At 37.3% G+C, this 71180-nt stretch overlaps 6 protein-coding genes across 11 annotated transcripts; 3 read left to right on the top strand and 3 right to left on the bottom strand.

Annotated features, from left to right (window-relative positions):
* Positions 1-10908: 10908 nt before the first annotated feature.
* On the top strand, positions 10909-20163 carry LOC141598604 (putative disease resistance RPP13-like protein 3). Of its 5 annotated transcripts, none has more exons than XM_074418300.1 (5): positions 10909-11087; positions 12582-14194; positions 14684-15914; positions 18839-18966; positions 19594-20163. In XM_074418300.1, exons 2-5 carry the CDS (start codon positions 12591-12593, stop codon positions 19982-19984), a joined length of 3354 nt encoding a protein of 1117 aa, XP_074274401.1. In that variant the 5' UTR covers positions 10909-11087; positions 12582-12590; the 3' UTR covers positions 19985-20163. The 5 variants fall into 5 exon arrangements, 3 of the variants coding, with proteins under 3 accessions (XP_074274401.1, XP_074274403.1, XP_074274400.1); XR_012523602.1 differs by having other exon boundaries at positions 10932-11087; positions 14684-15961; positions 18802-18966; positions 19594-20126; XM_074418302.1 differs by lacking the exon at positions 10909-11087 and adding an exon at positions 12285-12346.
* A 4762-nt stretch (positions 20164-24925) lies between these two features.
* On the bottom strand, positions 24926-27215 carry LOC141598603 (uncharacterized). Its single transcript, XM_074418298.1, has one exon. It carries the CDS (start codon positions 27040-27042, stop codon positions 25144-25146), a length of 1899 nt encoding a protein of 632 aa, XP_074274399.1. The 5' UTR covers positions 27043-27215; the 3' UTR covers positions 24926-25143.
* A 6923-nt stretch (positions 27216-34138) lies between these two features.
* Positions 34139-36170, bottom strand: LOC141602324 (putative nucleoredoxin 1-1). The gene is made up of 2 exons (XM_074422627.1): positions 34580-36170; positions 34139-34473 (listed from the first exon to the last, which is right to left on the bottom strand). Exons 1-2 carry the CDS (start codon positions 36156-36158, stop codon positions 34196-34198), a joined length of 1857 nt encoding a protein of 618 aa, XP_074278728.1. The 5' UTR covers positions 36159-36170; the 3' UTR covers positions 34139-34195.
* A 4884-nt stretch (positions 36171-41054) lies between these two features.
* On the bottom strand, positions 41055-51303 carry LOC141598606 (uncharacterized). The gene is made up of 4 exons (XM_074418305.1): positions 50492-51303; positions 48519-48671; positions 48218-48423; positions 41055-41424 (listed from the first exon to the last, which is right to left on the bottom strand). The coding sequence occupies exons 1-4, from the start codon at positions 50978-50980 to the stop codon at positions 41217-41219; spliced, it is 1056 nt and encodes a 351-aa protein (XP_074274406.1). The 5' UTR covers positions 50981-51303; the 3' UTR covers positions 41055-41216.
* A 1219-nt stretch (positions 51304-52522) lies between these two features.
* On the top strand, positions 52523-63909 carry LOC141598605 (uncharacterized). 2 transcript variants are annotated; one of them, XM_074418304.1, is made up of 12 exons: positions 52523-52930; positions 57171-57222; positions 57673-58092; positions 58805-59112; positions 59188-59334; positions 59615-59809; positions 59898-59975; positions 60054-60120; positions 60211-61282; positions 61371-61427; positions 62838-62912; positions 63335-63909. In XM_074418304.1, the coding sequence occupies exons 1-12, from the start codon at positions 52670-52672 to the stop codon at positions 63375-63377; spliced, it is 2775 nt and encodes a 924-aa protein (XP_074274405.1). In that variant the 5' UTR covers positions 52523-52669; the 3' UTR covers positions 63378-63909. The 2 variants fall into 2 exon arrangements, with proteins under 2 accessions (XP_074274405.1, XP_074274404.1); XM_074418303.1 differs by having other exon boundaries at positions 52600-52930; positions 62838-63909.
* A 1094-nt stretch (positions 63910-65003) lies between these two features.
* LOC141598602 (protein mak16) lies at positions 65004-69060 on the top strand. Its single transcript, XM_074418297.1, has 9 exons — positions 65004-65268; positions 65382-65491; positions 65909-66027; positions 66178-66275; positions 67539-67626; positions 67709-67834; positions 68191-68290; positions 68464-68597; positions 68816-69060. Exons 1-9 carry the CDS (start codon positions 65207-65209, stop codon positions 68861-68863), a joined length of 885 nt encoding a protein of 294 aa, XP_074274398.1. The 5' UTR covers positions 65004-65206; the 3' UTR covers positions 68864-69060.
* The last annotated feature ends 2120 nt before the right edge of the window (positions 69061-71180 follow it).

Here is a 71180-nt window from a genome sequence, read left to right as displayed (position 1 = left end):
ACTACTTAATATTTATAAGAAAAAAATGTTAATTTTATACGTAACAAAAACTTTGGACTTTAGATAAGATTAGTTTGTTAGCAATAAGATAAAATTGCACAAATGTTACCTATATATGTGCGAAAAACTTTAGACTCTAGATAAGATTAGTTTGTTAGTATTTGCTCTTTATTAAATATTAAATATAACTACTATTAGATATAATGAGTAGCAACTGTCCGTATTTCGGGATTCGGGTTGGATGTCGAGCTAGGTGTGAAGATGGTGTATTTATTAGTATGTTATTTGTCCCACATTGAAAAATAATTGAGGTGTTGTGAATATACTACGTATAAATAGTAGATTTGTCCCACATTGAAAGATTAGCATGTATAAGGTAGGGTGATCTTATGATTATAAATAGAAGTCATCCTTGAAACTTGGGAATCAACCCAAAATCTTTTGAGTCACTTAACTATTGTGAAAGAGAGCTCTTAAGAGTTTCTATTATTAACGGTTAAAATTAAAATTTAACAAACTATAATTTTGTTGTCACTAAATTGTATGTTTGCTTATACTGGTCAAAAACATAGACAGATTTATCTTTCACGCCTTTACGGTGGAATGATAGCAATAAGATGATCATAGGAGTATACATTGTAAGTGCATTGTGAAAAAAAGAACATAAAAATGAACTCTATATATCAGTAGTTAAAAGATTAATTATTATTATTATTATGTACGACGGTCTTATTAATTGAACAAAAAAAATTAAAATGACTAACTTATAAGAATGACATGTGTAAGTAAATTGTCCATATTTGAAGGGTATGTATATGGTTCAAACAAAATATATACTCCCTCCGTCCCAGTCAATATTTTACATTTGCTTTATTCTCCCTACCAAAATATAGCAAATATAAACTATTCATTAATTTCAAACTTATCTTTGTATTAATCATAAGGATTATCAAAATGCCCCCATTGGCTTACTCTTATGATGATTAGTACTTAATAAATTTTGCTAGAATTCAAGATAACAAAGGTTTAGAGGCTACTTAATGCTTAGAATCAAGTACGTATCAAGAGACCATAAGGGATTATGATATTTCATTTTTTATAGAATTATGTGACACCCGGATTTGAACTTCGAAACACCTATCTTTATATTAATCATAAGGGCTATCAAAGCGTCCCGATTGGCTTACACTTATGATGATTAATATTTAATAATTTTTGCTAGAATTCGAGATAACTAAGCTTTAGAGGCTACTTAATGCTTAGAATCAAGTACGTATCAAGATAACATAAGGGATTAGGATATTTCATTTTTTATAGAATTATGTGACACCCGGATTTGAACTTCGAAACACCTATTCGATAAAGTTCTAAAACTTAGTTTTAAAATAATCAAGGTCATTAACCCGTACGAAGTACGGGCTTTCAAACTAGTAGGGGAGTAATATGTGAGGTGTATTTTTCATGTTTGGTAGGTAGGTAATTATTCACCTCCTAGAATTATTACCCTTGTAAAGGGGTAATACATTACCCACCCTCCCCCCTGGATAATGATTAAGGGAGTAAAAGATCTACTCAATAATCATTACTCTTATGACAAACATATCATCAAGGAACTCATTACCTCACTCATTAATTTCTCCAGTAATGATCGCCCAATAAAACTTACCCCCTTAATAATTCCATGGATTCCAGGCAAACCTATTGTAAGTTGTGTATTGGATTATTAAAGGTAAAAATGATTAAGACGAAAGGGGTATGATGAATGGTCGAACAGTCGAACTAGTCTATTAGTATTACTAGTAGACTAGTAGTATAGATTTCTTGTCATTGCGCGGTATATATAGAGATTTTATTTTTGAGGGTATTATTTAAATCGGAACCTTATTAATATTTAATATTTCATTCCATTTAATTTTGATATAAAGAAAAATTGAAATGGAAAATTAATTAAAGAGAATTGAGTAAAGTTATGAAATACGGAGTATGTGTTTGGCCACACTTTTATAAGTGCTTTTTCACTACATAAACACAAATTAGGACAAACACTAATTTTTAGAAAAACTAAAACTACTTTTTTTAAGCCCCAATATCAATTTTACTTCCTAGAAACAAAAGTTACAAATAGTTATTTCTCTTTCTACTTCTACTTCGTATTTCCTTATATAGCCGTCTGATTGTAGAACCTTGACAAGCCTTCTCACTAAAATTTGTTATATGATCTCATACTACAGTATAATTTTGAAGTGAATTATACGAGTTCACTCATTAGGCCGTTAAGTTGTCCTATCTACAAGCTACTATTTCTTATACTCTATATTTCTTATTTTTTTCGTCTTAATATTAGGGTCAACTATCATACCACTTGAGCATATAAGATACTCCCTCTTATTCAAGATAAACCTCCCTCTTTCCATTTCCGTTTATTCACAATAACTTCCATATTTCCTTTTTTGGTAATTGTTTGTATGGTGAGGTAGTGTATTTGTGTGGTTCAAATTTATTTATATGGTGGGGTAGTATGTTTTCTTAATTTTTATGTCAAAATGAAATGGGAGGTTTATTGTGAATAGGAGGGAGTATTTTTTTTGCATTTTTCCATACATTCTGTTTTTGTCTTATTCTACTTCTACATACTTGACTCTACTTAAGCTTAAGACGGATTCAGCCGTCTTAAATAAAAATTTGTGTGGTACTCTATTTTATAGATGTATTAATTTTTTACAATGTTGAAATGTTTTTTTTAAACAAGTTAAGTCAAACATTAAAAAGTTATTAAAAGTACTTTTATTATAAATTTAACTAAACATGCCTCAATTTCTAGAAAATGAGTTTTTGGAAAATCACTTTTAAGAAACAAAAATTATTTTCTAAAAACTTGGCCAAACATGCTCGAAAATGTGTATTTTTATGAAAGTGCTTTTTTTTTTACCATAAACTACAAATTTCGTTTTATTTTTTTAATGATTTTTTTGTTACATACCTAATACAGAAAAAAAAATCATAATTTTGAATTTAATTAAAAATTGACGGCTTTATTATTGTTTAGAATATTGTAGAAGAAATATTCTATATATGTGGCATAATAATTGACAGCTATATTATTATTGATTGTGTAGAATATTGTAGTAGAAATATCCCATATTTGGGGCATAATTGACGGTTATATTGTAAATTGATTGACTAAAATATTTTGACCAATATATTAAAAGAGAATATTCTAGAAAGAATATTCCGTATGGGGGAAAGATGAGCGGGAAACTTAAGCGGGAATAACACAAATGTGTTATTCTTTTAGTCTATAAGGAGATTACGTCGGGTAAAAAAAGTTTTGGTGGGCATCAATTTGGTAAAAGAAAAGTATTCTTGTGACAAAATGGGGGAAAGCTAAGAATTTAGTGGATGATGAATTCGAGATATATCTGTTGATGGTAATAAAATTATTGTCATTAAGGTAAAATTATCGAGACAAATCACTAGTCAGTGGGAAAAATATGTTACGGTGGCCGTTGGATGTCAATGTGGTAAAAGAAAGGTATTCGTTTGGTCAAAGAATTTAGTGGATGGTGAATTCGTGATAAGTTTGTTGATGGGACAGGTTATTGTCATTGAGTATAATGTGTTTGTCATAGCTAATGCGAGTAAATTGTGACTTGAATGAGAGTTTTGATCTAACCCGCCTTAAATTTTACTAGTTAGAACACGGGAAATTGGAGTTGAAATGACCATCCTTATCCGCAGTTTGTGAAAGTCATTGGGATATATAATAATGAGTGAGGATCCTCTCCATTACCTCAAAAGTAATGGATGATGCATCATGCATTACTCCTAATACATCAATATAAAATTGTTATACTCACTTCATCTCATCAAGCAAAACACTTAATCGTTGGATTGTTTCGGAACAAAACCCGGACCGTTGAGAAGTAATGGAAGGTAATGGAGAGAAGAGAGTAATGGAGAGAATCCGGACCGTATAATAATCAAGATTAATATAATTGAGAATTATCAAGATTAATATAATTGGGGAGTCAATTTTTGTTTCAAACCGTTGTAAACCTGTTCTTTATATGCAAATACTGATTTACTATTTTTTGAACCCGTACAATAATAGAAAGTATTGTAAAGTAAAAAAAACGTATGTATTTTTTTATTTAGTAAATAACCAAATTTTTGACAGTTTTGATAAGTTATGTCATTTAATTTTATTCGAAATACTTTGCTTTTTTTGCTCGACTTTTTAACTTGTTAGAGGTGAAATCTAAAAAGTGGATGTAAAATTATTGTAGTTTTCTAACCTGTTTATTTACGCAATATACATTTAATTTTTCTCATTGTTACACTTTTTTTTTTTTTTATCATATTACTTCTCTTGTTTGTTCTCTTTTCATTTCCCTACATTCTCTTTCATACCACGACATCCCACTCAATCCCTATCTCAACAGCTTCCCACAACCCCCCCCCCCCCCCCAACCCATATACGTTCTCCAACTACCCTGCCCCATATTGCCTCCACAATCCCCTCCGTCCTACACCTCCAACATAACCACTATCCCGGTCTCACCCCACACACAACCCCCAACCCTTCTCATAACTTTATGTGCGAATCCTCACCCCATCGTTACCTACCCATCGTGATACCTCCCCTATCACGACCTCCGCCATCAACACCGCTCATTCATTCGTCTTTCAAGTAGCCAAATACTTTTTTTTTTTTGTTTATTGGCCATGTTAACTCTCGTCTCAACATTGTAAATCATTTTGTCATGCTAATTTAGAATAGGAGATTGAACAATAAAATTAAAATGGATACATTTTTTTTGCTAACACCTTATTTACTCATTAACTTTCATTATCATAATGTTATATATTAGTTGTCAGATAATTTTTGTTGCTAACACCTTATTTTCTCATTAACACATTTTTTTGCTAACACCTTCAACTTTCTTATTATTTCGACTTAATCGAACAAGTCTTCATCTCACCATCATTAGTAGCTTCATTCTTTGTCGAGTCTAAACTTGACAAGGGACTCAACATATGAGAACATTTGGTCGAATAATCACGATGCGCCATAGAAAGGAGACGGAGAACATATTCGAGTCTCAGATTCATCCTCCATATCGACCATCTTCAACTTCTTGTTATAAGCCATAGCCAGATATTTGCGGCCACAAGGAGTAAACCCGACAATCCTCTCTAGTCTCGTGGTGTTAATCGTATACTTGTATATTCTTTCCCATGTTTCTTGAGAATTCTTCAATACCCAAACATCCCTCACCATGTGATTCATATAACAACATAGACCCAAATTTTTATTCACCTCGAAAATCGCATCAATTTTCAAATAGTCATTCAACCAATCCATTCTTTCTCCTAATTCATGCATCCTTTCATTTGTAAAGTCGAATTAGATAACTTTATTAAAACCAGTGAGGACTCCCGAGACTTTTTTGAATGCCCAATAGAAGACCCTATCGAAGCAAGCTCGGGTATCATCAATTTCATCAGCCATGTTGTTTTGTTTTTGAGTGAATAAGGAGAAAGGAGGAAGGCGGTTGATTTGATTTGAAAACACAAAGTAAAATATTAGTGAGGCAGTTGTTAGTTAGTTACGTAGTAACGACAGCTGACGAAGTAGTTAGGATCTATTTTCTTGTCTATAAAAATATTATTAAAAGGCTGGCATAAAAATGCCACGTACACAATGTCACATGGGATGAAAAAAGCCACGTACACAATAACAATATGACTTGACAAACTAATTTGATATGGATTATCAATTTATTATTATACTACATTAATTTAATTCACTTATTTCCTTTAAAAATCCATCCATATTCCATTAGCTTTAAAATTAATTAACTCAAAAAAAAAACTACAATAAAAAACTACGCATTAACTATAAGTTAATAATTTCAAGATATTTCATATGGAGTAGTATTATATTATTCGGAATAAAAAATCTGAATACATAAGAAATTAAGAACGAAGAAAAATAAATGAAGTTGAAAAAAATAAAAATTGTATTACACTAATTCTGCAAATACTTAAGTAAATTAAACACTAATAATAAAATTTTAAAAGGGTAGTAATACCATGTATTTAGTTCATGAAATTATTTCCCATAAAGGATAAGGTTTTGTAAAAAAAAAACAAAAAATAAATTGCATTGTTTAGCAATATACTCACTCCGATCTAGACCGACGTAAACATAAGCAAAAAATGGTTATTTAAGAAAATGTGGAAAAGTGAGGGGTAAAGTAGGAAATATTGATTGAGGCCACATGATTTTAGGTGGATTAAATAAATACTCCGTAGTTGGTGAGTGGGTGAGTGAATGATAAAGTTGTAAATAGGTAGTGGATGTAAGGGTAATTTAGCTATTTTTCATGCCAAATATGGTATGTTATCATTGGTGTGGTTCATCCATTTTAAGTAAGTGTTACTATCTGTCTAGATCGGAGTGAGTATTTAGTAAGTAAAACTAAAATAATTATATTTATAATTTTGTGTTCATGGTGAATTTAAATGAGACATTCTCCATTCCACTTTTATTGTTTAATTATCCTTTAAAATTTATTCTAAATTAATTATTTTTTCGAAATTTAGTATGATAAATGACTTAACTATTAATATCTATACAATACTAGTTTTCAACCCGTGCAAAATTGCACGCGTATGTTTTTATGAACATTGATATAATGATTAACATTTAAAAAATATCAATCAATATACATGAATATTTTATACTCTATTTATCTATAAAATCTTATTAAAAGGCTAACCTAAAAAATGTGACATGGCAATTTTAATTGTGACGTGTCAACTTTTAATGTGACATGGCAAAAAAAAGTGACATGGATTACTAATTTAAGAAAAATAAAAAATATAAGTAAAAGTTTTTTAAAAATATAAGGTTTAAACACAAAAAAGAAAAAAAATGTTGTAAATCATTGATCTCCTCTTATAATTTTTGTTATTTATTTACCATATTTATTTAACCATTATTTTATTTATTTAATGAAATGACCTTTTAACTTTCTTTTCATCATCTATACAATTTAATTAAAAAGTTAGATAAAAGCATTAAATTAAATTACACATGGCATTAGTATTAAATTAAAATCCACATGGCTTTAGCATTAAATTAAAATACACATCACAACTCACACATTAATTCCTACACATTTTAGTCTACTACTAAATTTATTTATCTATACTATATAGTTAAAAAGCAACTTAACACATTAAATTTTTTGTCATATAGGATTATCATAGTTAAATTCTATTCATTTATATTGGTTAATATTAAGGTTATTTTAGAGTTATTTTGTTAAAACTCTCTATAAGGTTTATTAATATTTTGTTTTAAAATTATAAAATCATGATTTAAACCTATACAATATAGTTAAAAGACTACTTAAAAACATTGAATTTTATTGCATGTGACATTTTCTTATACAATAATATTAAAAAATTCCTTCAAAATAAAAAATTGGACGACATGTTGAGTGTTTAATTAATGAGATTTTCTATTTTCATAACCATTAAATGTTATTTCATGTGGCATTTTCATAATATCTTAATTTGTAGTATGATTATCTCACCATTACACGTACACTTTGACCCCTTGATTCTTTTATCCTTTATACAATAATATTAAAAGACTTCTTTCAAAAAAAAAATTAGAAAGCATATTGGGTACTTAATTTATGAGATTTTTCATTTTTTTTAGCTATGTATGATGTCACCTCACAACCAAGTAGAACTAATACACTAACCCTTTCACATAAATATTAAATTTACTAAAATTCTTTACAAAAGTATCATTATATATTTTGTAACATATAAGTTAAAGAAAATTAAAGTATATCATCATTATTCTTAAATTAATTGTGTATATTAAGATCTCCCCTACTACTACCTACGTATGAATAAATTTTAATCAATTCCAACATTAAGACTAATGGAATATCAACATAGTGAAAAGCTTAGAGTCATGAACCATATAAATAATGTCATTAATAATTTGATATAATTAACCCCATTAAAACACTTTAATTTACTCATTTTATTTTTCACTATTAAGGGAATAGGAAGAGACATTCATATGTCTTTATTATAAAGTATGAATTTTTCCTAATTTTTTCCACTAACTCCCATAGATGTTGCTAATATTTTTCTTGATTATTGATCTATCTATTTTATAGCAATTTAGATGTATTTATATTTTTTGTTTTGAATAAGCTATGCATTATTATATGTTAATTTAGGTCGATGAATATACGTTTATCAATAAAAATGCTTTGACTTTTGATATTTTGGCATTCTATTGTTAAATAAATAATTATTCATTTACATGTCTCTTATGAAGTTTTTATGACTTTGCAGATATGAGATGCATGATGATAAGACAAACGACGAGTTTACAGGATGTTTGTTTAGAGAGTCCATTTATATAATATGTGGACTTTTCTACCCAAAAGCAAATAAAATGTAACCATTTTGATATTTTGGCATTCTATTGTTTAAGAAATAATTATTCATTTACATGTCTCTTATGGAGTTTTTATGATTTTGCAGATATGAGATACATGATGATAAGACATATGACAAGTTTACATGTTGTTTGTTAAGATAGTCCATTTTTATTGTAAGTGGACTTTAATTTCTATCCAAAAATAAAATAAAATGTTATATACCTCCTGCATATCCCGAGTATTGCCATCGTCAATCCATTTGGCCCTCCTTTTGTTTAGTGACTTTGGTTTTGTTATTTTGTCAACGATTAATAGATGACAACTTTTGCTAAGGTTGATTGAATAAGAATGTTGAATTCGATTTCATTTTGCAATTAAAACGACCATTATCCCTCACATTTGTGTTCAGATTTTTTTTTTTTTTTTTTTTTTTTTTGACGGCATGTGTTCAGATTCTTAATTACAAGGTTTATTGTATCATTAATGAGGTAGCAATTTTTATGTATTGGTAAGTAAAATTAGCCTAAGAAAAACCGAGTTCTTTATTTTCCTATAAACATACAAAACACAAAACAACTAAATCATTTAAATTAAATATCATGAACATTATTAAACATAAACATTACTAATTACTCATACATCATCTTGTAGACATTCAAAAAAATTTAAAGTGGACAACCATTATTATTTGGAGCATTGTGAATTTTGATTCATCTCCATATGATTCTATAAGCAGTTGTTCTACTTTTAATTTTAATGGATAAGTACTTTGATAACAATTACGAATCATATTATTAATTTCGTTGTCGTAAAAATACTCCCTCCATTTTTGATTGAAAAATGTGTTTCCATTTTCTGAGTCTTTTCAATTTTTAGATACTTATTACTCCCTCCAATTTTGATTATATGACGTTTTGTCTATATGCACAAGAATTAAGATATGCATTTACTCTACTTTTTTTTATCTCTCTTCATTTACTTAAAGTATATGTGTAAGACTAAGATTAACCAGGTATGAAGAAGCGTCTGAAGTTATAGTGTAGAAAAATCTGAGGGTGAGTGACTCACCTTAAGACCTTACAGTAATTTGTGTAGATAAAAACGAGTCTTATTTATTGTGTGGATAAAAACACAATTACTCATATTTTTTGTTTTTGTTTCTTTATACCTATGGACAAAAATGGTAATGTTTTGAGCTACTAAGCAATGATCTCCTTCTACTCTTATAGTGAGTCTTATATCTATTTGTACTACGATTTAAGTGGCAATTTAAATTCATAAATTAAACACGCGGGCATACATTGTAAAAATACACTTTGAAATCCCCTTGATCATCTAACTATTATGCCTCTTTGTTATCCTATCCCAATCCAACCATTAAATTCTCTAATAAAAAGTTCATTATATCGAGGTTCTCCATCTTCTAATGCAATAAGTTGGGAAGTAGCATAATTTAGAGCAATAAAGCAAGCACCGCAGAATATGTGACAAAAATAATGTCAAAAAACTTCAAATTATGTTATTATTAAGCAAAATGGAGGGACCAATATAAAACTTATTTAATAAATAAAACAAGAAAAAATATACAATGATTCACACTATAATCAATAGTCAAATTTTAAAAACAATTCTTTTTACGGGCCCGTGCTTTTGCACGGGCATTAAAACTAGTTAATAGGTTAAAACACATGCAAAAATTGGAAGGGTTTGGCACTTACACATATTTTCAGCCTATTAAAGGCTTTTAACATGTTTGACTTAGCAATCTACTAAATTATGTGTTTGATAATTGTCATATTACAACAGTAGATTGAGCTTCAATCTACCTTTTTCCAATATGCTGCTCCCACCGGCATATTCATATTAGTAGATTGTATAAAATGAATTTGTCTTATAATTTAAACATGTATACAACAATCTATTAACTTAAACTCGCTAATTACCAAACACTTATAATAAATCTGATAATCATAATATATTAGTCAAACATGCTAATCAAATCTGTCATTTGTAATCTGATTGACCAATCTGCTTCTACTAATCACTCCCTCTGTCCCGGTCATTTGTTGTCCTTTTCCATTTTTGGGCGTCTCAGTCATTTGTTGTCCTTTCTATTTTAAGAATAAAATTTATGAGTGATTTGATCATTCACCCTCTATTTGTTCCACTTGTCATTTAGCAATTGGTCCTCTCCTATTTCCTTGATCTTTGTGCCAAAACGAAAAGACAACAAATGACCGAGCCGAAGGAAGTATAATATACCGAGTACCAAACAAGGCCTAACTCAATCCATTTTAGTAAATGAGCACTTAAATCCTGATTTAAACCCAAAAAAAAAAAAAAAAACTCAATCGTTTAACTTTCCAAGTGTCTTAACCATATCCGGCTAATTTTATATCGGGTCTGTATCGAGTTTTTAAACGAGTCACACAACCAACCGGGAGTGTAATCCGGAAATTCACACTTGAGCCAAACAGGTGTCAAACTGTCCCTGAGTCGCATCAACACGGCGACAATGGCGTCACAACTACCAGTAAACCACCGTTCTCCACCGTTGTTGCTCTTCCTTTTACACCGCCGTCCGCCGTCTTCCTTCTCCTCTACACTGTATGTCCACTGCCATTTTTATTAATACGAGCACTTTGATTTTTGTATAGAACTTTCTTTTTGTCTATCTGCTTATTATTGGACTCAGACCTAAGCGGTTTCGAATGATGATTCATGTTAGCGGACCGCAAATTATTTCGGGACCAAGTCTTTGTCGTCGTCGGTGTCGTTGTCCGTTGATTATTCAACGCAATTGATTAATTGAATATTCATACATTCAACTACTTGCCTGTCACCTCAGTTAATTTCGTTCATCAATTTCTTTGATATATCCTCTGTCCACTCATTTGTTATCCAATTTCCATTTAGGGTGTCTCAACAATAATCCATCCTATTGGTGGTCTGCAATAATCACTCCATCCTATCAGTAATCCCAATTAAATCCAACCTAAACACCATACCTTCCAACTGATATTTTGTGATGTTTATGTGTATCAAATAAACCAAGTTCTTGATTATCACTTGAAAATATTACACATAAAATTCACATATACCAGCTAGATTGTCCAAAAACTATCAAATAGTCCAACATAAACTTCAAAAAAATATCAGTTGGTTCGTTATTAGAAGGTAGGGTGCCTAGGTTAGATTTAATTGGGATTATTGATAAGATGGAGTGATTATTGCAGACCACCAATAGGATGGATTATTGTTATGAAATAACCCTTTTAAAAATGAACTTGATGAACAATTCGACATCATTTAGTGATTGACACTTTTTTTTTTCCTCGTCTTTGTTCCAAAACCAAAGGACAACAATTGACAAAGATATACGCCCTCCGTCTCGGTTATTTGTTAACCTAGGATATTTGGGTGTCTCGTCATTTGTTTGCCTTTATGAATTAGGTATGTTTTTGAAGGGTAATTTGATCATCCACGTAACCTATTGTCCAGTTGTTATTCAATACTCCCTCCATTCAACTCCACTTTGCAACTTTCATTTTTACACGGATATTAAGGAGCGGATTAAAAAAGTATTAAAAGTACATGGGGAAAGAGAAAGAAGAGGTTAAAAATATTAAAAAAACATAAAGGTGGGGTTTTATGGTGGGTTAGTGTGGGGTTTGGGTGGCATTTTGTGTAAATAAAGATTTTCAATAAGGATAGAATTGTCATTTTTTTAGCCAAATAAGGAAACCTGTAAAGTGGAGTTGAATGGACGGAAATGGAATACATGTAAAGTGGAGTTGAATGAAGGGAGTAATAGTATCCACAAATGGTCCCCTCCTCCTTTCTTCATCTTTGTGGCAAAATTAAAGGTAAACAAATGACTGGGACGGAAAGATTATCTTATCCGGAGTATTAGATAGATTGCCTCCACTCAAACTGGTTATGTGAGATCTTCACATTAGTCTTTGGTCAACCATTTCTTTGGAAAGTTTCATTGTATAATGTGTGTAAAGTGTTAACAATCTTACTTATGCTGCTACATTTTCTAGACCAGTAGCCAAATTATGTATCATCGATTAACACAGTTTTTGTAATTGATAACAGAACGCACTTATGGCATCATCTACTGTGGTATCAGCTGTTCAATGGATTGGGTCACAGCTAGTCCAAGAGGCAAGACCATTATTCAATGTCGAAGAAGAAGTTCAGGGACTCAAATATGAGCTAGAATGCATGCTGCAGTACCTCCAAGATGCTGATGCAAGGCAGGATGATAAAAAAATCAACGCTTCAGTACGTCAAATAAGGAAGCTTGCTTATGATGCGGAAGATGTGATTGACACGTACATTCTTAAGGTTCGACAGAGTAATGAAAATTGGGTATTGAGATCTGCCAGAGTCATTTACAAGTTTCGCCTTCTCTACCAAATACGTGAGAAGATACAGTTAATCCATACAAGGTTGAAACAAGTGGGTGACAATCTAAATAGCTTGGGACTCAGAAAAGACACGGGGATATTGCCCTTTAGGAGAGAAAGGCCACCAAGCTACCGATATGACGACATTCATGGTAGGTTTGATGTTGGATTGAACAAAGATCTTCCTAAGTTGTTAGAAGTACTTACTGGCGAGGGGAAGACTCATGTACACTTTCTAGCTATAGTTGGTATGGGTGGCTCGGGGAAAACAACCTTAGCCAGGAAGCTCTACAATCATCCTTACGTCGGAGAATATTTTAGTTGTACAGCATGGGTATCAGTATCGCAAGAGTGGAGCACCTCGGATATCCTATCTAAGATCTTGAGAGAGGTTAGGGACCCGGAAGCTACCCTCGCCAATTTTGGCACTGGTAGTTTGACAGATCCAGAATTGATCGACATGATACGTAACACTTTGAAGAAGAAGTCCTATTTGGTGGTCATAGATGATGTGTGGAAGAGAGAGGCTTTAGATGACATACTCAGTGCTCTCCCACTTGGATACGTGCATGGTGGAAGCAAGATCATCATTACCACCCGCAACCAAGACATTGTCCAGTTTCAGAACACTTACCATTACAAGCCAGCGCCCTTAAGTGATGAGGAGGGGTGGGAGTTGTTCCATAAGATCGCCCTAAGTCATCGTAAACACTGCAGCGAGGCAAGCTTTGAGAATCTAGGTAAGGAGATGCTCAAAAAATGTGATGGCCTACCCTTGGCTATAGTGGCATTAGCTGGAATATTAAACATGAAAGACAGCATTGCCGAATGGTATCAGGTGAATGAAGCTGTAAGGTCAAGAGCGATGGATAACATAGCTTCACAATATGGTAGAGTGGGGGATATGTTGGCTTTGAGCTATGATGACCTGCCTTATTATCTCAAGCCTTGCTTTCTATACCTGAGTTTATTTCCTGAAGATTTTGAAGTTCCAGTTGGAATGTTAACTCGGATGTGGATAGCTGAAGGTCTTGTGTCTGCACCTGAGGACATGCCTGTAGAAGATGCAGCAATGCAACATTTAGAGGAGCTAAGTCACCGCTTCTTGATCCAGGTAGTGAGAATCAATTACAAGGGAGTAATAAAGGTAGTGAGGTTGCATGATCTTTTACGTGATGTTGGTCTCAGAAAGGCCAAGGAACTGAATTTTCTACAAATTTATGCTCCGGTCAGTGTACCAGGCTTCAGAGATAAGTGTGCATCCGAAATCCAACCACGTCGGGCAGCTCTTCATTACAGGTGATGAAAATCAGTGTTACTTTTAGCATTTGTAGAACATGCATTCCGTAATATGTTAATTTGCTTTTTTCCAGAGATGTTTTTTCAAAGTTTATTGTGCAAATGTGCATAGTTCCCTCTTTCGACTTCTTATGTAGTCGAAGTCTCAAAGACACTATTTTTTGTTCTTACGTATGAAAGTATGATGGAATAAAACAATACGATTCAAGAAAACGGCTGTTCTTATTCTCACTGTAAAGTTGCAGTAATTCGATGCAATTCTGATGCAATTTTCATTTTGGGTAATTTAGAAACAACCTCCCTATAAGACTATAACATAGGGGTAAGACTGCATTTATCCAACCTCTTTTACCACATCTCTGCCATTGGGGTAAATTTGTTGCACATGACCTTCATAACACAAATAAGAAAGTGAAAGAAATCGCATGGACTATGATATCCATTATGACATACGATTAGTATCTCATTGTTCCCCCGTGTTTTTTGCAGCAACTCTTTCCCTGCAGAAATATCATATCTAAGGTCGCTTGTGTTGCTGAAAAGTTCAAATACTCCGGAGTCTGGTCATAACTACACGGAGACTTTGGACTTGAAAATTGTGCCTCGGAGCTATAAGTTGCTGAGGTTGCTGACTCTCAAGGGCATCAGGACAGTTAATGGTAGCTTGCCAACGGAGATTGGGAGCTTACTTCACCTTAGATACCTGGAAATTCGAGGCACTAACATTACAAAGCTCCCAGGTTCGATTGGAAAACTGAGATGTCTATTGGTTTTGGACTATAGGGACGTTGTCTCAAAAGATAGTGAACCAATTATAGAAATCCCCAATGTCTTGTGGAAGCTTGTGCTACTTAGGCATCTCTTTTTGCCGATTGACTGTCAATGGAATGTGGAAGAGTTAATCTTGAGTACTTTACCAAATCTACTGACCTTGTGGGGGGTGAAGCAGGACAAAGCGGGCCACCAATGGTTGTCTAGGGAGATTCCGAAACTTAGCAGCACAGTAAAAAAGCTAAAGATTGTGGTGTCCAGTGAGGATGAACTGCAGGCTGCCTTCAGTAACCCAAGCATTATATCCAATCGGCTCCAAACATTCCATTGTGAGCTCCAAGGTGGGATAACCTTACTTAATGTGGAACCTTTGTGTCACCAGCGCTGCTTGCATAAACTGATACTGATCGGACAAGTTCGGATGCCATTGTCTCTCATTTTACCGACTAACCTTGTCACCCTAAAATTAAAGGGCAGCATGCTCAAGGATGAGGACCCCATGACAGCTCTGGGGGTATTATCTCACTTAAAGCTTCTAATATTATCTAATGCCTTTGAAGGTACTGAGTTAGTATGCAAACCTGGGTCGTTTCCCCAGCTTGAGGAGCTCTACCTTGAAAATCTCCTGTATTTTCAAATGTGGATGATACATGACGGTGCTATGCCTTGTCTTAAGAAGCTAGAGATTACAAGATGCGGGCGTCTCCAGCAGTTTCCTTCAGGTTTGGAGTTTGTCACAACACTTCAACAGTTTGACTTCGACTTCGCTGCAGTTCCTGCCTCGTTTATATCAGAGGCCGCTAAATATGGGTTGTCAACCCAAAACTTTAGGCTACCCTCAAATTTTGGAGCCATCATTAGTCGAGCTGATTCCCCTGTTGACACTTCTTCCATCCATAAGCTATATGCGCAGCTCACTACTGGTATTTTCCTGGATAATAAGAAGCAGGTAAGTCTTTCCCTGTCTGCGGAACCAAAATATTCATAGTTTATATGGTGAAATGCTTCGAATGACTCACTAATATGCCCATGCTTCTTATATTGTGGAGCAAACGAGGTATACTTACTTTCAAATGTAGTTTTTATTAAGCCTTTATAGAAGAAAAATTCCCCGTTGTGATTGAGGAGCATCCAGGCTCTCCGCCTATTTCTTTTCTCGTTGCCATTGTCATGATTGAATTCACAAGGTCAATTAGAGACAATATTCCATAGTCATAATATTTGCGAATGATATCATGTTGATTGATGTGATTAAAGGTGCCAAGATGTAGGCCGAACCTTGAGGTAAACCCGGTATGCTCCCGGGCTCAAGCTGAATAAAAAAGACTAAATATTTAGGGTGTCTACTTTGGTTACCCATCCTCACCCACCGTTTTAGAAACCATTACCTCGACTGTCAACACCTTTCTCTCCTACTCCCCACCACGGCTGTTGACCACCACCTTTGACTCCGCAGCTTCCCTCATTGTCCACCATTGGAGGTGAAACTAAATGGGAAAGTCCTAAGAATTGACTAAGGGGGCGTTTGGTTGGGGGTCTTTAAGAAAGAGAAAGGGAATAAATTCTTTCCATTCCTCTTGTTGATGTTTGTTTAGTCATCTTTTTTGTTACCCTTTACCCATTTTCCATACATGAATCACCCCCAAACCCTCTAAACTGATACTCTCCAACCCCCCCCCCCCCCCCCAAGGGTTTCAATATCCATTCCCCATTACCTACCATCACCACCACGCACCACTACAACTTTCAACACACACCACCCACTGCCAACACCCGCCACCCCCACCATCACGGACACCACAACTGACGCCGGCGCCGGTGCCGCCTATCTCCGGCCGTCATGGCAGGGCCTCCCTTCGACCGCCAACATCACGCAAATCAGCCACCTTTAACATACAAACACCACAACAAACACCAATAAAACCCATCCCACACCCCCGAAACCACCTTCCCCACTCCCCAAAACACCAGATCTGATGTTTTGGGAAGTGGGGAAGGTGGTTTCGGGGGTGTGGGATGGGTTTTATTGGTGTTTGTTGTGGTGTTTGGTGTGAGAGGTGGATGATTCCGACGAGGGGTGGTGGGTTTCGATAAGGGTGAGAGTGGCGTGGGGTTGCGATCACCGGCCCAGGGAAGGTGCGGGCTGAGGACGTCGGCCAATGCCTGAAGTCAGTGCTAATTGGGTGGTTCTTGGCCGATTGTGGTGGTTAGGAGTGAGGTTGTTTTGAGTATTTTTTTTATTATTATTCCTCTACCCATTTCAAACCAAACATGTGGTAAGATCAAAGGGGAACCCATTCTTTTCCCTTCGTTTCCCTTTTCGATTCTCTTTCCCTTTCCCTTGTCCCAACCAAACGCCCCCTAAATGGAATGTCCTTTAGGCCCGTATCGCCGTATCCCTTTCTTGATTTCTTTCGCCTTTCCTATGTTAATCAAAACACCCCTTAGGGTGTGTTTGAATTGAGGGATTTAGAGGGAAAGGAAAGGGAGGGAGAGTAGGGGATTTGAAATCCCTTATTGGTGTGTTTGGGAACAAAGATTGTATTCTCAAATTCAGATTTGGACCAATTTACATGTTTGGCAAACCTATTAGATTTGGATTTCCAAATCCCTACCAAATTCAAGTAAGGCTAAAATAAACTCATTTGAAATCCACTCACTAACCCCTCATTTCAAATCTTTATTTCACTTAGCTAAATTTAAAATGAGACATTTCAAATTAAATTCTTGTTGCCAAACACTCTCTATTTGGATTGCAAATATGGGTGGAGGGAAATAAAGGGGGAGAGATTTGGAGGGATCCATTTTCCCTCTTCCAAGGCAAATCAAAATCTCTCCACAATAGCCAAGATTTGGAAGGAAAATATATTCAAACACCCACACTCCATTTCCCCTCCCCTTCCCTTTCCTCCCTTTCTCTTCCCTCTTCCCTCCTCCCCTCCCTTTTCCTCCATTTTTACTATCCAAACGCACCTTTAAAGTGCAAGTTTAGTGAATGGTGTTTAAGAAATAGGTTTTGATCACCTTAGATGGACGATTCGTTCAAGAATCTGTTTTTTTGAAGCATTCTGGTCTTCTGGATATATTATCCAAAAGGATGGAGAATTGATAAAAAAGAGGCTCACAAAATTAGACGTGCACTCTAAGGGTGTGTTTGGATTGAAGGATTTGGAGGGAAAAGAAAGGGAGGGAGAGTAAGGGATTTAAAATCCCTTGTTTAGATAGCAAATGGGGGTGGAGGGAAATGGAGGGGGAGAGATTTGGAGGGATCCAATTTCCTTCCTCCAAGCCTAATCAAAATCTCTCCATAATAGGCAAGATTTGGAGGGAAATTGTATCCAAACAACCACACTTCATTTCCCTTCCCTTCTCTCCCTTTCCCTTTCCCTTCCCTCCTTCCCCCTCCCCTCCCTTTCCCTCCACTTTTGCTATCCAGTGCTTGTTTGTTTCACTGTGGGTAGCTTAAATTCCCATGAACATTAGATTCATATGAATTAGAAATTCAAATGAATTGGGAAATTGGGTTAAAGCTGTTTGGTTAGAATGAGGGAATCTTAGTTCATGTGGGAACTTCCACTTACCTAAGGGGAGCTAAGTACTTCCTCCAATCCCAACCAAAGGTTACACTAGCTTTTGGGTGGTCTTTGAGGCGCAACTTTGACCGTCTTTTTTTCCCATTTATACGTGACTTTATTTTAATAAAAAAGAGTTTTTTATGACTCGTTACAAATCGTCTGTATCTAATAAATATAAGTTGCCTGATGCTACAAACCTACACACGTTGTCAAGTATACATTGCATGTTTGTTCATAATTACTTCTCTTCTTAACAGTTAGTTTTTGACTAATTTTATTGTACTTTGTTGACAATCAGAAATACTGGGTTGTTGAGCGACACAACATCTACTGTAATTGCTTTATGGTGTATGCTTTAAGACTCCTCCCATCCCCAGATTTCATTGGAGGTGAACACAGTCTGAGAATGAGGAATTTCCGAGATATGTATGTACAGTACATATTTACTTATTGAACTGTGTTTAACTGAATCACCAAAGTGGTAAATTGCATTTATGTATAGTTCTTAGGTTATTCTTCGACCCTATCGTGATAAAAGCTCTTTAATATTACTTTCATATATGGAAGCAAGTGTGAAGATTTGTCTAATGAGATAAATTGACTCGCATTGAAATTATAAGCAGGATTTTAGAGTTTATGTTGCTACACGAACAACATTGAACTCGAGTTAGCTAATTGCAGATAATTTTGATGACAGATAATGAATTATCAGTAAACCGAGTAAATAAGTCAAAGCATTGTGTTTGATCTTTGATCTCGACAGGAATTTCTAATGCTATTGCTGTCATCAGAGTAAAACACTTTTTCCAAATAAGGAGTTATTCTCATTGTATTTGCTAGACTAACAAATTAGATCATTGTGAACATTTGTGCCACTCTTTTGAGGTAAAAAAACTCATACAATAGATTGGTCAATTTTAGAGGAATAATATAGTTTCCTCCTCCAAAAATCGTTGCTTATATGATGTCATTGTCCTTATTCATATGAAATAGATATTTTGTAGGCACTCGATGTTCTTTTATCGATTTGTTTATTTATTTTGGGAGCCACAGAGATGGGATAGTGTCAATTTATCCAGACTGGTGTGAAAAAGTCAACGTTCATGGAAGATTCAGCACCGCCGATCTGTCTTCACCTGTGACTTATGAGATAATTTGGCTCGTCATGTTGGCTGGCTGGGTAGATGATGAAGTTGTTGAGGATATGATTACAGGAGGTACAATTGTCCACACTGAACTTTCCTACCTAGGTCATGCACTCCCTCTTCGAAAGCAACATAAGCAAATTGATTCCATGGATGGATGGGTTGAAGTTCCAGGTGGTGAATTTGAGGTGCAGCTTGATACCGATGAAGAGATGCAAGTCTCCATGCATTACACTACTCTGTCCAATTATTGTTATCCTCTGAGTGTCAAAGGTTTCATCATCCAACCTAAGCCTTGAAGTGTCTCATATCACAGATGAGTTCCAGCCTCCTACAAGCTCTTTCTTTTTTGTTTTGCGTGTGAAACGAATCAGAATGACATACGACTATGTGTTGGCAGCTTCTTATTTCAGGTTAGGAGTACACTGCTCAATGTCAATATGACTATCAAACTAACATATGCTCCTTCCTGTGCGTAGTGACTGCTATATTTCTGTTGTTGTATCCTGTTTGCATATAAGGACCCTCTTGGCATGTTAATCGGTGAATTTTGTATTGGACTCATTCTTGGATAAGGGATCTGAGATTGGAAAAACCGGGGGTAATTCGTAATTGTGCTTTGAGTAATGCCTTGTTTGGACACACTTTTGGGCAGGGAAAGTGAGGCGAGGGTGAAGGGACGGAATAGAAGGGTAGGGGGATTGATTGAAGGGTGTTTAGATACAATTTTCTTTCAAAATTTTCCATGGGAAAGAGATTCTAATTTGCTATGGAGGAGAAAAAATGAATACCTCCATTCTCTTCCCTCCTTTCGGTCCTTATTATCCACTTGTCATCCAATTATAATAACCATAAATGGCCCTTTTCTCGCCTCATAGTGTGCCATAAGCAATGTAAGCAAAATAACCGAACAAAAGAACCCGAGTCCCTTTTTTTTTTTTTTTTTCATTTCTTTACTCTTCCAAATCATCCATCCAAATAAGGCCTAAAGTGTATTGCCATGTTGGGTTAGCAAGCCCAACTCACATCATGTAATTGCACAAGTAATAAGCCAATGACTTACACAAATTGTTTAATGAGACCGTCTCATACCATAAGACCAGTCTATTAACTGAAGACTAATTGTATTATAAGCCAAGCCCAGTAAAATAAAACCCAAACTTCTTTATCCTCTCTCACACTCGGTCTTTCACTGTTTTCTCCTGGTACAATCCCTTCTTCGCGTGTCCGTCCGCCCCTAAGCCACCGTTTAATGTCGGATTCGCCGTCTTCACCGACAATGATCTCACCATCTGGCCTGCTCGTGAACGTCGATACTTTCATCACAAATCCGTAAGTTTTTAACTCAATCAACTATTGTTGTCTAATTAAAACAATCAATCATGAAAGATGAATTCATACTTTGTGAAATTAAGGACACAACCAAAGTCTTGAGCATGAACCTGTCATACTAAAACTACTATTCATCAAACTAAAATCATTCTTCACAAAAAATATAGAAGAAGCTAAATCAATCAATCATAATACATGAAAAATTCAATGATAAAATTGTTGGTTTTGATGTTAAAAACCTTGGTTGTTAAAATAAAGTTCAGGGTTGAGTATTTTAAAAATATAAAGCCATATAAAGATTAAAGTTTTCAATCTAAAATATCAAGTATTCGAGTTGAGATAGTAACTAGAACTTAGATGCAGTGGATATTCATTGAAACTTGAAACTTCCAATTTCAAAAAGAAAATCGGCATGTTGGTGACTTGATCGGCGTTCTTCAGCGAGTCGGGAATGCGGCGGAGATGATGGTGGCAGAGATGGCGGGACGGGGACGGAGAAATGCAATGGCGGTTGTTCATCGTTTGTTGGTGGCTGCGATTTCGAAGGCTTACTATTCTTTATACTGTATTTCGTATTTGTTTTGTTTTGATTGTAGGTCTTTTGTTTGGGCTACTTTTTCCTATTGGACCCGTCTTATGCTATAGGACGGTCCTATAGGAGAGTTGCTGATTTTTATTTTATTTTTTGACAGCACAGCCAATGCATTTTTTTGAAACGATAAAGTTTACTCCCTCCTATTCTACATAAACTTCCCTCTTTCCTTTTTTCATCTATTCACAATACCTTACCTATTTTCTTATTTAGTAAAGTTTTATACTTATTTTAATCATCTTACCCCACAACAATACCCCACCTCACCCCACAACAATATTTATTTTAATCAACTTACCCCACAACAATACTTATTTTAATCATCCCACCCACAATAATACCCCACAATACCTTCCCTCTCTCCAATTACCAAACCTCACTACAATACTTTACCTTATTTTAATCACTCTCCTTAATTCTAGTGCCCCCCATGAATAGGGAGGTTTATCTAGAATAGGAGGGAGTACTTTATTGTGTTGGTGTTTCGCATTTTGTTAATTGAACTCTTTCTTTTTCATGTATTAGATGTCATAGTCATACATTTGTACAATTTTGAAATACTCCTACAAAATAATTTTTTTGAAAACAAAGTATAGCAACTCGAATATTACCTTCTCTCCATCTCCTCTCTAATACAACCATATTTTAATATATTTTCTCACACCATTCATTAAACCTTTATTTTTATGAAACATTACAAGCATTGGTTCATCATAATATTTAATCCGAACCGTTAATAAGAAATGAATGTCCATTTCTTTTGAGGAAATGGAGAGAATCCGGACCGATTTATATACACCGTCAAAGTTGCTTCGGCTTAAAAAAAAACATTTTTTTTGGTGCCAAGCTTAAATAAATAAATAAATAAATAAAACAGAGGTGGTTAGCTGTTACAATCGGAAAATGATACGATTCTGACTCTATTCTTGTCTCTGGGCAACATTATTGGATCTAAAATAGTATGCTGATATTTAGGAGCTGTCTTGTCAGCTACACAGAATCACAACCTGCATTTCTAGTACAACTCCTTTCCAATGGCAAAAGTGGGACTCTCAGGTGAGCATAAAAGTAAAAGGGAAATTTTTGAGTTTATCATTGATAAGGTTAGGAAGCGATTATCTTCATGGAATTGCATTCTTCTATCACCGGCGGGTAGATTGGCTTTGATTTCTTCTGTCTTGTCCTCCCTCTCAGTTTACTTTCTATCGGTATTCAAAATACCGGTAAGTGTGACAAAAAGATTAGATCTTTATTTTGTCACATTTTTTGGTGGGCGGGCCATAAGAAATCTCCTCTATTAGTTGGTGTAGTAGGCTTTTCCTAAGTCAACCCAAAAGGAATGGTGGCCTGGGTATTAGACGTATGAAGGAGTTCAATCAAGCACTCCTAGCAAAGATTGGATGGAGAATGATCACCCACCCAGACTCTATTCTCTGTAAATCTATTGGTGCTAAATATGGCCTAAGGTGGTGTGATGGTGATCTGCTCTTTAACGATGGCAAGAGTAATTCTTCGTGGGGATGGAAAGGTATAGTTTGGGGCCTTCAACTCATCAAACCCCTTTTAGCGTGGAACTTCTCCCCATCTTCTGACCTTGGTGTCTGGAATTCGAAATGGGTTCATGGAACGGTGCCGAGACCACGATGTGTTGAGCTTCTTACTGATTCACCCAACTTGTGTAATTTGAGAATCAAAGACCTTATTTGTGAGCGCAAAAGGTGGGACCATAGACTTGTGTCTATGTCTTTTGACGAAACGTCCATTAAGAACATTCTTGCTATTCCTATTCGATGCTCTGACGGCAGCGACACTTTCTATTGGTCTGCCTCGTCATCTGGGAATTACTCAGTTAAGATTGGCTATCACATTGCTCTTCAAAACCACTGGAACTCTTCAGCTTCCCCGAAGGACCGATCAAGAGTTCCTGCTGCATATATGAGTGTCTTTCAAAAAATCCTTTGGAACCTGCCAGGACCGAAAAGCTGGATCATTCTTTTATGGAAACTCCTCACGGAATCGTTGCCCACTGGGGAAGGATTCCTAAGGAGAGGCTTTGATGGCCCTTTTACTTGCGTTCTTTGTGATTCACAAGAAACGGAATCACCGGAACACCTGTTCCGGACCATTCTTTTTGCTAACGAATTTGGGTGGAAGTCTCCTGGGGATTAGGGCACAATCGGGGGATAATTTGAGTCTCCGGTCTTGGGTTTGCAATTGGCTTCTTTGTTCTTTTTAAGGTGATAATAAGATTGAGGCTTGTCTCTCCTTTTTGTGTACCTTTTGGACTATTTGGGTGGTAAGGTGCAGAAGGATTTTTGAGAGTACCGAGTGCTCTCCTATTGGTGCTATCTTCCTTTATCAAGACTCCCTTAACCTAGCTCTTTCTGCTGAAGATGGGAAACCGGGGTCCATGGCTATCCTAACACTGATGGAAGAGGACTTGACTAATCTTAGGAATGGAGAACCCTTTCCTCTGATTCAGAGTTCTGTGAGTTGCTCTCGATCTCATATTTATGTGGATGCGGCGTGGTCTAAGGAGCTTGCGGCTGGGTTTGGCGGATGCATCCTTTTTGATAATGATATTGTTTCTGAATTCTGTATCAAAGGAATGGCGGAGAATCTTTGAACAAGCGGAAGCTTTGGCAATTAGGGAAGCCTTAAAGTGGGCGCTCTCGCGTAACATCCTCCATGTTAACATTTTCTCTGATTGTCTTCAGGTTCTTGCCCAAATCCTACGGCTATCTCAACTCAAACATTGGACAAGGAATACTATTGACGATATAACCGATCTAGCGGCAAACTTTCATTGTGTTACTTTTGCTTATGTTCCTAGAATTTGTAATAAAGCCGCTCATAGGATAGCTAAGCGTGCTATTAATTTGTAGGTCTCGTTAACCCGATTGTCAAAAAAAAAAAAAAAAAAAAAAAAACTCCTTTCCAATGTAGCAAGAGAAGAATTAAGTAATTAATTCTCCAATACCGCCGACCCGTCTTCAGCAAGACTAATTGATAAGAGTATAACACTGAACTAGAAAGCATCAAATACAAAAGCCAAATCGGCTTATGAGCAAATGGGATAGGATTGATTTCAGCAGCCAAATCACTGTCAACAACACAAAATCGGTGCCGCCCCTGAAACAACCTCAGGCCAATTCCATGCTGTTCTGCATCACAGATCAGTATGACGGCAAGCCAACAGTCGGGTTATCGAAATAACTCAGCACGTTCAGACGTACGTTCAGTACAGTTGATTTCAACTCGGGACTCATAATCAATCAAACTGATATCCAAGTTAACAATTATAAAAAATGCAACAGGAGGAGAAATTTTCTCATCATTGTTTACTTCCGAATAGCAGAACATTTTATTACAATTGTGAACATCAACCAAAGTTTACGACACCTCTTTACAACTATTTTCCGAACCTGTATTCACTTCTGATCAATCACGACTTACTGTTTAATGTCTATATACAAAAAAAATCCCCGTTCTGAATTTTTTCTTCTCAAATTCTAACGATGAAGACTTAGTTACTTATATACGCAGTGAAGACTGCCTAAGAGGATGAATATCACCGCGATAAACATCAAGATGGTAAATGGCCTGAGTAATCAACTCTCTCAGTTGCGGATTTTGAGCAGCCATAGTCCGATCAGCCCCCTGAAGTGCGGTCAATACCCTCGCTTGCTCAAGAGCCTCGGTGTTATTAGCATTTATAGCAAGGTAGCAAAGTAAAATCAGTCCATGTAGTTGAGCCCTTTCGCCCTCCCTAAGCAATCTCATCAATGGAATCACGGCATTGAACTCTATAATCGACTTAGCGTGTTCATGGCACAAGTAATTATCAGGGTGAACAAACTTGATCAATGCAATAGCCGCCTCAGTACCAACATCATGATCCTCAGAGCTCAGCTGCTCGGCCAATGGACCAATCACACGGGTTTCCCTAGCCGGGAAAGTCCGGGAAAGCGACCCAATTGATCGAATAGCCGGGATTTGATACATAGAATGACACGATTCCTTAATCACTCTCAAGAGCTGCTCCACAACTGCTATAGCAGCTGGGGAGTTCGTCTTGAATGTCGACCTACGAAGCTCAACATTCGTCTCAGCAGCTGATGTAATCTCCATTACAGTCATCAAACAATTCACCTTCAAATCATCATGTTCCTTTTCAATCAACTTAGCTAAACACAACAACCCTTTAGTATCAGTAATTCTCCGACAAATCGACACACTGCCCTTAGCAAGCATCCACAAAGCCCTAGCACAATTAACCTTCAACTCCCTCTTAACCTCTACACTCTCCAATTCCCTTTCCCTCCTCGTCTGCCCGCCACCTCGAGTACTCCCTCCATCAGAATACTTTGATGATGACATAGATGAATAAGACGGAGATAATCTCGGCCTCATTGACCCGTCATTATTCTCTTTCCCTTCCTTTTCCCTATTAATCTGCACAATTGAATGAATACTATGCTTGGAATTAAACATCTTAGCATCAAAAACATCGTCAGCAAACGTCTCAAACGACAATAACGACACCAACGGTCTAATTACATTCTCTCTATCAAATTCCTCCTTAGCAACATCATCAAACTCCGCCATTCTAGCAATTAAACCCGAAACCCTAATTTGAACCTTCCTAGGAGAATCACTCAAAACCTGCACAATAATCGGAATCCCTAAACTATCAACAATCAATCTAACTCTCTCCCTCTCATTAGCAACACTATAAAGCGCAATTGCCGCGGCAATTTGCGCTTCAGGAGACGAATTCTCCTTCAACAGCTTAAGAAGAGGCGGCACACCGCCTTCTTCTACTATAATTTTTTTGTTCCGGTCGTTGTCGACCGCTAGCGAGCCGAGACTATTAGCCGCGTCGGTCCGGTCCGACAATTGACCGGACATTTGAACCGTCGCCGTATACGACCATACCCAGGGTAATATCGGATCGTTATTAGCGATCGGAAGAAGCGTAACACCGCCGTCTCCGCCGCCGCAATTCATGACGGCGAGAATCCAGTGCAGGTCGGAGGCTGAGGCGTCAAGAAGTAGAAGTATTTTACGGAAATCCGCCGCCGTAACGAGGTTCACCACACGGTGGAGAAAGCTACGGCGGCGACATTTCCGAACAAGAGAAAGCGCGCGGTTGAGATTCCTCGCGACGTCGACGGCGACTCGTCGGAGCGGTCTGTCATAAACCGGTCCAGTTGTCGACGGCGACGTGGTGAACCGGACCGCGGACCGGAGCATTTGCGAAATTCTGTCGATTTTCTTGCCGACTTCTGCGCATTCGAGCTTAAACGAAACCGATTCTCCGACTGATTTCCGAACTCTTTCCGCCAATACTATCGGTTCTGAGAGTTCGTCTTCGATACGCTTCTCCTCCGTCGTTATCGCCGCCGTTTTTGCCGCCGTAACGGCAGTCATTTCGTCGGAATTGTGACGTTGTTTTCGAGGAATTCGATGAGAATTTAGAATTGAGGAGAGAATTGTGAGTGGAATTGTTGATTTTTTAATGAAGTCAATAGAGTCGTCGTTGAAAGGTCAGTTATGAGTAGAGGAGTGTTTGTTTTTTAGATGATGCAGAATTATCTACTTCCTCCATTTATTAATGTGATTTATTTTGATTTATTTAGGTGAGTAGAATATGTGGGTATTTTGAGTGTAATTGGAAACCGGTTCGGATTCTCTCCATTATTTCAAAAGAAATGGACTTTTATTATTTTTAAACGGTTTGGATTAAAGTTTGGGATGTTCACATGGTTGTAATTATTTCATAAAAAAATGATTAAATGAATGGAGAGAGAGAAAATATATTAGAATACAAGTATATTAGAGAGGTAATTGAGATAAAGTAATTAAGAGGATCCAAATTGAATTGGGACTGTCTCCATTTATTACTATCGGTATTTATCTATTTTCAATAACTTAGATTCTATTTCGGAATAATTTAGTGGTCGATTGGTTCATGAGGTTGAGAATAAGCAACAATTAGAAAAAGACTAAAAATTGAGAGGATTCCTCTCTCTAAAAAAACCCTCTCTAAAAACCTAGCCTCCATTATTATTCGGGGGCTTCCATCGATCATCCATCGATGGTAAGCCCCTCAAAAGCTCTCTTAAACAACTAATATTATGCAGATCTATCTTATTTTCAATAATAGTCTCCCTTTTGGTGAGATCTGTTGTTCCGTCCCTTCTTTCGGGGTTTTTCCATTTTTTTCGTGGGATTGTTATCAATATAATAAGTTTTAATCGACGGGGAGATTATCAGATTTGTTTCGTGGATGAATACATCAAGACGGCTACACTGTTTCCCTCCATCAAGAAGGATGCAAAGACATCGATTATTCATAGATTCAAGAAATTTATGATTTTGGAGCGGCAGCGCCATTACCAGTATTTAGATAGTTATTTTGAATGTATTTTTTACGTTAGCAATCTTGATTTTCCTTTGTCTATTTGTTATCTTCATTGTAACCTACGCCTAGTTGATTATTAATGAGATGACAATTTCAAAAAAAAAAAAAAAAAATTGAGAGGATTCATAATTTCGTGTGACCGGATTCTCTAGTCTCATTTTGTGTTTCATTTTGTATCTCATTATCCTTCATTTTGACAAGTTTAATTTAATAGAATAGTTATCATTTTTGTTTTGTGAAGAATGGCTATCTTAAGATGAAGATAATAGGACAATCTTCGAGCTGGAGATGAGAAACAAAAGTGAGATATATGATCTCAACTCATAGTTCCATACTCATTTAGTGTGCATGCTCTATAGGATGTTTTGTGTGGGTTTTGTCATTATGTAGTAATTTAATTGGAGGTTTTTCTTGGGTAGATTTCTTCATTTAAGAGAGATTTTCTTAATTTTTAGATAAAATAATATTAAATATCGAGTATTATATTAGATCGTTGTGTGGAGAGGATTCCAATTCTGCACAAAAAGAACGGAAGGATAATCCTTATTAGCTTGGATACGAGGTACTTAGTTTTGACATTTACGAGATAAGGAGTATAAATCAAAATAGTGAGAAAATTAACAATTAAATTTCGGTGATAATTGCACGTATTTGAAAAGTCTTTTTTAAATCTAAATAACCTTATTTGCTTGTTGAAGATAATTATTTTTTTTCTTCATATAGTTACTCTAATTTGCTCGAGAACGACAGAAAGAAAATGGTCAGATTGTAACTGTCAAAGTGTCAAGAGACCATAATTTCCTACATAAGTGATGAGAAACTAGTTATGACAAAAGTTTTTTATATTCATCACTTCTATATAGCTACATTACAGAATTTAATACGTAAATGTTACGGAGTATTTACCATACTTGCTAAGTCAATTCTATTAAAAGATGACATGATGACAAATCCCGCCCGCATTGTATTGCCTCGGTGACCCCTTTTTACGGAAAAAAGTCATTAAAAATGTACAACAAAAATAAAAGTTAAAAAAAAAAAAAAAAAAAAAGCAATTAAAGGTACGCGTAATAAAAGATTAAAAGGTGTACTAGAAAATGGCCAAAGCTAGTAAATTGCAGAAACATAAGCATGTGCAAAAGCAATGTGTATATGGAAAGTTCAAGACTTGAGTCATAAATAGTCAAATAGACAAAATCAAAGGTTGCATATTTGCATGAGAATTAGACTTATCTAATCTGTCTAACGTGAATGAACCCAATTATATTATCGTATTTCGTAAGTCTTACTTAAGAGAGTCTTAAAATACTTTTAAATTTTCAACCATTATTTAATAGGAAAAAAATACACCAATAGATAGAAAGAACTACTATAAGTCTACAATGTTCTACTCCTCCGTCCCTATTATTTATTTAATTATTTTATTTATTTATTTACTTTTTATAGTAGGAAATTTTTTTATCGATAACATACATTATAATCCACTTGTCCTCTAATAATAATACCCCAGAAATCAACTAAGGGTTATTGAACATCCCATCTGATGGGGCATATTCTGCACCGCTGACCCAGTCAACATATTGAGCAAGGTCAAGGGTATCCACAAAGAAAGTCAACGACTCGAGACGTCTCTAGCCGACGGAGCCCATCTACTGTCACTTGGGTCTCGGCGACAACTAGTACCGGGGCACATATCCGCGTACTCATATCCAAGACCCTCGGCGAGCCCGCCACAGTCCATCGGCCGAGGGTACAAACGGTCTTTCCACCGAGATAGCCACATGGCCACTTGGCCACTACGTGACAAAAGGTGAAGGCTATAAATACTCCTCAACCTTCGTTGAGGAAAGGATCCACAAATTGACCTAATAACCACTATTCATCTGGTAATATCTTCCTTATCTCTCCACAATACACTCTTAGCCAAGTTACAACAACTTCTCTCTAAGTTTCCGACTTGAGCGTCGGAGTGAGTACGCTCGGCCAAAGCCGAGCCCTCAGTTTGTTCATCGTTTCAGGAGACCGCAAGGAGGATTCAAGCAAAGACATCATTCTACGGGCTACGAGTGGTAACAAATATCTGCTCTGGAATTAAACCCGGAACACCATCTATAGCTATAAAGTCAATGATGATCTCCTCATTTTGGGTGTTGCTCATTCGATGTGAATACTTAACCATAACATACATAATCAAGCTAAGTTAATTAGACATCAAATCAACAAAATAAGAAATAAATTTAAAAATTGACCTGAGCTCGACCCTACTCGATACAAATCGACAATCATTGACCTGAGCTCGACCCTACTCAATTTTTTTTAACTCGATACGATATTGACTGGATAAAATTGACGATCCGGCAATGTTATAAGCTTAAAATTGATCCATATGAAAGGGCTTTAGTTGATATGTACGAGTATTTGACTTAATAACAAGGTAGAGTAATCATATAGCGGTGAAGAAGAAAATTATTGGTAAAAAAAAAAAAAACGTAATGACAGTCAAACCCCAAAATTAAAAATAATATTACCCAAACCCAATCTAGTATATCAATTTGCCCAATATAATCTCACACGATAATGACCAACCTGAACCCAACATGGCATAAAAGGTAGGTTGATCCGAAGTAATCCGACCCGACTTTAATTCAAATTCCCTGACCCAATTGCCACACCTCTAAGCATGAGCTAAGGGAATTTAATGGGCTATGTCTGCAAATGGGCCAACATTCATGACAAACGTTCCAGGCTCCATATCACCATATGAACTATATCACCGAGAGCGCAGTTACAACTTACAAATTGCTCGTACCAATTAAAAAACATTGTTGAAAATTTAAAAAACATAATTCTAATGTAGAATTATACTATTAATCACCATACTACTCAACTCCGTCTCATTCATTTGTTTCGAAGAGAGGCAATATATCATATTGGTCTCTATCAATATAAATTTAGATGACGAGAAAATAGCATACTAACAAATTTTTAAAAATTGACGACGTATATATCCAAATTTTTATACACAATGATCTTATGAAAAGTCATTCCAATTTCGGCCATGATCGTATTTTATTTGATTGGAGCCAATCTAAATTGCTCGAATTTTCTCAAATATAAAAAAAACTATGGAAATTTTAATCAACATAAATAAACACATTACGATCCAAAACATAATACGTCTGGTATAATTAGTTAACTATTGAATTCGGCCAGTATTACCATTTACGGACCGAATTCAGTAGTTAATAACGTCGATAATGCAATTCTAGAAACCAAAAGCACACAAAATATTAGTAGTAGTCGTCATCACGGCTTATAGGCATATGGGCAAACCTGAAAGCTAAATCGCTTTCCAAAACATCATCAAATAGAGATTCGGTAACCCCATCAGTGTTTAATCGGTCTTCGACGTTTCTTGAAACAATCTTCCCATCTTTCCCGATAGCAAAAAGGTAACTACCGCTCTTATAGTCTTCAGGGAAAAATAGCGTTTTCTTGAAATCTGATTTTGATTTAGCCGCGATCCAAGGAGGCATATATGGCCACGACATTTCTTCAAAATTAAAACCTGTACGATATTACTGTAATGTAAGACTTTTGCAGTATAAGCCATATTACTGTAATGTAAGACTTTTGCGTATTTACAAAAAAAAAAAAAAAAAAAAAAACAAGAATTTGTGATTAAAAGATGACATGATGAGTTGATGACAAATCCTAATAGTACACCTTAAAAGACAAATCCCATCCGCATTGTATTGCCTCGGTCACCCCTTTACGGAAAAAAGTCATGAAAAATGTAGGGAGTTGCTTTTTGTAGCCCGTGTTTTATTAGTATCGCCCAAAATAGAACATTGACTTTCCAATTCTACCCCTAATCTACCTCAACTTTTGACTTTCAAATTATACTTCCATCTCTTTTTTATTTCCAACACAATAAATCAATTACGTAACGTCTAAATTTTCAATCATAAACGCCGACAATTCACAAGCGAGAAACGAGTAAATTAATCGGATTTGATCATACACTTTCTTCAATTTTCAATTTCAATCTTCATCAGTAAGTTTTTTTGTTTATGCATATGGAGTAGAAGACGCAAAATTATGAAATGTTGTTTAACTTTGGACGGAACTTTCGGATTGGGTTACCGTCATGCTATTTGGGTGGCTGGTAGCGAGTGAAGGGGGATGTTCATGCATGGTTAGTGAGATAAAACCATGGTCAAATCGTGCCGTAAACAGTAAACACGTCGTTCCCCCACTTCCCCTGGTTTTTTCATGTCCCCATCACGACATCTCTACGGCATCGTCATGTACTTTACATGACAAAACCATGGCTTGGTCGTTTTTTCTACACGACATGACCACGACCTCGTCATCTGATTCGAACGAGACAACCACAGTCTCGTCCTCTAATTTACATGACACATCATTTTATACGGTATCCATATGACACAGTCATTTAAACTCGTCAAAGAAATACGATACTACAACAATGGTGAACATCTCCAAAATACCAGTGGTATGTTGTCGTGCAAGCTAAACGACAATTCCGATGGTGTGTCGTGCGAGGTAGACGATAGTTTCGTTGCCATATAGTGTTGCAATTAACGAAAGGTCCGCTGTTATGTCGTGCAAGACCCCTTAATTAGCGAGTTAATTGAAACAATCAATTACCAATGATTCAACAAATTGTCGGGTAATTACAAATTCAATTACCCTATTTCATTGATGTTTCACCTAATAACCGTTTACAACAATTAAATTATATGAATTGAAAAGAGATGTGAGTAATTTAACTTAAATTGTCGTCGTCAAATGCCAAACTGTTAAAAAAAAAAACTGAATTTGAGTAGTGCGGTATTCAAAGGATTTGAGTACGTTGGTAGTAGCGTTAATTTTTTTATTTTCTAAGAAAATAGATAGGTTCTTAGTGATACAAGGAGCATTTTTGTGATTGTTTAATTTTAGAAGGGTATTTTTGTAAATTACTCGGGCGATATAAGTAAAATTCGGGCGACAAAAAGAAAAAGTGAAAATGTACTACAAAAATAAAAGTTTAAAAAAAAACAATTAAAGGTACGCGTAATAAAAGGTGTACTAGAAAATGGCCAAAGCTAGTAAATTGCAGAAATATAAGCGTGTGCAAAAGTAATGTGTATATGGGAGTAGGTCTCCTCAGAGACGATCTCTTAATAAGTTTTATTGACAGATTATTGTACAATTTTAAGAAAAAGTGGTACTAAAAATAATAAAATAGGTATAAATCATGATTAATGATAAAATGAGTACATTTATTATGTAAATAGGTACGAAATTATTATGTGACGATCAATAATAAAAAGGGTACAAAATACAAATAAAAGGGTACGAAAGATTGGTCTCTCAAGATCGTTTCTTCCAAGTTTTAGTGAAGTTTTAGACTTGCGTCATAAATAGTCAAATAGACAAATCTAAGGTTGAATATTTGCAAGAGAATTTTAGACCTATCTAATCTGTCTTAACATGAATGAACCAAATTATATTTGCAAGATCGTAATCTGTCTTAACATTTTCAATATAGGAAAAAAAAATACGAATAGATAAAAAGAACTACTATAACGTTATATTCGTTCGTCCCTATCATTTGTTTAGTTAAATTTTATTCATTTATTTACTTTTTATATTAGGAAAGTTTTTTATCGATAATTTTGATCATCACATATATCATGGTCCACTTGTCTTCTAATAATAATACCCCCAGAAATCAACTGAGGGTTATTGAACATCCATTTATAGCTATAAAATCGATATGATGATCTCCTCATTTTGGGTGTTGTTCATATTCGATGTGAATACTACTTAACCAGAACACATAATCAAGCTAAGTTAATTAGACTTCAAATCAACAAAATAAGAAATAAATTTAAAAATAAACCTGAGCTCGACCATACTCGATACAACCCGACAATCATTGACCTGAGCTCGACCTTACTCGGATTTTTATTTTAACTATGGAAATTTTAATTAGACATAAATAAAAACACATTACGATCCAAAACATAATAAGTCTGGTATAATTAAATTAACTACTGAATTCGGCCAGTATTACCATTTACAGACCGAATTCAGTAGTTAATAACGTCGATAATGCAATTCTAGAAACCAAAAGCACACAGAATATTAGTAGTAGTCGTCATCACGGCTTATAGGCATATGGGCAAACCTGAAAGCTAAATCGCTTTCCAAAACATCATCAAATAGAGATTCGGTAACCCCATCAGTGTTTAATCGGTCTTCGACGTTTCTTGAAACAATCTTCCCATCTTTCCCGACAGCAAAAAGGTAACTACCGATCCTATCGTCTTCAGGAAAAAATAGCGTTTTCTTGAAATCTGATTTTGATTTAGCCGCGATCCAGGGAGGCATATATGGCCACGGCATTTCTTCAAAATTAAAACCTGTACGATATTACTGTAATGTAAGACTTTTGCAGTATAAGCCATATTACTGTAATGTAAGACTTTTGCGTATTTACAAAAAAAAAAAAAAAAAAAAAAAACAAACCTGTACGATACTCAATGACAACGCGTTCCACCATTTGTCTATTCCAACAATGTTCCACTACGTGTTTTTCAACACCGCGCAGTGGAACAAACACAACTTCCGAACCCATGGCCTTAATATTCTCATAATTCTGGATCAGCAGACGGTAAAGCTTATCTGCTCCCGAACCAAAGTCAAGGTAAAGAAGTACGTTCTTGCCTTGAAGTTGTTCCTCATTGAACCCTAGACCGTTCTGCGTTAGACCATTTTTGAATACTAATGATGAAAAAACCGGGGGGAGCGATCTGAGATATTCCAACCTACGTTTTAGAATAGATGTTCGAGTGAAGGGATATTCATTGATTCCGAATTTCTTTATAATTTCTATTCCATGAAGTTCACCAGATTCGCAATTAGGTGGTATAATGATAAGCTTTTCTTCAGGATACCAATATCCTTGGCCAAATATACGCCACAGTCTGCGACAAGACTTACTGTTGTAGTCGAACAAAAACCAGGATTTGATATTCAAAAACCTCATTGCATTGCAGAGTTCTGTATAATACAAGTTTGTTTCTTCGGAAAAAGACATACATACCAACACAATCTCCAGCTCTTGATTTTTTGCTAAGCAATTATCGTGGGCCTTTTTTATTTCTTCCATGATACTCCTGTTAATGCACAAGTACAATCCCACGTACTTCCGAGACAGGTCTAAAACACTACAGGCTACATCGGTTTCAGCATGAAATCTGCGGAGAACAAGAGAGGGATCGCAACACAGAATATCTCCGTAAAGGGATAAAGGAGTCTTTAATTGATCATCATTAACACGGTCTTTGTTAAACGGGTGCATAGGATCCAATCTCGATCTCAATACCTCATCTTGTGTATAAATATCATGCAAAGTGCTACCGAGAAACGGGGCCCAGTCGGACCCATGATAGAAAAAATATTCAAGAGCTTCGTCCTTATGCAAAACAATTCCATTAGGATCGACCAAAATAGCAGAGTTACCGTCGTCCAAACCCAGGTTGGAGCCGCTAATAGACGAGCATATATATCCACGCGTCTCAAAATCAGAAAAGGGTATAGCAAGGCAAGAGAACGCAGAATAAAAGTGATCGAAAGCAGCCTTTTGATTATAAACAACATCAGTTCTCATCTTAGCAACCACAATCATCTCAAAAGGCGGATTTTTTTGAGACAATTCGTTGTACGCCTCAATTATGGCACGGCATTTTTCAGCAGAATCATCGTAACTGAGAATAGGCACGGTGAAACAGCAAATAAGAAGGTATTTTCCGCGAAGAAAATCAAAACCAACATGTTCGTCAATTTCACCGTAACCTTGTTTAAATCGTACTAAGTGAGTCGTCTTACCATGATTCGACAAAAACCGTCTAAATCTGCCTTTTATTTTCTTCCCTTTCGTAATCTTAGTTGTTTTACGTTTCGTAAGGTTCGAGACTAGATTAATCCCTTCTTTGTCCGAATCTACATTCATCGCTTCCGAGTCGTCACACCCATAACCATAAGTTTTTCTAATTTGATCCGCCTCGGACTCGACGAAACTCCAAGTAGCATCGGGGAAAAACATCCTTGATAATCAACTGAATCAATTAAAAATTTAATTTGAGATCGAAATCCTGAATTTCTGCCCTAATTGCTTGCTAGAAAGCTAGCTCTTTGAACAACGGCTTATATATATACAACAATACAAGTTCTTATCAACCCTAGTTCAAACAAAAAATTTGACCTGACCCATGTCCTGTCTATTTAAGGTTAATACAATAAACAACAACTCTCTTATGGTCTGTTCTAGCTAGACCTGTCAAACGGGTCGGGCTCCGAGTCGGATCAGAATACGAGTTGGTCAAATATGGTCGGGTCGGGTATTACGGGTCGGGTCGGGTTAGGTCGGAATACGGGTCAAGAAATAGTTTTTAACGTCTTTTTTAAACGATTTTTTTAATTTTAATTTTTTTTAAAAAAGTAAAACATATTTAAAATTAATATTTTAATCATATTCAACATTTACATTAATTATATTGACATAATTATTAAAATAAAATTTTTTTAATAATTATTTATTATTAAATATTATAAAAGATACTTCATATAATATTGACTTTTTGGTTGAGTTTGTAATTTTAAGTAAAAATAAAATAATTTTTTAACTATATTTTTAAATATAATATATAATTATTACTATTTTTAATAAAATTCATGATTTTCCCTTGATCCAACGGGTCGACCCGCCTGGGTCGGGTCTCGACCCTAAATAACGGGTTATTTCGGGTTCGGGTCAAACGGGTCGCGGGTCGAAAAAACCGGGTTTGTAACCCTAAAAAACGGGTCGGGTTTTCAGGTCGGGTTGAGTTTTAACAGGTCTGGTTCTAGCCTATAACATAAGACTGACCAATAGGAAAATATTCCAAACTAATCATTAAATTGTATTAGTATTTTAATTTTATTTTAATAACTCGATATCTTATGAGTAATACTGACATATTTAAATAGGTAAGTTATCACTATGCATTAGGTTATCAAAAAAAAAAAATTACAAATTTATCAATTAATTTTATTGGGTTTTTTGTAATTGGACTTGTCTTACCCATAGAGTGGTCTTATATAACAATCTTTGTACGATAAATAAAACACATAAACCCTGGCTATGTTGCTCGCGTTAATTTAAGGTCGGGACATGACCTGATGAGTCGTCCTGTTGTATCAAATTTAAGTTATTTATATTATAAAACATTAAAAAATGGGATAATAATTAAAAAAATAATCTTTAAAATATCAACCAGCGAGGACTTGACCGAGCGTAACTAGAGGTCGAAACTAGGGAATGCAAGGGTGTTAAAAGTTAAAACTCGCGAGTGACAGCTTTATTGCTTTATGCCTTGTGCACCTACATGGCTACATGACTCGAATTTGGTCTAAACCAGATGGTTTACATAACCTGAAGCTAAAGAAATAAAAGCAGGTAGCAAATTGCATTAGGCGATTCAGCTAGGTTGTCGCGATAAAATGTATATATACAGCATTTACGCCACAGAGCACCTGAAATCCAGATGGTTACCGTGAGCCCTGAGATTAACTAGTGAGGAGTTGATCGAGCTTAACTGTCTTTGGCTTTTGTTGGTGATTTAAGAGTAATTACCGGTTCATTTGACGTAATTAAGATTGGTTTACTGATGGGTAATTTCTAAATAATATAATACGAGTTCGGGAAGTACGGAGTGTACGCTCGTATAATTATTTACGGGATTGCGGAATAGTTTTCGTTCGAATAACTTTGGCAGTAATTAAATTCCGCGTAATTTAAATGCTTTTAATCTTAATTTGTGAAGAGTTACAAACTTACAACCCTTCACAAATGCATCCCCCTGTTTCCCTGACACCCAATCCTTTCTATATAAATAGAATAAGGATGAGAAAAAAAGTTACAAAAAAATATAATCTTCTATCTAGTGCATCAAAAAGAACGTTTAACATTCTACACAAAATATTTTCCATATTACGTCTCTGATTTTTGTGCCAAAAATCAGAGGGCACCGTCTTATCTTAGTAGAAAGTTCGATTATACTCAGGCACTGTTAAGGGTCGAATTATTCTATTAGGAAAGCGGAGTCGATTCGGTGCAGTTTTATTGTCAATTCCTTTTTCGTACATGCTCAAAATCTAACAGCTTTGTGGTCCTAACCGACTCAAATCAGTTCTAAAAACTCTTAATACGATTGTTTACACACAAAAAAAAAAAAATCTCGATTGCTAGTTGCATTCAGTAGAAATTCAACTAGAGAGACGAGATAAAACACAAAAATTTACGAACTTTTTTTTTGATTAGGTACATGAAGAAATGCAGATATTTCCGGAATTACCTGTCGTAACTCGTAACCTGGATCCAATTGAAAAGACAAATATAAACATATATAACTCTGATAGTATATCAGTAGATGATGCAATTTACTCAGACTACAAAGTATCACGATACATTCGTTTGATAACAACCATCAAAAACGAATACGACAATCATACGTAAATTGAAGACATAACTTAGATTATCATACAAATCTAGGAACCAAAAGCAGGCAATAAATTACATTAGTCTTCGAATAAAGGCATTTCAGCTAACGCATAAGCTAAGTCGCGTTCCAAAACATCAGCAAATAGAGATTCGGTAATCCCATAAGCGATTAGGCGTCCTTCAACGTCTCTCGAAACAATCTTCCCATCTTCACCGACAGCAAAGAGGTAACTGGTTTTTTTGTCTTCAGGAAAAAACAGTTTTTCCTTTATACACGCTTTAGCTGCTGCAGAGGGAGGCATAATAGGCCATGGCATCTTATCCAGGTCCTCACATGGATCGTCCCGGTCCGTGTACTTTATGGGAGCAAACACAACTTCCCAGCCATTGCACTTGATTACGAAGTAATACTTGCTCAACAAAGTTTCAAGGTCGCGTTCGTTCCACGCAAGGTAAAGGAGCACGTTCTTACCTTGAAGCTGGTTGGAATTGAACTCTTTACCTTTCTTAATCAGACAGTTATTATTATTATTATTATTGAATAACGATGGAAAAACCGGGGTGAGCGATCTGACATATTCCAACCTTCGTGTTAGGATAGCGGTACGAGTGAAGGGATATTCTTTGATTCCGAAATTGGTTATGACTTCTCTTCCACAGAGGTCACCGGATTCGCAGTCAGGTGGTATAATGATGAATTTTTCCCCGGGACAGACAGATCCCCGGCCAAATATACGCCACAGCCTGCGACAAGCTTTGCTGGAGTAGTCGAAAATAAACCATGATTTGATATTGAGACGTCTGAGGGTCTTGTAGAGGCAGTTATAATACGAGTTTGTTTCATCATAAAGAGACATGCATACGAGCACAATCTCAAGCTGTTGGTTGTTTGCTAAGCAATAGTCGTGGGCCGCCTTAATTTCTTCCATGATTTCCCCATTAATGCACAGGTACAATCCTACATATTTAGGGGACAGTTCTAGGACCGTAGAGAATTCATCTACGTCTACATCAGGTTCAGTATTAAATCTGCGGAGTGTGTGACTGGGATTACATTGCAGAATATCCTCGCTAAGGGATAGAGGCCTATGATGATCCTCCCCCTTGGTAAACGGGAACGTAGGGTCCACCCTGGACATCAATGCCAGGGTGGAGTACATAGGATCCAACTTAGACCTCAATACCTCATCTTCTGTATTAATCGCATCCAAAGTGGTGTCGAGAAAGGGAAACCAGTCGGAACTATAATAGAAAAAATGCTTAAGAACATCATCGTATTCCTGCAAAATAATTCCCTTGGGATCGACCAAAATGGCCGAATCAGAGCCACTGCTTATAAAAGCGTGTAAATAGGTTCGCGTCTCAAAATCAGAAAAGGGTATACCAAGGCAAGAGAAGGCAGAACAAAAGTGATCGAAAGCCGCTTGTTGATTATATAAAACATCAGTTCTCATCTTAGGTACCAAAACCATCTCAAAAGGAATACCAATTCGAGATAACTCGTCGTATGCCTCGATTATGGCACGACAATGTTCAGCATTGACAGTAAGCATAGGAACATTGAAACAGCAAATAAGGAGGTATTTTCCTAAGAGAAAATTAAAATCAACTTGTTCGACTTGACCATAAACACCTTTTTTAAATCGTACCAAGTGAGTCGTCTTACCATGATTCGATAAAAACTGTTTAAACCCGAACTTTAATTTCTTGCCTTTGACAATCTTGGGTGTTTTAGATTTGTTAAGGTTTGAGTCCGCCTTAATATCTCCTTCTTCGTCCAAATCTAGCATAATCCCATTACCGTAAGTGTTTTTAATGTGATCCTCCACGGTCAAGGAGGTTTCGTCGTCTGGGTTCGATATAACTTGAGTTTTATCGTATCTAGTTTGAAAAATTCTCCGACGTATGATTTCAGTAGGAGAAGGGAAAAACATCTTGACCCAATTAACTGAATAAATTAGATATTGAAATCCGAAGCTTCTTATATACTCCCTCCTATCCAGGGGTTTTCTTCCCTATTTCCTTATTCGGTTATTTAGGTTTTATTTCCTATTCCTCCGTATTTATATGTCAACCTAAATATTCTAAATTTTCTTGAAGATTTTATCATTAACGAAATCTTTATCTTTTATATTAAATTCATCTCTTTGTTTATTGTAGATTTAGTACTGTATCACGGCTAATGTATCTCGTTATGAAAACGTTTTTTTTTCTAACGTGTTGTAGAAAAAAAAAACGTTTTCAGGATTAAAAAATTATCTTTAAAATATCAAATTAAATAAAAAAATCGTGTAATGTTTGTCATTTAATAATAATTATTGAAATAATATGGAGTAATATTATACTAAAATGTAAACCGGAAATCAGCGGAAGTTAGTTACTTAATACACTGGTTTGCTAACTTCTTGTGTAAGACGACTTTACAAAAGCATTTGGAATTAAACAATGTTGGCCCAAGAATAAATCGAAAGCAAATATGATTGTAGTTCATATTAAACTCCCATACAAGAGAAAGAGGTGGTTGGCCAACAGAAAAAAAATATAGATGACATACAAATAAATGCTGCACAGATATTTACATATTTAAGATTTGCCAATTTCACATTAGGGAGTACAGTAGGGTTATCTATGAAGAAGAAGAGCAGCTCCGACCAAACCAAACCATAACGTGATAGCAGCCCAAAATACTCGATTGTTTTCCCAGCCATCGGGGGTTTTCACCTTGAGGACATCGCCAAGGTAGTCTCTGGAGGACGGAAGCTGACTTGTTGTTGAGCCCCCGATTACTTGACTCCTGTCCTTATCCTTATCTGTCCAAGTCGATGCATAGCTGCACCAAACATTGGCACTCTTTAGGTTTCCATGCTTTCCAGCAGAAATTTGAATTATAATGTAAACAATTGCAAGTGAAACAGTGAAACGCGGTCCTGAGGATCTGACTGAGCTTAACGGAGCTTAAATAAGGTCGAAACCCAGAGAATGCAGGGGTGTTAAAAGTTAAAACTCACGAGTTTCAACTTTATTGCCTTGTGCCTTGTGGTCCTATATGACTCGAATTTGGTCTAAGCTACATGGTTCACACTTAAAACAAAAGCACGTAGCAAGTTGCATTGGGCAGAAATTCAGCTAGGGTAGAGATGGAAATGGCAAGCGGGCCGGCACGCTCAGCATGGCCCATGGCCCTTTTTGGCATGTCACGGGATTGGGTCGTGGGGCAAAGTTTGAGAAAGATGACAAGGTACGCTTGGACACGCTCAAAATACAAAGAAATAAGGTTGAAGTGAAGAAATTGCTTGGGCAAGCAAAAGCACGGCACGACACGCCATGGGTCGTCGCTGTCCCTGGCTGCCATTTCATTTCACTAGCACGGCATCTCTAAGCTGGGCCGTGCAATTTTCTTCTCCAAGCAGCCACTTCCATCTCTAAGCTAAAGTGCCGGGATAAATTTTCTCTTTTTTTTACAGCATTTACATCTTGAAATCCTTCGAGCTTCTCATATTTCAATATGGGGTTTAACTACTAAGTGAGATTGCCACAAGCTGACTATCTAAAGTATGTTAACAGTTAACGAATTCAGCAGCTTATAATTCCGTCTTCCTAGGGTTTCTATGGGAGTTCCGTCTTAGTGTTATCTTTGCTCCTTCCTTCTTTGCTCAAGGCTACTCTACGACTAGGTTTGTAGGGCTGTGGTCGGTGCTGCGTTGTGTGTTGTGGTTGGCTTTCTTTTCTCTTGGTAGTATTAGGGTTTCATACAAGGGTTAGGAAAGGAGTGCTATAAGTTTTGGTAGTATTAGGGATTCTTACTTTTAGGGTTTCTTGTTTCTTTCTGATTCTCGTGAAGCGATTCGTATGGAGCACGGCAATTGCTCTAAGGGGAAAGGAATTATGAGGGAGGAAGTAGGGGATGGTAGGGATGTGTTCGAATGGGAGGTCGGGGATATGGAAACTCAGGCAACTATGGAGCGAATTCTGGTGGGCAAGGTTTGGGCATCGAAGGCCATTAATGCGCGTGCTGCTGTAGACACGATGCTTAGGTTGTGGAATCCTTCAGGGAAAATTATGGGTAACGCATTGGATGTAAGGGAGAAGACGTTCATATTTCGGTTTGAGGAGGAAAAAGACAAGATTAAAGTTATGGAAGGTCAACCATGGCACTTCGATAAGTTCGCATGGTGCTTTAATGAACCAGTTGATGAGGGTAAGGTGTCGGATACTCCTCTGTTCTATCTTCCTATATGGGCACGCATATATGATCTTCCTATCAAAGGACGGTTGAATGAGGAGAACCTACGACGGCTGGGTATGCAGTTAGGGAAGTTTGTAGCGAAAGACGATGCTCCCTTCCCGGAGATGGAGAGGGCAGTTAGGGTTCGAATTCTTCACGATGTACGGAAACCGCTTCAGGCTAGTGCTAATGTACGGATGCCCAGTGGAAAGGTTACGTCTTTTGAGGTGAAATATGAAAGGTTACCGTTGTTTTGCTATGGGTGTGGTGTATTAAGGCACGGTGCTAAGGAGTGTGAGGGGGGACCTTATGAGGATGAGGAGTTGAAGTTTGGTAATGGGCTACGAGCGTCACCACGTAAGGGTGGCAAGGCTGGGGTTGCGGAGGGGAGGAGGACAAGTAGGGATTTGCGGCCAGAATTCGAGGAGGAGTTCTTGAGGAGTGAACATGAGATGATTGAGAAGCTACGTAAATTCTCATTGTCGAGTAAAGCTAAGTCACAAATGGAGAAGGATGGGAAGCAGCTGTGTAGCGTGTTAGGGGATGCTGTGGGAGGAGGCTTGTGCGAGTTCGGGGATGCAAGGGGAGGCTCGTTACGAGGGGTGTCTGTGGCTGGTGTAGGTGTAGGTGTAGGTGGAGTACCTAGTGGAGTGGAGGGGCGTATGGGTTGTGTGAAAGTGGCCGGGCAGAGTGTGGAGTGTATTGGAGGTGGTGCTGACAGTGGAGGGGAGAGTGCTGGAGATGGCCATTGTGTTCAGGAGGTAGTTAACAGTGGAGGGGTGGAGAGAGTGGTGGTGGAGGGTCAGGTGAAGGAGAAGGGTGGAAGGGAGAACTGGTGCGGAGTGGAGAGGGGCAGAAGTGCGAATTTGGGAGGAGGGGATGTCGTGGGAGTGGGGGTGGATGAGGAGAGCGCTCAAATCGGTTCGAAGTGGACTAGGCGTGTTAGGCAGGATATTTTAGTAATCAAAGGAGATGCAAATAAGGGTTTGGCGGAGGGGGGGTTGCTGGTTAATAATAAAAGGAAGGGTGGTTTGGAGGTCGAGGATGGGGATTTGGCTGGTAAGAGACGACACATTGACATGGGTGTATGTTCACCTGAGGCGGAGGTTGAGGGCTCTCAACCCCGCCGGGCATTATGAATCTTTTGAGCCTTAACTGCAGGGGGCTCAACCCCGATGCAGTAGGCGGCTTGAAAAGTCTGCTCAGGAGGGAGGAGGCTAGTGTGGTTTTTTTGTGTGAGACTAAGTTGAGTAGTAGAGAGATGCAAAGGGTGTGGCGTAGGTTTGATGGGTACACTAGAGTTGCTGTGGATAGTGTGGGTCGAGCTGGAGGTCTGGCGTTTTTGTGGCGAGGGGATGTTAGATGTACACTTCGGAGTGCGTCGGTGCATCACATGGATTTTGATGTTGAGATTGGGGAAGTTAAGTGTAGGGTTACTGGTTTTTATGGGTGGCCAAATGTGCAGGATCGGCACATCGGCACCTATCCTGGGATCTTCTTCGTCTCTTAGCTTCGGAGTCGACGGGACCTTGGCTGTGTGTTGGAGATTATAATGAAATTCTTTTTTCTAGTGAGATGAGAGGAGGAGAGCGTGCCCAATGGCAGATGAATAATTTTAGGGATCTTTGTTGATGAGTGTGGTCTTCGGGATTTACCCTCTGAGGGTTATGCGTTCACTTTTGATAATGGACAGAGTGGGGATAATAATAGACAAAGCAGAATTGATAGGGCTATGGTTACGGATGAGTGGTTCGATTTGTTTCCTTATAGCCGTCTTTTCCATCTTAATAGGGCGTGGTCTGACCATGCACCCTTGAGGGTGGCCTTTGATAGACGGTTGAGGGATGAGGTTGTGCCGAGGAAGAAATTTCGTTTTGAGCATGTGTGGGTTGGGGAGGAAGGGTGTGAGGATACGATTAGGAGAGCATGGGAACGAGATGGAGGGGATGTGCTTGAGATGATTGAGAATTGTGCTAGGGAACTTCAGGATTGGAAGGGGATAAGTATTGGGAAGGTGGTTAAAGAGTTGCGGTCTAAGCGGGTACGGCTTAAGGAGCTCAATGAAGGAGGAGTGTCGGCTAGGGAGGTGGATGAGAGGAGACGGGTGGTTCGGGATATATCTAAATTACTGAGGCAGGAGGAGCTCTTTTGGAGACAGCGGTCCCGTGCGATATGGCTCAAGGAGGGAGATAAGAACACGAAATTTTTCCATCGGAAGGCTAGTCAAAGAAAGCAGCGGAATCATATTCCCAGGCTAGTTGATGATTGGGTAAGATAGCCGAGAGAACCAGGAAGTAGCGGATGTGGCGGTTGGGTATTTTTATTGTTGTTTACTTCGACGAGACCGTCTGATTTTGAGGATGTTATGCGTGGTGTGGAGGGGCGTGTTACAAGAGAAATGAATGATGGGTTGCGAGCTCAGTATACTGGGGAAGAGGTTCTGCAAGCTTTAAATCAGATGAATCCTTTGAAAGCACCGGGGCCTGATGGGATGAATGGGTTATTTTTCCAGACCTATTGGCACATTGTGGGTCCGTCCGTTATTCGTCAAGTTTTGCGTATCCTTAATGGTGCACCAATACCAGGTAACATGAATCTTACTCATATTGTTTTGATACCTAAGAAGAAAGCTCCGGATAAGATGGTCGACTTTAGGCCTATAAGCTTATGTAACGTGTTATATAAGATTGTGGCTAAGGTTCTGGCTAATAGATTGAAGCAGTTTTTAGGGGCTATAGTCTCTGAGAATCAAAGTGCGTTCACTCCTGGTCGGATTATTACAGACAATATTTTACTGGCCTTTGAAATGTTTCATTATATGAAAAATTCGAGGGGAGGTGGAGGGCATATGGCCCTTAAATTGGATATGTCTAAGGCATATGACAGGATAGAATGGGCTTTTCTGAAGGAGCTTTTGGTGCGCATGGGGTTTGATGATTTGTGGGTAGGGCGAGTTATGGAGTGTGTGACTTCGGTGAAGTATGAGGTCCTTGTTAATGGTAAGCTTTCAGTATGATTTCGGCCAAGCACGGGGATTGAGGCAGGGTGACCCGATTTCGCCATACTTGTTTATTTTGTGCGCTGAAGTGTTGTCTAGTCTTGTTAGGAGGGCTGTGGAGAGTAACTCTCTTCATGGGATTCGCGTGGCTGTGACGGCTCCTGTTGTGTCTCATTTACTTTTTGCAGACGATAGTATATTTTTTGTAAAGGCGAATGAGACAGAGGCTATGAGAGTTAAAGGAATCCTTAGGGAATATGAGGCGGCGTCTGGGCAGGTAGTTAACTTTGATAAGACGACGGTGTCTTTCAGTAAGGGAACAAGGGTGGAGAGGAGGCAGCGAGTGGCGGCTGTTCTAGGGGTCCGTGTGGTTGATGTGCAGGATAGATATTTGGGTTTGCCGACAGCTGTAGGGCATTCAAAGCAGGTGGTTACGAAAATTATACGAGACAAGCTTAGTAAGAAGTTACAAGGTTGGAGGGGCTTACTACTTAGTAAAGCATGGCGGGAAGTGTTGATAAAGGCAATTGCCCAATCAATTCCGACATATGCGATGAGTGTGTTTAAGCTACCGGCTAATTTTGTGACGAGTGCGTCTTTGTTGTCTCTAGATTTTGGTGGGGCTACGAGGGTGGGAAGCGGAAGATGGCATGGTTTTGGGATAATTTGTGTAGGCCGAAGAATAGGGGTGGGTTGGGGTTTCGAGACTTTAATAAATTTAATAGAGCTTTGTTGGGTAAGCAAGGGTGGCGGCTTCGATCGATGTGAACTCGTTTCTAACGCGGGTTTTGAAAGCTAAGTATTTTCCTTCTTCCGATTTTATGGAGGCCGAGTTAGGGACAAATCCGAGCTATACATGGAGGAGTATATGGGAGGCTAGGGATGTGATCAGCCTAGCTGCTAGGAAGCGAATTGGTAATGGAATGGAGACACGGGTTTGGCTCGATCCGTGGATCCAGGAATCGAGGTCGAAGTTCGTTCTTTCGCCATTAGGGTCTGCGGATGTGAATATGAAAGTTCTTAGGAGTTGATGGTGCAGGGAGGGCGTGCGTGGGATCATGACCGCATTTCAGGTTTGTTTCTGCCATTTGAAGTTGATAGGATTAAGCGTATTCGTATTAGTGAGAGGGATCAGCGGGATGGGTGGTGCTGGGATCTGACAAAGGATGGAAATTACTCGGTGAGGTCTGCCTATTGGGCGCAGGTTGAGGAGGGGGAAGAGTTGGTGGAGCAGTCGGACTTTGCCCGGGAGAAATGGCTTTGGAACAAGATTTGGAAAGTGCCGGTACTTCCGCGTATTAAAGTGTTCTTCTGGCAATTGTGTAACGAAGCTATTGCTACTAAGCATAACTTAGCTCGTCGGATCAGTGGGGTAGATGGTGTTTGTCCTATTTGCTCTTATGCTGCGGAAACATGTTTGCATGTTATCCGAGGGTGTGACTGGGTTGGGGGAGTATGGGATGGGCTGGGGTTGGATACAATGAGGGAAATCGATTATGATAATGTGAGGGAGTGGGGTGAGGCGATGATGAAAGAAGGGACTATGGAGGATTGTGTGACTCTTATGACTGGGTGCTGGGCGATATGGGAGGCGAGGAATAAGTCGATATTTGAGGGGTGCAATGTGAGTGTGCGGGCTGTGTTGAGTAGGGTAACGGAGCTAGTGGAGGAGATGCATGAGGCGGGCTCATCGGTGGAAGAGGGACTGGATTTAGTGCCCGGTGGGACGGTGGGGAGATGGGAGCAGCCGAGGGAGGGGTGGAGTAAAGTAAATGTGGATGCGGGGTTTGTGAGTGGACAGGGGTCGGGAATGGGAGCGGTATGTCGAGATGCAGGGGGTGATGTGAAGTGGTGCGTGGCAATGCAGACGATGATGGAGAAGGAGCCAAAGATACTTGAAGCTGAAGCGATTCTTTTGGGGTTGTCTGAAGCTCGAAGGCATGGCGTTGCACGGGTGATAATAGAGAGCGACTGTTTGAATGTGATTCAAGACTTAAAGAAGAGGAGCTCTGGCAGGAGTGACATTTTTCTTATTTATGACGATATTTACGAGTTATGTTTAGCTTTTGAGTCTGTTGAGTTTTTATTTGTTAGACGGCAGTTTAATAGTGTGGCCCATGAATTAGCTCATATGCAACCATGGCAGATAGGGAGAAGAATTTGGTATGAGGATATGCCTCGTAACATTAATGATCTTGCTTCTCATGATTTAGTTAATATATTTTAAAGCCCTTGTGGTTTTATTTCAAAAAAAAAAAAAAAAAAAAAAAAAAAAAAGCATGTTAACAGTTGATGCAAAGAAGCGCATAAGCTCCCACAACAAGCTTGAGATAAAAATTTACCAACCTTTTCAAGTTGATTAACGAAAGGAATGCAGATATTTCAGAATTTCAGATTTACCTGTCGTAACTGGATCCAATTAGAGGGATTGTAACCATCTCTTCTTGGGTGATCTTGATTTTAGGAGCCTGCATAATGTAACGAAGATCTGCAGCTTGTCGACGGATGCTGACACTAGGATGCGTTTGTTCCAATTGCCGATAAAGGGCGATGCATTCTGCATGGCGGTCATTGGCTGCATAAGCCATAGCAAGCCATATCTGAATCTGAAGAACAGGAAAGAGTATTAATAAGACCAACGTGTTCACGAATCAAGTAAAATGAACAACCAATTAACCATATTTGTTAATAACTTACTGACCTCCCCACCATAGAGTGTAGGTCTCGGAATGATTGTTAGTGCAGCTTCTAGAAACTCAATAGCCCGTCCATACATGCCTCTACCATAAGCCTTCTGGCCCAGTTCAAACATCTGTTTTGCAGTAGCTCTCCTTTCAGCTTGCTCCTTTGCCACCTGCAATGTCATAGAAGAAGAAAAAAGTCTAGTTAGCTGACGTCATAAGTCAAAATCATTGCGGAAACACAAAAAATTAATAAATCAACGCCTGTGACGCATAACCATTCCATAATTTGGACAAACACACATTTTTCTGGAAGCAAAAGCTTTGTCAGTTTGTAAGGCAAATATGTCGTATCAGTTTCAAGGTTGCCTCCAGTCATCAAAATCTACAGGGTACAACAAAAATAAAAAATCTACACAAAATTCAAAGGACAAAAGGACGTCAGCCAGTACAGCAGTCAAATATTAACCAATGAAAAATCTTAAAAGGGGAGGTGCCAAGGACCCGATGCTGAAGAGAGTAGTTCAACAACGCAAAGCAGCAAAGGTCAGTAGTCCTAATGGAACTTAAGCAGTTTGCCGTGTAAGAGGGAAATGAAAGGCTTCTGTAAGAGGAAAATGGAAGACTTCTTTTTCCTCCAAGTCAATTTTTGCAAACCATAGAGGTATACATACAAAATTGTTGCCTTCATTTTCCCTCAAAATCTCACCGTTTAAACGAACAGTTAAGAGTCTGAGCATAATCCAATTCACCAACAGAAAGGACAGAGGGGCTTGGTTATGTGATGTTTTCTAATCCAAATTCAGAAGAATAAATGATTTACTGTGAGCAAAGACATAAACCCCTACGGAACACCTATAAGTTCATCCTTCTCAAAATTGATCATAGTCTGTGAACATAACTACGATTATGGGTGGGGAGGGTAAACAATATAAAGTTCTTTGAGCGTTCAAACAGCGTGAAAGAGCTGGAGACTTTATCAATCTCTCTAAGCACTTCTCACACGTTACAAACTCGGTAAGTGAAACCAGCATATATGCTACCTTAAAGTCTGTTGGCTACAAACAAAAACAAATCCAGCATTTTGTGAATGAGACCGAAGAATCCAAACAAAATATTACGCATTATAATTTTGCAACATAACTCAGACGATACAATAATGACTAGCAATCCGCCAATCCCCATGCAGCAACCTAAAAGGCCATCTTCATTTCTATCCTTGCACATACTACTTCAACGTTTCCGATCCATGAAATTCTTCTCATAATTTTACAGCTAAAGCTTACATACGACGCAACAATCATATATGAATGTCTTCTATATTAACTCAAATTCTTACGCATCATCCTTGACTTTGCACAACAATGCAACATCAATGTTTACAAGTCAATGAGAAACAATACTTAAAAGTTAAAAGGAACCCCTGAAATAATATTTTTATACATGACAGTCATTCAGTCAATTACGAACCAGAACCAGAACCAGAAACTGCACAATCACTAGGCATTTGCACTGACAAATTACAGATAGCATTAAATTGTACAAGCATTACATATTTACATAACATTTCATACTCCCTGTCTCCCTCCCTCCGTCCAATCATTTGTTCGCTCTAGCCATTTACTAGGCAGAAAATCATTTTTAGCAACTTTATCTGTTCATTTCATTTCCATACGTTTGTTCATACTTCAGACCACATGAGATAAACTTCGAACAAACACATGAAAATAAAATAAATTGAAGCCGTATTACTTTTACACGACAAATAGATCAAACTGATTCTCAATTTACACACAAATGACTAATCCTAACAAATGAACACATATCATAGTATAAGACCGTTTCACAACTCAAATTTATAATACTATATACTATAATAACAATAAATGACTGTTTTTATCTATAAGCCGATCTTGCATAATAATTACTGAGAAATGAAATGCAGGTAAAGGTAAACAAATGACTGAGACGGAAAGAGTAATCAGAAATCGACCTTCTCGAGTTCTTTCCTCACACGCATCTTCTTCTCCTCCTCACTCTCTTCACCACCGCCACCGCCACCGCTTCCGCCACTCTCTCTCCCCTCATAAATCCTATCTTGAACCTCTAAAGCTTTCTTCTCCAATTCTCGCATCTCCTCAATCTCCATAACTCTCTTCCTCATCTCCGCCTCCCAATCAAACATCTCCACCTCATCCTCATCCTCGTTACCGTTACCGTTACCGTTACCATTACTGTTATCATCATCGCTGTAATTCGCGTCGAATTCCACCGCGTTCCTCTTCTTCGCGAACTTTGCAGTAAAAGTCCGATTTTCACCGCCGTCGGTAAAATCAATTCCCCACTCCTTCTCTCTCCTCGGTAAATTTAAGCTAAGTAAAACGTCGAAATGAAGTAACCGTAGAGTTTTACGGTTATCGGATGAGGTAATCTTTGAGGTAAGGTCTACTGGTAAAGCTAGGTTTCCGAGCACCGTCGCCATTTTTGTCGACGGTGATGTGAAATGACGATTTTACCCTTGGAATGATGAGAATAAGGGAGGAGAGAGAAGAGGGTTGTGAGGGGGGGGAGAAAGAGATATTTTATGCGAGGAAAAATGACGGTTTTGCCCTTGCAGTGAGTGAGGTGGATTGATGGGTGGAGGTGTAAAATAGTGTGGTTTAGAAGGGTATGACTGGAAATGAAGGGGCGGGAATTTTGGGTGGGTGTCGTGTGGCGGGTAGTGGTTTGGTGTTGCGTTGAAGGAAAGGATAGAGTATATAGTTACGGAAGTTGTACGACGTCGTATTCGATTGGGCTGACGAAGCACATTCTTCCCTTCGAGTGTTGGCTTATTGGGGCCGTTTATTCTTTTACCCAATTTCTAAACCTCTTTTCGGCAGATTACTTCGCATCGGCGATTTTTTACCGATTTTCTTATTAAGATCTTAATTTCAGCCCATTTTACTTACAGTTTCGCTCCATTCATTTCAATTCAACTTAACTTCATTCATTTTAGTTTAACCCGTCTTTTCACAAAATAACTTTTATTTCAGTTCAATTTAGCTCCATTCTGTTCAGTTTATTCCAGTCTAGCTTCATTATGTTTAGTTTAGTCCAGTTCAGCTCTCTTAAGTTCAGTTTTTTTTTCGGCCGATAACAAGGCTTAACTCTTACAATCCAGTTTTCCCTTGTTTTCAATCATCTAATCAAAAACAACAAACTACAATTCATAGCATAATTAATAAGGCAGAATATGAATACCCAGATCGAAAAATAAAAGTATACAAAATAGTTATAATAAAATATGGATATGGGCACGTGGGCTGTTATGAGGATACACCATGACTCCATTTTAGCATGACATAGAATTGGCATGGCCCAACACGACACGACATGTTGTGGGTCGTGCACCGTGTATGGCGTGACATTTTCATTTCACCGGCACATTACAAAGCTCTTTCTTATACCAAGGTCGTGCCACTTATCTTTTTCTAGAATTGTGTGCCCTCATGAGGCACGGTCCGCTACAGACACTTCTATCTCTAGTTATAGTGAACAAATTATTTAAACAAATGCATGGGTTATCGACAATAAATAAATAATTATAGGAATTACTTTTAAAAAAGAAGTAATCTTGGTCAAAACAAGGGAGATTCATATCTAAAATCATACTGGTGAGTGGCAATATGTTCACCTTGACTGAGTGAGTAATTAGGGTTTTAGAAAAGAGAAATTAGGATTCCCTACCACTTCAACCGACTAGCAAACACCCTTTGATCGCACTTGGCGCAACACCCTCCCCGCTTGATGATTAATGTCAAATGAGTCATTATTTTATTTTCACGTTTCTCAATAAAAATATCGAAAACAGTTCCACTTTTTTTGTTTTTTCCATTTTTCACCTCTCATGTACATATTTCTTATTGGAGCTGGTCTCCGTCGTAAGTATAAAATAAGTCAAATATTACTCCATATTAATACTTAGAATAGAAGTTTGTCTGAAAATTTTTACTTTATTAGTGTCCCATCCATATATTGGACCGGTTTTTGCTTAAACGAGATTTTGGTTCTCAAGGAAGTCCAATAGGCAAATAAGCCCACAACCACTCTAGCCCGATTGCCCGAGTCTATTTCTATGATGTAATATCTCAGACCCGAGAGAAATAACAAAAAAAACAAAAGCAACAGAATGGAGTCATATCAACCACCACACGCGCCACCGTCTGATCCTCAGTTTTCTCATTACCACCACCACAACTATCACCAATATCCTCCACCGCCGCCTCCACCGCCACCGCATCAGCAGCAGCAAAATCAGTGGGGTCCACCACCACCACCACCGCAACAACAACCGCATCCCGCTTATCCTGCGCATCCTCCTCCACCTTATCATGCGCCTCATATTTATCCTCCCCCACCCCCTCCCCCTCCCCCTTCTTACCCTAATCAGGTACTAATCTTTTTCTAGGGTTTCGCCTTATTTACGCACTTCCTCTGTTTCCGTCTCCGTCATTTGTTTACCTTTTATTGAAATCGTGAAAAACCGTTGACGAGGACGGAGCGAGTATTTACTATGCTACTCCCGTTGTGTTAATCATTGGAAAAAACTGTTGATGGGGACGGAGCGAGTATTTATTATGTTACTCTCTTTGTTTCCGTCATTTGTTTACCTTTGATTAAAATATATCCTCACGGTATTATATTCATATGTAGTCTAATTAGATTTGTTTACCATAGTTGTTAGCTGTAGATGAATGTTATGCTTGTTTGCTGTGATTTCATGAGATTGGTGAATGGTGATGGTGTTTCTGTGTGTATTTGATGGCGGTATCAGGGAATATTAGAGTATTAGCCGATGATACGGTAAGGAATTTTAATGCCAATGGCTGTAGAAAAGTCTTTGACGATGAGATGATTTGCAATTTGTGTTTTCGATCTGGTTATCTAGGTTTCTTATTATTCCTGCTACGAGATATTATTGAATTGCTGATTAAGCGTTTTAAACGGAATATCTGCACTGTGATAGCCTCTTGCTTCTTTGGAGTTTAATCGCAGGGAAAAAGCAAGAAGGTAGTATTGGTGCTATTGTTTCTTGTAAATATGCCGTTTGAGTTGAAATAGTAGTGAAGATAAAATGTTTTGGATCAAGTATTTGCACCATGATAGCCCCTTGCTTTGTTGAGTTTATTTGAGTTTATTGTGGATGCTATATTCTCTGAGCGGTTTTGGACCAGAAATTATTTGCTTTGAAGTTAGAATCAGTGCTTATGTTGCATACTGTGGCGGAATTGTACTCACGGTGTGATATCCTGGCAGTTATGTTATGTCTCAATTATGGTTAATTTGAAACAAGTTAGGTGTCAATGAATGGAATGATATTTTGATGATACTTATGAAAATAACGGAAATGGAATTTTAATGCCAATTGCTGTAAAAAAGTCGTTGACGATGAGATGATTTGCTATGGGATATTTTTAATGCCATTTGTGTTTTAATGCCATTTGTGTTTTCGATCTGGCTATCTAGGTTTATTTTTATTCTTGCTATGGGATACTAGTATAGACCCCGTGCAATGTACGCACGGTATTTATAGAATTTCACCTTTTAGTATACTATATTATAGATTTTAAATTGACAATTCATTATTTTTTAACTTTTTTAATTATTGTATTTTGATTTGAGGTTAAAAAAAATAAAAATAAAGATTTAAGTAACGACGTGAAATATGTATTTTAATGAAATTTTTTTTAACACATATTTAGTGATATTGTTTTATCACTTTTTTTAAAAGCATCTTTTAGCTACAACTTATCTTACGAAAAAGAAATTGTTATCATAAAAAAACCTAGAAGGAAATCTTATAGGGAACTATATCGAAATAGGAAAGTAAATATAAGACATTATATCAAAATAGAGAAAATGTTTTAGGCGGGAAAAATTTTAGTTTTTCCTATTCATTTAGTATATAGGGGATGCTGATTAAGCGTTTTCAATGGAATATCTGCACTCTGATAGCCTCTTGCTTCTTTGAGTTTAATCTCAAGGAAAAACGAGAAGGTAGTATTGGTGCTATTGTTTCTTTGAAATATTCCGATTGAGTTGAAATAGTAGTGGAGATGAAATGTTTTGGATGAAGTATTTGCACTGTGATAGCCCCTTGCTTCTTTGAGTTTAGTTGCAAGGAAAAATCGAGGAGGTAAAAAGGTGCTATATTGATATTTAGCCTACTGATTTGCTTTGTGCAATGTGCTAGACATGCTTTTGCACTTCTCATCAAGCTACACATTTGGATATTTCGCTTTTAGACACTCTGAAGATGTTGTCATTTTCCAATGTTTTTCTTGCTATATCTATGTACTAATTACTGAATATGAATTGCTTTTGGAGTTCAGCGGAAAGTTCCCTTTTTCTCAACGTTATGAGTTCCCACAACGGAGTAACCGCTGAGTTTTTTTACGGTTGTCGGAGGTAATTTTCGATGTAAGGTCTACTGGTAAAGCTAGGTTTTTGAACACCATCAACATTTGCCTGTGATGTGAAATGACTGTTTTACCCTTGGAGAGAGAAGAAAGGAGAGGGATAGAGAAGAGTGTTGTTTTGGTGTGCGTGAGAGAGAGATATTCTACAGGGGGTGGATGACTGTTTTCCCCCTGGATTGAGTTAGGTGGAGTGCCCATTGAAGTTAAATTTGGTGTCGTTTGGAAGGGTAGGATCGGCAGTGAGGGGGGGGGGGAGAGTTATGTGGCATGAATTCGGGGTGGGTGTCGTGTGGCGTGTAGTGGTTTAAAAGAGTTTGGTGATGCGTTGAAGCAAAGGATAAAGATTAGAGAAGACTAGAATTATCAAACAACGACGACGTAGTACTAGACTGGTATGAGTGGATGACAAAGCTCATTCTTCGTTTTAGGCTTTGTCCTATTGGCCCCGTTGGTTCTTGTACCCAATCACTAAACATTTTCAACAAATTTTTTTACCTTATTTACGTGCTTCCTCCATCTTCGTCATTTGTTTATGTACTTTTCTAGGTTTTTACCTTATTTACGTACTTCTTCTGTCTTCGTAATTTGTTTACCTTTTATTGAAATCCTCTGTATAAAAGAAAGGAAAAAACTGTTGAGGTGGACGGAAGGAGTATTTATTATACTACTTCCTTTGTCTCAGTAATTTGTTTATGCCCGACTAAAATAACAAATGACTGAGCCGGTAAATGCAGAGAGCAGTGGCGACAAATGTAGATGCTCGATTCTCTGGCAGATTTACACTTGAAATTATTTATTTAGCAGTTCAAATCAGTGCTTATGTTGCATACTTCCTCCATCTCCGTCATTTGTTTACCTCTTCTTCAAATCCTCATGATAAAAAACAAAGGAGAAACCCTTGACGGGAATGGAGGGACTATTTCTTAATTCTTATGCTATTATATTTATACGCAGTATTGTTAGATTTGTTAATTAGAAATGTGATCCAGAATGTTCTTAGTAGCTAGCTGTAGGTGAATTTTATTATTTTAAGTTCTGAGTTACATAGGATACGATATGGATGTTTGCTGTTACTTCATGAGTTGGTGATGGTTTCTTTGTTTCATTTGGCTTAGTTTTGTGTAGCTAGATTGTGCACAAATGCCGATGTATTTGATGAAGATTTTACTGAATATTAGAGACTTAGAGTAGTGGTTGATGTTATGATAGCCGTGAGCATTGGCAACAATTGCGGATGCTGTATTCTCTGGCGGATTTAGACTAGTGCTTCGAAGTTAGAATCAGTGCTTATGTTGCATACTGTGGTGAATTGTACTCACGGTGTGATAGTCTCGAGTTATGTGTTTTTTTTTTCGAAAGGGTCTCGAGTTATGTGTTAATTGTGGTTAATTTGAAACAAGTTAGGTGTCAAACTGTCAATGAATGAAAGGATACTTTGTCGGTACTTATGGAATGGAATTGCCAATGGCTGTAGAAAAGTCTTTAATGATGATCTGATTTGCAATTTGTGTTTTCAATCTGGTTATCTTGGTTTGATTGTTATTCCTTGCTATGGGATACGCTGATTAAGTTGAAATAGTGGAGATTAACTGTTTTAAATGGAATATCTGCACCATGATATCCCCTTGCTTCTCTGAGTGTAGTCGCAAGGATAAAGCAAGAAGGTAGTAGTGGCACTGGCTGTTGTTTCTTGTTGCGAAATATGCCGATTGAGTTGAAATAACAGTGGAAATAAACTGTTTTGGATGAAGTAGTTGCACTGTGATAGCCCCTTGCTTCTTTGAGTTTAGTCGCAAGGAAAAATCGAGGAGGTAGAAAGGGTGCTATATTGATATTTAGCCTACTGATGACTCTGTGCAATGTGCTAGACATGCTTTGCGCTCCTCATCAAGCTAAACATTACTTGAATATGTCTCTTTTAGCCACTCTGAAGATGTTGCCATTTTCCAATGTTTCTCTTGCTATATCTATGTACTGATAACTGAATATGAGCTCTTTTTGGAGTTCAACAGAAAGTTCCCATTTTCTCAACGTTATGAAATCCCACACTGCTTTACTTTCTCGGTTGCCCATGTTGTTTGACATTACAAGATTAATCCATTCTCTTTTCTGGCTTCGTCCGCTTTCAACCATAAATTTGTTTGTCAAAATTTTGGTTTTAGTGCCAGGCCGCCAACTATTTTAACTACTGACTTTACCATCCGTCTACAGGATTGGGGAAACGGAAATTGGACACACCATGCAGGCTGGGAATATCCTGCAGGTAAATCATATTGTTACCTTAATCTCTATACTTGTCTGGCTATAGATTTTATATGCATGTTTTAAATATTTTGTAAAAGCTACTTTCTGTATGATCTAGTAAAGAATGGATTGAAAGAAATATATAGATTTCTTTTGATTAATTCTGCATACTATAGTTTCCCCTTGTTATCTGTTTATGTTTACACATCTTTTGGCTCACATTTATTAAACACATAGCCTAGGGCCTAGGCTTTGCTGTTTTACTTCATTTGTATCGTATTTGTCCCGTTTCTAGTCCTTGGTCTTGTTGATTGATGTTCGGACTTAGGTAGACTTATTGATAGACAAACTCAATTCTTCACAAATGCTGTAACCCTTTTGTAACTTGTACTGAACTTTCTTTTATGTCTTACCCTTAAAGGAGCTATGATGGTAAGCTGACCCTAGTTTTCTTCTCTGTGTAAAACAGTTCATAGCAATGAAGAAGATTGGGCAGCGAAGGCAAAAGCTTGGGCATCTGCGAGATCTTCAGTGGAGAATCAGCAACCACAGTCAGCCACTCGACAAGAACACCCATCTCCCTATGATAACCAGTATCCACCTCCTAATGAATCCCATTATCAAGATGTTCAAACTCATGTCTCTGCGTCTGACTTCTCGAGTTATCAAGGATATGTGGCACCTTCTTATAGGCCACCAGGCCCACCAGCATTTCATCAGCAGGAGCCGGCATCAGTCAGCTCCTATGCTTCAGAGTCGCATTTCTCATTAGCCGCGAAGGATACAGTTCTTGGTGGAGATAAGAGTGCCGAATTTGCTCACCATCGAGGCCCAACTTATTCTTCAGTTCACCAGCAGGAGGTACCTTCTAGTTATTCTCCTGCTCCAGGTAATAATTCACTTGGAGTTTGTAGACTTTGTACGTGAATCAGCTCACATGAACTTATTTGCTTAATTTATGATGAGTTGATGACTTTCACTAATTATCTATTGACTTTCTTTGAATCGGTCAGATGTGTTAGAAATAGAAGATTGTTTTACAGAAATCTATATAGGTATTCAAGTGTTAACTTTAAGAATGCCTTAATGTTTTAGCTTCCTCTGTCTATTACCTAGGGTGATCTGGCTCACTGAACTGTGCAATTGTATGTGATACTTGTCAAAGTATTGCCATTCAGTTCTTCTAGCTGTGTGATCTGATCTGATCTGCTTCAGAGCTTTCCAGTTTTGATATTGCTCCACTCTAGATCATCGTAGAACGTCATGTACAAGTAACTGTCCATTTTGCCAATGCAAAAGATGTTGGCAACTTTATGTTCTTGGCCCCAAAACTTAGATTCTTTGAATTTTGAGAGACCGAAAACTTTAGCAAACAGGTTTTTTTTTCCAACATTTTAATATGGAAGGTGGATGAATAATAGTGGAAGGATGGTCTAGTTGTTTATCTATTCCCTTGCTTTCCGAACTGTAATTCATTCTTATATGTACATTGTTCTCTAAACAGAGTATAACAGAGAGTCTTCTTTTAAAAGGATCAGAGTAACGTAGTTTGGTAGGCTTGAGTGTTATTATCAGCTGGTTGATTCCAAAGCTTATGGCAGGTACCCAGGATGGCTTACATGGAATGCAACATGGAAATTCATTGCTGCCTGCTGATGGTAGACTAATGCCGGTAGATTATCCTCAGTTTGCACATGGAAATCATTCACTGGATCCAAGGAATCAACCTCTTGAGTTTGCATCGACAATCAATCACGAAGTTGAACATAAGATGATGTCTGGCTATTCTGACTCTTATGGGCCTGTAAGGCGAACAGATTATGGTGCTGCTGTGTCTTCTTTGCAGTCTTGGACAGCTCCAGATGCAACATATCCACCAATTGCTCCCGCATTTCCATCCGCTCTTCAGGTCATTGGTTATCTTTTCTTGTTAACTTTTATGCTTCTGCTAGTATACATAAGCTGAACTTTGGTGTCATTGCAGCATGACATTATTGGTGGACCTCCGCAACTTGGACAACCATCGGTTTCTACTCATGTTGGTCTGAGTTCCGGGATGCCTCTTCATTCTGCTGCATCTTTTCCTGTTGATGCATATGGAATTCCCCTAAGCTCTGAGCGCCCTAAAAAGGTACTGCCTTCTTTCAAATATTTTACTACCTCCTTCCCATTTTTGTCGTCTCAATGCGTATTTATCTACAACATATTAAGTTTGATTTTATCAAACATCTATTTTTACATTAGCACTCTCAGCCAAGTTGTATCTATTACATATTCTGAGGATATATCGAAGGTGACACGGTTTGACCACATTGGGTACGATATAATTGGGATGGAGTGGGTTGGTGCTGCTTACATCAATCAAGAATTTAAATATTTCACTTGTTTGCCTCTGCTTTATTTCTTTTCAGGCTGCAGTACCTAACTGGTTGAGAGAGGAAATAATCAAGAGTAAGGCTACAATCGCGAAGTCCGCATCAGAGCACTTCAAAGAAGGTAATCAATCAATTGAAGATGAGTTGATTGATAAGCCAATTGGAATAGGCGACCAAGAAGACAGCAAAAGCATAGATTCAGCTATGTCAGCCGAAGAAGATAACAATGAGGTATTTCTTATCTGATATTTGATTTGAACAGCTGAAAAATGGCTAGCACATCTGTTTTGGTTTGATTGTACCATATGCTTATTTCTAGGATGAAGAAGAAGATGTCCAGAGAACTGCAGCTATCAATCAGGAGATAAAACGCGTTTTAACCGAAGTGCTTTTGAAGGTTGCTGTCTGCCTGCAGTTTGAAAGATCTGTCCGTCTACTGTGATGCTTCTGGGATTTATTATTTCTCTTTGTGCAGGTCACAGATGAGCTTTTTGATGAAATCGCCACCAAAGTACTGAGTGAAGATGATCATACCTCTAATGGTGATTCTTTTGGTGGTCACTTTCTGCTTATTTTATGGCTGTTATTTTATAATTCTGACATTTTAATTGAGCGGATGCTTCTTTTACTAGGGGTGGATGACTCAGATAAACAAATCCCAGTTCCAAAGGTTTCCCTACCTCCCGTGTCAGCTCCAATGGAATCTGCGAAGGTTACGATTCCAGCTAAAGTAAAAGTAAAAGAGCCTGAGGAACATGCTAGTGGAGAAACAAGTTCAGGATCACCTGTGAATATTTTAGGTCTTTCTAATTATGCGTCTGACGAGGATGATGAGATCCAGGCTTCAAGTTTACCCCAGTCCAAGAGTAATGAGGCTCATGGTACTAGTGAGAATGGTCATCTTCAGATAGCTGAAGAGCACAAAACAAATCAGGTTTCTACTGAAGTTGATAACAGTAACAGGAGACCAATTGGGGTTCATGCTGAGTATGGTATGCCAGTTATTGATTTAAGTGGTCATAGGGTTACCAAGGATTTGGCTGACAGTAACGATAATATCCGAGCCTACTCCTTGGATGAGAAAGGCGTTGGTGTCACTTGTGATGATGCTAAGTCTACAGATAAAGGCCGTAAAGAAACTGTTAATGGACTAGATGTTCACGTAGAGAACCTTAATCCTAGAAGTTTAGCCAGAGATAGTTCTCAGGAAAGAAGTGTCAGAAGACGCGAAAAGCATGATAGTATAATGAGTTCATCTGGAAGGGACAGTTATAAGGAAACAAAGAGCACTAGAGAAAGAGAAGCTGAGAAGGATGAGATTTATAGCCGGCAAGATGAAAGGCATAGGAAAAAGGATAACATGGAGGATAGTAAACGAGAAAGAGTAAGAGACAAGAAAGTGAGGTCCCCTCGCCATGGGGAGAAAGCAAAGGAATCTGGTTCTAGTAAAAGATCCCCTCATCGTGAAGGTAAAGATAGCAAATATGAAAGTGAGAGAAACAAAAGGAGAAGCAGTAAAGATGATGGAGACAGAAAAAGAGGAAGAACAAAGGAAGAAAAGGGTGATAAGTCTAGACATAAGTCAACTGATGCTGGTAGACACAAAAGAAGGCGCTCATCTTCTGTTGATGACCAGGGTAAACAAGTTAAGGAACCAGTTCTCTCCGACAGTTCTAGTGATGAAGTATCAGAGGACTCTAGAAGGTTGTTATTATACCCTCTTTTGTACTTTACACCTGACTATGGTAAATGTAATAACCCATTGGTGCTGATTTGTTCTTCTACTTTACAGAAAAAATCATTCAAAAAGGCGCAACTTGTCACCATCTCCCGTCAGGTCTAGGCGAAGGTACGTTATTTGTTACAGATTTTACCGTGAATGTAATTTGTTCCTGTATCTGGGGTACTTATCTTTCTACCGGAAGTGCATCTGGTAGATTTGGTGTCCTTCATAGAGTTAATACTATGTTTCTTTGATATCTTCCAAATTTGATTGTTGGGATTTTTCTCACATCGGATTGCATTTCTGGAAACTAAATTTAATTTATATGACCAAGTCACCAAACCATCCATCCAGTCATACACCGAAATATTTAGTAGGATTAGGAGAGAGTAGTAAAAGGGGTATTTGTGTACCTATAGAACTTTTTGTTGTGTTTATTAAAACTTGTGCCAGCTATTTTTTATTTTATTTTTGAAATATATTAGAGACATAGCAGGAGTATCTAATTGTTGATTCTTATTTTGTTCTCTGTTTTAGAGAATGCTCATACTATTTTTAAAGCGACAATGACTTAAGATACGACATTTTAAAATGTTATGGTGATAGGTTTTTATTCGACATTACGTTTTATGAGTTTTGATGTCAATAAGGCATGGTGGACTATATTTCCTGGATATAGTGAAGTGTCAGACTCTCCTGTTTTATGGAAAATCTCCATGTTTTTGGTTTAAAATGGAGTGTCCGGGCGCATACTCGCATCCAAGTATCGAGTACAAGGTAATATGAAGAGTGGGGTAACATAGATGTTGGATTAAGCTATGCTATATGGATGAATATTTAGTTACTTCTCAACTGTTTTGTATCTACTTATTGTCATGAGTGTTTTCTCCTATGTTGGCTTTCTGGCACTCTTCTTTTTCAATCTTTTTTGTTAGTCACCCATGCATCCATCTGGTCCAACAGGAGGCCTTTGTAATTTGGGTTCTAAAAGATCAGAATGTACTAACCAAAATGGAGGTTTGGTGCTCTGTGTCAAACAGTGAACATTATGCTTGTCATGTTGCCTGAGATAGTTAGATTAGCTACTTTTTATATAGCTTTTTGTTTTGTTGGACTTTTTAGCTTCATTGATGATGTCATCTTGGAGGGCTGTAGTAAGACGATGAAACCTGAAGTTCTAGGCCTGTAATTCTGTATACTCCCCCCTCTCTTTTCTTTTACTGTTCTTTTTCTCTCCGGTACGAAGAGGTTTGTTGGTTGTCGAGTCTAGGTTCTTCTCTTTGTTTTTGATCTAGTATCTATAGTATCTAGGCTACATGTTTTCTGGTTGGCGTGTAAACTTGGGAGTGGTGAGTAAATTAAGGTACTTTCATTTGGACTTTTATTTTATTTGTGGTCGTTTGCTATTGTCTTTGAAAGGTAAGTATCTATATGACTTCATTCTTAAGTAGTCTGATAATGATAATAAAGCCGAGAAATCCTGAATTTTGAAATAATTGCTCATGGGATCAGTATGATGGGTGTTTTTATTTATAGACAAGTTTCGAGGTCACCTCGTAGCAAGCATACTCAGCGAAGGCATTCTCCTTACTCTTCTCTTGATGATAGCAGGTATGTTTGGTTTGTGTTACTGGCTCCATTTTGTTTTTGTGCCTTTTTTGTAAGTATTATAGTAAGATTATACAAATTTCATATGTGGCGGCATCTTGATTATGTTATCCTGAGATTGACTCGTGTCGAAATAGCCGACCCCAAATCATTTTGGGATTAAGGCTCTGATGTTGTTGTTGTGATGACTCGTATCAAAATATATTGCGTAGTCATTTTTGAGTTACCGACTTGAAGGGTATATGGGGGGAATTTATAGTAAGTGGGCTGGTCTCATCTTATGTTTACATGAGAGCTTTCAATCGGGTTAGACAAATTAAGGATAACATGAAGGTAAAGTGAAGAGGTACACCTTAGCTTAAGGTGAAAGGTAGCAGTTGTTCATCTTGATATTTCTGTCAATAGTAACTTTATAACATCTTTAGGGAAAGGAGGTCAAGGTCACCAGTTCGCCGGCACCGGAAATGACAAATGTGGATTCCGGACATGACGTGTTCCAGAACATCTCTGTTCTCGTCTTCATATCAGCAGTGCGTGAACGAAAAGCGGTTTAGAGCTCTAAAACACCCGAGTTCAGCCACTGAACCACAATTGGAAGGACGGTTTCCATTAGTGCACAATTCAAGGCCCGGTTGTGCATAGTATTTAATTTTGGTTTTCAGTCGTGGTCACATATCATTTGTTGTATCCTCGTTTAATGCGGCCAGTTACGCCTTTAAATGTGGGCGTAATGATCTTAGAAAACTTTATAAAATGGTTGTAGTAAGGTGTCACAGCCTTAGATTAATAACATGACTCTCCGACACATCCTTTTAAAACACCTTTGTAACTATTGATTTCGGGCTGTGTGTGTAAGAGGTGTAATCTGTAAACCCTGTATTTTGGTTTGTTCATCCTGTAAACTCTAGAATCTTGATTTTCGGATTGAAGGATGATAACATTGAGTCATCTCAGTTGAGGTGATAGTTCATGTTAAAGCTCGGTTTGGTTTGGTTGATCACTAATTCTCATTTTAGACGGAATATTCCAAGCCTTCACACGACCTTATGTAACCATTTATATGGTAAAATATGTTTGTTTAAACTGGGTCACACTTTTATGGTAAAATGTTACCATTTAAAATGGCTCACATTTAGTTGTGAGTCACATATAGCCCGTCTGAAGTCTTCAGACGGAAATAAGCGCCTGAAGGAAGACCTTATGTTGATTGTACCGAGTAACATTAATCAAGGTTCAATCATTGACGGGATTATTGATTCATTGTTGCAATTTTAAACTCGATGAGTAATAAATGTCAAAAAACTAATTGATGATCTATATCACTATCACCATTCCCAATATATCGCCTTATTTTCAAAATAATTACGTATTTTATATCCATATCTATTATGTAATTTTTTTTTTCTAGACTCGAAAATAACTACTACTATTAACAAAATGAAGTCTATAAAATATGGATCTAATAATATAATTTTTTTTTTTAAAACTACAATTTTAAACATTAAATATTACCAATATGAGCACAAGTTTTGTTATGTAAATACAAAGCAGCTTATATGGAGTAACCAACAACAAATCAGTAAGTGAATTATACATCTGATGTACATATAGTTGTTGAGCATTAAGATAATTTTTTTGAGTTTTGATTTCAAAATTTTGAGTTTTTATTACTTAAACATTAATCTCAAAAAGTTACATTATAACTCAAAAAAATAACATATGAGCTCTGAAAAATTTGAATTATCACAATGTAATTTATAAGCTTTATAAAACTAAAAAAAAAAAACTCAAAAACTCATTAAGTGAGGTAATAATTTGATGTACAATCCTTTTTCTCACACAACAAATACATCTCACGGTCTCGTCTCAGATTTTTTTTTTCCGTGTCAAATGAAGCGAAAAGCCAATACAATATAGGGAGGAGATTGGAATGTGTGGTCTATCGTCACGATATCTTTGTATTGAGTATTGACTATTACGCTAGGACCTCTCTAATACATCGAGTTACCGAACTACCGAACTAGATACAAATATACAACAGACGGACCCAATTAAAAAAATTTCTTAACCCAACCTAACCCGTACAACCGAAATAACAAAAGGACCCAAAATTGAAGATGCATCTTTTATCTTGGTATCATATTTTCCTCTCCCCCCAAATGTTAAAACCCTAAACCCCGCACAAACCCTACGCCCTAAATTCTCCCCTAAATCGGCTGCAATTTCTCAAAAAAATCACGAACTCTATTCCAATTCAATTAATTTATCACTCAATTGAAGTCCTTAATTAAGCAAAAATGCAGCACGATGAAGTTATCTGGCAAGTCATTCGCCACAATCATTGCAGTTTTATGTCCAAGTATGAACCCTAATTTCTCCCTTGTTTCATTTGTCTCAATAATTGTTTTTATGTTTGATTTAAGCTCAATTGATTTTGGTATTTATTGTGTGTTTATGATTTGATTCAATTAGGATTGAAACTGGGAAATTTTGTCGAAATCCGTATAATGTGACTGGTATTTGTAATCGGAGCTCTTGCCCGCTTGCTAACAGTCGATACGCAACGATTCGTGATCATGAAGGTACTAATTTTATTTAATTTCTGTTTATTTTGAAGTTTGTGTTATAAAGCTTTTATCTTTGATTTTTGCTATCATTAAATGTAGTGTGTATAATGTGAAATGAGGTTGTTGTATGGCGTAAAATAGTTTCATTTGAGTTTTTGTGTCGGTTTTTGCGGCAGGTTGACAGTCTGTTGAATTTTGCTATCATTAAGTGTTGTGTACAATATGAAATGAGGTCGCTGTATTCCATACAATGGTTTGATTTGAGTTTTTGCGTCGGTTGTCACGAGCCATTGATAGTCTGTTGAATTTTTGCTATCAGTAAGAAATGAGGTCGTTGTATGCTGTACAATGGTTTCACTTGAGATTTTGTGTCGGTTTTTGCGACAGGTTTATACTTTGTTGAATTTTTATTTGTTGTGATGAAAATTGCAGGAGTGTTCTATTTATACATGAAAACAATTGAGAGAGCTCACATGCCTAACAAGTTGTGGGAAAGGGTTAAGCTACCGCGGAACTATATTAAGGCTATGGAAATCATTGACAAGCATATGGTACTTTGGTTTAAGCTTTGTATTTACGTTGTTGTTAGTTACTTTTAGGAAAAAGGGTTTGATCACTTTGATGATTAAACTCTGGAATGAAATGAAGGGTATTTCGTGTTTGTTACTTAAGTTAGTCATGTACGTACTGGAAATTTGCAGATGTTCTGGCCGAAACTTCTTGTGCACAAAATGAAGCAACGATTGACAAAGATGACTCAAATGAGGATACGTATGAGGAAGCTTGCATTAAAAACGAGGTACCTTGTTTTGCTTGTTTTTGTTGGTTTAGATTGAGGAGGGTTGATTGTTGTATTCATTTTAAATATGGATGTATGCATGTTTCATGAGGTCTCTAGTACAGTAAAATTTTAATACATGATTTATTTCAAGAGCTGCACTAAAGCACGTGAGAAGGTAACTGGATTGGTTCTCATGATTTCGATTTTATTTTTGATGCATGGGTAATGTCTGGCTCCACCAAAAGATATACTTTACTCATATAACACATAAGCATTACCTTTTTATTATGATGGACTTAATCATATGCGTAGATAAGCGGATTTTGATTAGATCCCGCAGACGTCTTCTGGATTCTGAATTGAATATAGTACACACCTTAGTTGAAACTTGAAAATGTGATGCAATTCCTTCACTTAACTTGAGTCATGGATGCATAAATGGCAGTGATTTAAATTTGAAGTACAAGTGAGTTTTGCCGTTTATGCTCCCAAGACATGCACTTATAATCTAAGAGGAGTGGCAGGTCGATGGCATTAATAATTCTCATCGGTTTAAGGCTCAATTTGTTTTGCAGCCATTTAATGAAATGCTATCATTCTTCTTTACCACTTGTACATGTATTGTTAAATAGTTTCCCTTCATCTGAAATGCTGGGATATATATAAATTCATGATGTTTAGTGTCACTTGATGCTTACTAGAATGCTAAACTGGTGTAAGATTTCCGACATTATTACTGCAGAGAACCAGAAGCTAATACTTTGTGACTTTGTTGGCTCTTTAGTCCCTTGTGATTCATATGTTGTTTCTTGAGTATAAACCTTCTGTGCTATTTCTTGCAAAACATTTCCATTTTCTATGCATCATTTTCTTTCTTTTGAGAAACTAAACAACATTTTTATGTACCTCTAAATGACAAAAGTAGTGCTGCGTTCAATGTTCCATTAGCGAGTCTTGTGACGAGTGTCAAGTTTTTGTGATGGAATTCCTTGTATGTACTCTTCGTAGGGGGTTAATAGGTTGGTTTAATGTATTTGACTGCTACATTTAAGTTTTTGTGCTGTTCCAGAAAACATCCGTCTTTTGTTCAGTTTTTAGACTTCGCCAGAGTTCTTTGATTTATTTATCATGTAAAACAAAAGGATATCTCCTGTTCGATTTTTTTGGGATTTTCTCATTCCATTGTTATCTATATATTCCTTGCCAATTGTAGTCCTTTTGCCTCCTGTCTATTCAGTACTGTTCTTCTGTATTTCACTGACAATTTTTTTTCTCTTGTAGGGAGAAGATAATGACCAAGCCTAGGCTGCCGTCTAAGAGAGACCCTAGAAGATTAGAGAAGGCTGAGAAAGCAGCAAATATTGATAACGTATAAATGGCCCTGTACTATTATAAGGATTATATGGAATATGTAGTTCGCTTGGAATTATAACTTAAACATTGTGCTGCAGAAAATCGAGGAAGAATTGGTTCAACGTCTCATAAAAGGGGTTTATCCAGATGGGATTCACAATGTTAATCAGGAATTATGGAACAAGTATCTTAAGAAGCACGAGATCGAAGATGAGCTTGAAGAGGTGAGTGCTTCTCTTTGTTCGTGTTAACACTTGCGGGTGAAAATTTCAATACTACCTCCATTACAATTTTTATGGTCCCAACTCCCATCTGATTAATCCAACTTGACCACTGAGTGTCAAATTTGTCACCTGATTTATCAAAATTTCTTATTAACATTTTCAAAAGTTGTAGCTATTTATATTGCGAGAAAACATTTGTAAAAATTTAACATTTGTTTAACCAAGAAAGCCAAATAAGGACAATATAAATAAGATGTAGGGAGTGCCTATTAGCCCGCTTAGCTTTATAGGCTTTCTGTTATTCCCTATATTGGTGAGCAGCCTTCCGTTTATGATTAAAATTTTATTTCAATCAGCCGGAGGTAGAGTATGTCGAGGGCTTCGAAGATCTAGAGGAGGAGGATGATATGGAGGATTTTGGCAATAACGCAATGGCCACAATTGATGACGATGAAGGTAACTTTTCATTTATTCTCCTAACCCCTTAAAAAGACGGTAGAAAGATAATGTAACAATATTAGCATGCTTGAATTTTTTTGACTTGGAATGAAATAGTTCAGTTCTTCAGAGATATTTTGCGTTTGTGTCTTTCACTTTTTAAATGCTTTTTATTCCGCTTATGAAAATAGATGGAGTGGAAGACGACGACGATGAAGAAGATGATGATGACGATGATGACATGGAAGAAACTGATGGAAAGGCAAGAAGAAGAGACTTCAGTTCAGGTTCCAAGGGAAAGAAGAAACCTACCGTTCTTGTTGAGGTATATCATCTGATCTCAAAGTTCTCATGTCTTTTACTCGGAAATATTTACTGTAGATCAGAACTCATGTTGTAGCTCGTACATCACGGATATGCGTTCATGGGTCTCATATGTCCTACAGGCCTACAGCCTTGGCCGTGAGATATTGTGCATCAGTCTATTTCTTAAGATGAAATTATACCGCGCGAGCATAATTCAATTTCATGGTTTTTTTGCAGGTTGAAAATGAAGATGGTGTTAGACCTAGACAAAAGGCAGTGCAGTGAGTATCAACTATCGACTAGCCTTTTTTTGTTGGTAAACCAAACGCTGAAGAATGTACTTCGTTATATATTTCTTATCTGGACTGTAATTTCGGGCTCTAATGATGGGTGCCGGTGTTTTTTTCACTAGGATATGTTTCCATAATCGTTCATTGGAAATTTTCGGTGCTTTGTGCTTGATTCTTTCGGTTTTGTTGAAAGACACCCTCGGATCCATGTTATTCTTAGTCTGCTGCAGGTGTAGGATGTGGGATTGCATTCGAGATTTTGTCTGTTGGATGGATGACGGGTTTGATGGAGCTTCACCCGACAACCATCTATATATTATAGATTTATAGGATTTTTCAATTGCCCCCTTCCATTTAGTTCAAGTTTATCTATACTAAACATTTTAATCAGGGACACGGAAATTTATTGGGCGCGAATGAAATTGTCATCCATGAACGATACCTCTTGCTTGATATCGTTTACTATAGTTAAATCTACACATAAAGAGAATATTTGTAATAATAAATCAATTAGAAACTAGTATCACATCCATAGTAAATTACGGAGAATAAATCAATTTTACGATTTAGAAAATATTTGTGCGACGATTGTTTGGATCGTTGCCGGGAATAGGAGCAAGTCTAGCAACACACATCCATCCATCTTGGTTAGCATATAGCCGGCTTGCAGGATCATTAACTTTTTCAGTTATCGACTTATTTTTAAGATTGTACCATACAAGTTCTTGGCTGTAGTCGTCAGTGACGCTGTCGTATCTTAGTAGCAAGACCTCCTCACCGTCTCTCCTTGATAGGTGAGTAATAATCCGAAAGATCCTCGAGGAAATTTGTTCTCCTCCAACCTCGTACAACTTTGTCCAAGATTCTACTAAACCGTACTCTTTCATCACCCACATTGAGATATTCGGGTGATTCACTGTCCAATGATCAGTCGCGAGTGTGCATAGACATCCACCTGACACCATCAACTCAAGTTGACCAACATGTTTTTCGAGGCTAGTAGGATACGATATCTCTCTGAACTCCTCAGCGTGAAGATCGAATGTCAAAATAGTTTTGATTCCGGTAATTAGATCCTTGAATATAATCCAATGTAATCTGTTGTTTACGACTACACTCCTACCACAATTATTGTAGTTGTGTATCGAATCAGGGTTTTTTCCGATTTCTTTCCATGAATTACTATTTGTGCTATACACATGACCGATACATACAGTCTTGTCTGCTGAATTTGGTAATTCGAAACTCAATGTTCACAATTTTGTAATCGCGACTAACTACGTCGTAGCCAAACCCATAATTGTTAGCATGCCTGAAGTCAACGGAAGCCAAACTAGGAGGCTCGATCAACCTACTATACTCTCTAGTTACCGGATTACACAATAAAAATCCGGATCCTAAAAATTTGGAGCAAATCAATCCATTGGAAGATCCGATAATTTGACCATAGGAATCGTATTTTTCCAATCCCATGCATTTTCCACTTGTATAATTAGGAGCGTCAAGATACATATAGAACAAAGTATAATGCATCAGACCACTACAATTACAAACCACTAAAAAATCACAAGAATCATAGGATTCGAGGGTGTGCTGATGGTGAATATTAATGAAATTTGACGAGTTAATAAGATTGTACCAAACCTTGCATACAGACTTGAAGCGTAATACCGATTTAGGTGGAAGCTTTGTTAATCAATTGGTCTCCCTTGTGACGGGTTACCATTTGTGACGGATATTTTGTGAGATAAAATGGTAACAAAATGGGTTAGTGGAGAAAGGGGACCACATGAATAGTGTTGCAGAGAGAGAAAAAGTGGGTAGTTTGTGAGGTAAAATGGTATCCGTCTTCAGCTTGTGACGGATATGTCATGTCTTCAATGAGAATTTGTGTTTGTTAATATGTTGTAATACACAATATCGACTGGAAGAAGTGCCATGACATTTCGGGTTTCGTCATTAGGAATTGGGCTGATGATTATCTTCATTGTTTACAAAACTCTTATTCAATCAATTCATCCCTATTTAAACTCTTACAACAATCCCTTACCTTGTGGTACTAGGAGTCACCTCTAATAATTCCTAAATCTAATCTAAGATACTTAATAGTTTATATCTAACTCCTATCTTTTTTTCACAATATCTTTATAAACGGTTTTTCTAAACTGTGATGTTAAGGCACATGATAAGAAGCACTAATTGATTATACATATAATATACTAAATCAGATGATATAGTTTTTGAGTATTAAAATATGATTTTTGAGTTCATTCTTTTCAACATAAAAAGTAAAAAAATTAAAATATAACTCA

This window comes from Silene latifolia, chromosome 9, assembly GCF_048544455.1.
Source record: "Silene latifolia isolate original U9 population chromosome 9, ASM4854445v1, whole genome shotgun sequence".
In the NCBI taxonomy this organism is placed as follows: Eukaryota; Viridiplantae; Streptophyta; class Magnoliopsida; order Caryophyllales; family Caryophyllaceae; genus Silene; species Silene latifolia.
Note: the sequence above shows the minus strand (reverse complement) of the source record. Positions and strands in the feature narration are given on the sequence as shown.

Coding starts and splice junctions, on each gene's coding strand:
- LOC141598604 (XM_074418300.1), top strand. CDS start 12,591: ATGGCATCATCTACTGTGGTATCAGCTGTTCAATGGATTGGGTCACAG. Junction 14,195..14,683: donor CGGGCAGCTCTTCATTACAG/GTGATGAAAATC, acceptor TGTTTTTTGCAG/CAACTCTTTCCCTGCAGAAA. Junction 15,915..18,838: donor TCCTGGATAATAAGAAGCAG/GTAAGTCTTTCC, acceptor GTTGACAATCAG/AAATACTGGGTTGTTGAGCG.
- LOC141598603 (XM_074418298.1), bottom strand. CDS start 27,042: ATGACTGCCGTTACGGCGGCAAAAACGGCGGCGATAACGACGGAGGAG.
- LOC141602324 (XM_074422627.1), bottom strand. CDS start 36,158: ATGTTTTTCCCCGATGCTACTTGGAGTTTCGTCGAGTCCGAGGCGGAT. Junction 34,474..34,579: donor TGTCATTGAGTATCGTACAG/GTTTGTTTTTTT, acceptor AATATCGTACAG/GTTTTAATTTTGAAGAAATG.
- LOC141598606 (XM_074418305.1), bottom strand. CDS start 50,980: ATGGCGACGGTGCTCGGAAACCTAGCTTTACCAGTAGACCTTACCTCA. Junction 48,672..50,491: donor TGAGGAAAGAACTCGAGAAG/GTCGATTTCTGA, acceptor ATGACATTGCAG/GTGGCAAAGGAGCAAGCTGA. Junction 48,424..48,518: donor CTACACTCTATGGTGGGGAG/GTCAGTAAGTTA, acceptor CCTGTTCTTCAG/ATTCAGATATGGCTTGCTAT.
- LOC141598605 (XM_074418303.1), top strand. CDS start 52,670: ATGGAGTCATATCAACCACCACACGCGCCACCGTCTGATCCTCAGTTT. Junction 59,335..59,614: donor GCTCTGAGCGCCCTAAAAAG/GTACTGCCTTCT, acceptor ATTTCTTTTCAG/GCTGCAGTACCTAACTGGTT. Junction 59,976..60,053: donor TAACCGAAGTGCTTTTGAAG/GTTGCTGTCTGC, acceptor CTCTTTGTGCAG/GTCACAGATGAGCTTTTTGA.
- LOC141598602 (XM_074418297.1), top strand. CDS start 65,207: ATGCAGCACGATGAAGTTATCTGGCAAGTCATTCGCCACAATCATTGC. Junction 65,492..65,908: donor AACGATTCGTGATCATGAAG/GTACTAATTTTA, acceptor TGAAAATTGCAG/GAGTGTTCTATTTATACATG. Junction 67,835..68,190: donor TCGAAGATGAGCTTGAAGAG/GTGAGTGCTTCT, acceptor TATTTCAATCAG/CCGGAGGTAGAGTATGTCGA.